The sequence below is a fragment of the Pipra filicauda genome, unplaced genomic scaffold (assembly GCF_003945595.2).
Source record: "Pipra filicauda isolate LSUMZ 115617 unplaced genomic scaffold, ASM394559v2 scaffold473_size681673_pilon, whole genome shotgun sequence".
NCBI classification, from domain to species: Eukaryota; Metazoa; Chordata; class Aves; order Passeriformes; family Pipridae; genus Pipra; species Pipra filicauda.
This window is the reverse complement of record NW_024104613.1, coordinates 528,386-600,474: the sequence shown is the minus strand read 5'-3', so window position 1 is coordinate 600,474 and position 72,089 is coordinate 528,386. Positions and strand designations below refer to the sequence as shown.

The following is a 72,089-nucleotide window of genomic DNA, read 5'->3' as shown; positions in this document are numbered from 1 at the left end:
ATTATAGGAGCAATTATCCTAGCTGAAAGTTTATGTTTTCATGTTCAGAATTCAAAGGGAGCGTAATGTGAAGTACCCTGTGCTACATCTGTAAGGGGATGTAAAAGGTCCATTACGGGCCTTATAGCAATATGGCATTGGGCTTAAATATGCCAAGGACCAAGAATAATGGTTGAAAATCTTTCATGCAGATAAGTTTTCATGTTCATATTTTCTTGTTTCTGTTGCCATTTCTTTAATAATAAAATGATCACTCAGCTTTAATATTCTTGGTTCATCAGTTCAAAAAAACAAGAAAAATCACATTCTGCTCTACATAAGAAGAAACTGAGTCTCTAGATATTTTTGGAAAGAACTTAGATAACTGTTTTTTAAAAAGCCATATAACTAATGGAAGGGTGTAAAGACAACAGACACCCAGTGGTGTCTAGTAAATGGAAAAGAAGAAATAAGCAAAAACTGAAATTCCATTTAAACATAAGAAAAAAACTTTTATTTTGAAGATGAACAAACACTCAAACAGGTTGCCCAGAGAGGTTGTGGAGCCTCCATCCCTGAAGATACTCAAAACCTGACACAGTTCTGAGAAACCCATTCTGATTCTGCTCTGAGCAGGGAACTGGATGAGGTGATGCCTGGAGCTGACTTCTTTCTTCATTCTTTTCTATCTGTCTTCTTTTAAAACTGAAGAGCTTGAAATTTGAACAGTACAGCTGGAAGAACTGCCATATGTATTATCCTCTCCACTGACAATTTAATTACGGATTTTTTAGATTTCCAATTGTGGTGGGGGGGAAACAGTTTTCCCCCTGAAGTTATAAAATGGTAAAACCCCAGGGGATGGTGACCCTTGAAGTTTTGAGGTTTTACCCAATGAGCGCTTCTGCAAAATATAAACACATCACAAGCAGAACGGAAAAGGGGCTGCAGGGACTTGGAACAATGTAAAGCTGGGCTAAGTACCTGTAGCTATAAAGCTAAAGAAGTTTTCTCCACTGTAAGACGCAGCAGGAGCAGCGTCCAGAGAGTGGTGGCAGAGAGCCAGAAGAGATAAGGAGCAGCAAACAGCATGCAGCCAAGGAGGACGCAGAGTTGTCTGAAGAGAAAGAAAGCCAGCAGCAGAGAGAGCAGACCTAAGCTCTACAGGCAGAGTTTTTGGGGTAAGAACTGAACAAAAAGACCCCAAACTCCCTGGAGACCCCTCCTAGAGAGAGGAGGATGATGGACTTTCAGTCTTGGAGTGCTACAGCACTGCAGGAAGGAGCTAAAAAGCTCAGAAGAGGAATGCGGAGGGGGTGACCTTGGCCCCCCCGCTGCCTTGAGACAGAGCACAGAAGCTCTGTAGGGAACTTGAATCCCCTGAAAATAGGGACCGTCACGAAGACCCCTGAGCTTCGTGATATGACATAGTGAAGTGACCCTTTTCCCGGTGAACACAGCCTACGTAAAAGAAGACCCTCGCTTGGAGATGAGTGGCTGAGAGGGCTTGGATACCCCCTCGTGTGTACTGGCAGAGATCCAGCTACAGCTGCTGCATGGAAGAGAGAGAGAGAGACTGCTACTCTGAAGAGAATGCTGCTCTGAAAGCAGAAAAGATCTGTCCTTCTTCCCTCCTGGACTTTTGTTTGGAGGGGAGAAGAGATTTGATCCATTGTAAATACTTTTATGTCATGGTAGAAATAGTTAAGATTGTATATGATGCATTATACTATTTATTTGTACAGTCATTGTAATATATATTCCCTTTCCCCCATTTTGAGACTTGTGTGGTGTCTGGAAACCCATCTCACACCAGGTTGAGATGTGGGAGGGGGCTTGGACTAGGGAATTGGATTTTGGGGATCTCAAACCATGACACCAATGCAGCGGGTTTCTGGAAGCCTCCAAGAAGGAACACTTTAAAAATTGAAGAGTTTGCTTGTAGACTGCCCAGGATTTAAGTTCTCACCTCTCACTCTCCACCTACAATGAGAACTGTATGCAGTGATGTAGGCTACTTTGTGGTAAGCAACATCGGGTTGTAATGCCTGCAATGTGCTCCTAGACCGAGTACAAAGATTGTACCTCTGAGCTCAGGGAAGCCACATGACCTGTCCTCAGCTTCTCAAAATGCAGAAACCCATCCATCCCTGAGAGGTCAACGTCCAGCATGGTCAACTCTCCCTCTCTGAGAGCAAGCCTTCAAAACATGATATGGGAGTGTTAGTAGCAAAATACTTCATTCCTTTGGTTCTTCTAGTCTGTGGGATCCTCTTTTAGATTGGCATGTGCTTTTTCTTATAAGGAGGGTGGACATGGAAATAGTTTTGTGCATTTGAGGAGGTTAAGGTTTAAAAGTCCATGGTATTTCTACTGCAGTAGATGATATTTTCCAGATAATCTCTAATCATTGTCACAGACAATTCTATAGTAATGCATTTGTTCAAGGAATTTTCATCGACTTCATAAACTGCAATGACTCATTTAAAACTCTTGCTGTTTATTATGTCAGAGGATACTTATTCACTTCTTAGAGGACCCCTGCCACAGTTAACTATAGCTTTTCTTTGTATCATTACCCTATTACAGCATCTGCAGTCCCTAGAGGAATGTTTACTTCACCAATCAGTAACTTGATAAGGCTATAATGTATAAAATAAATGAAGGAAAACTCTTTGCTCTGGAACATAACATTCTTTAGTAGAGTGGGTGCCTTTCAAATTCCTTTTTAATGTTTATGTGTGGTCACTTATTTTTAATCTAAGCCAACCATGACTCAGTTATAAAGCTGAAGAGCAAAATAAGTTAGTTTATTTTTAAAAAAAACCTTTTTGCTAAATTTAGGGGTGTTTATCTGACAATAATTCTAAAATACTCAAGTATAAAATATTTAACCATGAGACTTCCTTTTTTTTCCATTCAACTCATATCAAAGTGCTGCTGGATTTAGTTTGTTGGTAATGACAAAAGGAACTCCTCTCACTTCTGTTTGGTTTGTGCATTAGATTAATCTTCAGATTTGTGTCCTCCTTTCTATGACATTCATTAATAATTATGGACTACAGAAGTTACACAAAGGGTAAATGCAAGACATCTGATTGAAATCAACTTCTGCATTGAGTTTCCATTTATAATTTCCTGATCCCAAGCCATAGTGCCTGCCCAGGCTCAAGGAAGGGTAGCTTTATCAGTTCTCAGTAGCCCCAAAGGACAAAGCAACACAATCTGTATGCAGCCTTCTGCAGACACAGCTCTTCAGTCACAGCTTTTACTCTGAGAGCATTTTAAGAGTAATGGAAGCAGATCTATCTGGTTGATGTTCTTTGCAGTCCCTTGATGCTTCCTGGGATGGGAAAGATTTTTCTTTCTCTGGAAGAACTGACTTCAAACTCAGATACTGAGCTCCATTTAGCACCTCCAATTCCATGCCTAGTGTAAGACAAAACAGTTTTACTCACACAAGAAAGTGAACACATTGAAATATGTTGTAATAATAGGAATATCACATATAATTTTCTATTTTTTTTAATTTTATTTTACTGTTAAACATCTTTGTATTTTAAGAATCATTGACTTAGGGGTTATTTACTTAGCCAATAGGCTTTCTAATAGGCTAATCCTTTTCCAGTAGGATTTCTGCAGCTCCTAAGGATTTTCAAGCACAACGTATTGTTTGGCATTGGAATGCAGGTGCTTGAGCAAGCTTCTCTGTGGTCTGCACACCAACACAAGCATATACAACAGGCACTAATCCATACATCCTACCTCTCTGTAACAGGTGCCAACAGTATCATGACAACCAAGGAGTGCAAAGTTCCTTGGTTCAGCTGTTTTTACAGAATGCATTCTACCAAAATTATTTTTCATAATCATTCTCGGAAATGCACCAGTAAATATTTGCTCTTTCCAGAAGCTTTTTCTGCAAAGAAACATTGCCTGCAGAAATAATCACAGTTGGAACACAACTCTGATGTCTTTAGATATTCAAGACCTATAAAGATTGGCATCTGTTTGCCTTCAGTTTAACAGGAAAATAAATAAAACAATGTTTGGGAACCAAAAGTGCACCATAACTTGATTGATTTATTTGCTGAAATACATGCACATGTTTAATTTTTCATTTCATAAACCATAGAGCTCCAGGATAGCTGCTGAAAAGATACCTCGTGAGAACCTCTGTACTGAGAAAGTCAAATTAATCAAAGTCTTATGGAGAACCAAAAACCCTTAAGACATCTTGTAATTTAAATCCAAACAAATACACTCTTGTCTTCAAACACAAATAATTAAAAAGAAAATAAAAATTTTATGAGAGGAATCAGATTTGTCTTATGGTGTTAAACATCATTTTTAAGACAGGTAAAACTACACAAAATGTAAGAATTCATTGTGAATGCTCAGAAACACAAAAAGATGTACAACACACACAAAACTTTACTTTGTTAAACAGAAGTTTAAGGATGATTTGAGCAAGCAGCCTTCAACTCTACCCTTTCCTCTCCAGCTGTAGGGACCATCACACACACACACACACACACACACACACATCCTCAACAAAACACTATCCTTGACCTCCACAAAACACAAAACCAGGAAGACAGCCAGGGTCCTTGTCCTTACTGGATGGGCTGTAGAACAAAAAACCAAAACATGGTACAAAGTTTTGGTGGACGTGGGGTGGGTGACGGGCAGGTTTTGTCCACTGCCAGCAGTTTGAAAACAGCTGTGACCGGCACAGGGCAGCTCCAGACTCCTCTGGCACAGCCCGCCTTGCAGCCCCACGGTCTGATGTTCGTTGTTATGTAATGACTTCTGCTTGACGTGGTCCCAAATGTTTCTTCTGGAGAAGAAGAGCAGCCATGTGCTGTATAAGAGCTTAGTTCTCCAACAACCCTTTCTCTTAAATCTCTGTCTGAACCCTTAGCTGTGGAGGGGTGTTCTGCAGACAGAAATTAGGCATTTGAAGGACCATTCTGTATGACTTTCTGAGAACCAGACCAAGTCAGGCGCCATTTCTGATGGCACCTTAGGCAAAGAGGAGTTTCCTAAACTCAGTATGCACGTGGCTCCCCAGTACGCAGGGCTTTAGAGGCTGGGTTGTGCCCTCTGTCACACATCTTATACCTATGCTTGCTTCAAAAGTTCAAGACTTCAAAGACTCCAGCTTTGATGGTAACATCCAAAACTTTAAGGCAAGTCCAGGTGAGGCATCAACATGAATGTGATGTTGCTCTGCAATAACAAAACCCCCACATGCTGTCACAACTCTCATTAAATGTTAGCAGTATGTTTAAAAATCTGCTATCAACTTTATATGCAGTTTGGACTGATTATAATTTATTTTGACAGCCTCATTCTCCTTTGTATGTCTTCCATTTTACTCTGGAAGACTTACGGGGTTCCTTAAAGTGCATGTAGGTTATTTCCTTGCCACTTCAGCCACTCTTATTCTGCCAGAGGGAGCTACGTGAAAGAGGAGGACTTAAATGTTTTTAAGCAATGGTGTGATGAAGGGCAAAGCATTTGGAAGCACTGCAAAAAAATGAGAGAGCAAAGCATTATGTTTTTCAGTATTAAACTCTATGCCCATTGTGAAGGAGCAAGATTCAGGATGGGAGCGGTTCCAGGCGTGGAGAAAGACATACAGCAATTGACAGGACTTTATTATATGGATTTACCGTTATTATGTGGTTTCAGATTTGTGTATCGCGTTGTACCCACACTACACAGTGCACAGCCTGGGCAAGCCCAGGCTTGCCACGAGCCTTGCCTGCTCCCTGCTTCCCTGCTCCCCTCTCTGATAGGCTGGAGAAGCTGCAGAGAGGAGACAGTTACCATTCGCCCTTTCCTTTCCCGGTTCCTCCCACGTTCCTCCCCCTTTGCCTGTGTCCCTCCCCCGATTTGCTCCCCCATTTGTCTGTCTCATGCTCCACCCCATATTCTAGCCCTTTCCCCGCCTGAACCCATAAAACCCCGACACACCTCAATAAAGTATTCCATTTGCACCTCTACCTTGTCTCTGGACCTGTCTGCGCTGTGTCATGGCCCCACCCCCTCTCAGACTGTGGCAGCTCATACCATCTGTTAGAAACAAATATCAATCTTAATATCCTCAGGGCTGCTGTTCTCCCATTTTCTGCTCTTCATCCTCTTTAACTCCACGGTTTAATTGTATTTGGGAGAATTATCGTATCCAAATTAAGGCCTGTGTGAGCAGAACATAGGAAGAAATTTAAATCAATTTAGACACCAACTCATGTCAAAAAGGAAACCTTGAAACTGATGATTACTCATGCTGGAACTACCTAGTGTTACTCAAGCTAGAACTGGAGGTTATTGTTTAGTTAGAACTAACACAACACATAATATTGACCAAGTATTGTTCCATACATCTTTGATGACATGTTCACATCAAGGAAAGATTGTGTCGAACATAGAAGTCAGGAAAAACCCAACAAGACTTGTTCTCGGGGCAAGGGAGACATGGTATCACATCTTGTCTTGGACCAAAGTAGTCCTTACATTTCTCAGACCTTATTGAGATCATACAGCTCAGTAGAGGATTTTCTCTTAAAATGGAGGAGAAAAAAAAAAAAAAAAAAGGCAGAAATTCAGTCTAAGATAACCTCTCCTTAAAGTAGTCTTTTTTCTGAAGACCTATTTCTTCACTGTATACTCGGCTATTATGATATCATTGTGACAAAGATTTGACCTTATATTGGAACATCCTATATTCCATAAGTTCTCTTCTAGTCTCTCAAATTGAAACTTTGGTCATGCATAGTACTAGGTGTCATAGTCCTGACTTTGAAATATTTAATCTTTCCAAAATTGATCTCAGGGCAGACTTTTAAAAGAATTTAAAGATGCATGGAATTGTAGGTGGAATTCTTCCCATGTGTGAGAATGCATCCTCTAAGTTGTTAAAGAACTTTAACAAGTTTATCACTCAGTGATTTACAAGTCTGGTGTCCACTGAAAATTAGTAGAATATATTCATTTTTATTTTGTGCCTTATCAGTTACAACTACACACATAAACTTATTTCTCTTTGTGTTGCTAGGGTCTAAGAAGCTAATCCTTTCCACACCATAAGAACTAATCAATCAACAGTCCAAGTTTTATAAGAACTGTAGGCACTGGTTATTTGCTTGGATAGCCTCAGAGTCAGTCACATAATATTTAAATTTTCTGTTATCAATCCTCCACAGCAGTCAGCAGCACTGAAGTGAGAAATTCACAGAATAGGTATGAAAAGAGGAGGCTGCCATGTGTCTAATAGTTTGGTAGCTATCATTTCATTAAACCCCAGGATATTTAGAGAAATTAAAATTTATTTAATGATCTGACAGATTGGTGCTGTTTGTAGTATATGTTATAATCTGTACTTCAAAATGTAAAAATTTAACCAATCACTCAAAAAATCCGATATAAACTTTTATGTATAATTAAAAAGGAAAATCTGTTCCTCACCAAAAAATACATCTCCTTTTGCAATAGTTATCTTCAAGAAAGATATTTCTGGCATTCAAGATATTTAGTGCAGTATTTGGTCTTATACTCTACTATTTAGGTGATATGAGAAATCATAAAACTTTTTTTTTCAGATACAGAATAATCAAACAACAATTCTGTTCATCGGCATAACAAATCCAGAAATTTTACACATAGATATTTTCATGAATTTTCATTAATCTGTTTTTTATTTTGCGATATCTCTGATCTTCTGTGGATGTGGATTCTTGTTTTATTCCATGGTTTTTACTTTTAAAAGCCAGTCTTAGAGTCTGGTTCCTATTAATTCAGCTTTTCTGCAACAAGATATTATGGTTCTCTCATTTTGATTCAGCTTGCTTCTGAATACAATAACCCCTCCTCCCAATGATTAAGATAAATAAAGTATTTGAAAAGCCACTGGATTGTATTGCTATGGTAACCCACTGAACCATTGAAATAATAATTGTGTGCCTGACATTATATATAAAGTTTTAATTTTCCCTCCAAAATACAATACTGATATACTTAATCTTTTTCTCAACCCTTTACCCATGTCAAGGAGAAAATAAATTTTCTTTAACATTGGATCATTAAATCTACTGATTTGTCAAGGTAGATTATATTTTGCATGACTTTGTTTGTGTAATTTTGCCTTGCAAATCATGATCTTTAAACTGAACAAAGTTTTAGTTTAATAATAAAAGCTACAGTAGATGTCATCTCTTATGAAAAGTCACATATTCTAGAAAGGACTGGAAAAAATCCTGATGTGCAAATATGCAAAAACTTCATGCAGACACACATACTACAGAACAAATCTAACAGTGCATGCTTTGAAAAGTCTAAAATGCAATACAATGCTCACATGACTTGCTGAATTGAAATCTAAATCTGAAATTCATATTTATCTACCAGAGCAACACCCTTTTTCTGTAAGTGTGAATCTATATGAAATGTCATTAAAAGCAGAAGTTTGATTTTCTTCAAGCTGGTTTGTATGATCTGCTTTAGAAAAGTGACATTATTCATATTTTCATATCATCTTAGCTCTTCAAAAGACAATTTGAGAATTTTAAGTTATTAATGAGGAAGACAGTCTCATGCTTTTCGTCATAAAAGCATTTAAGTTTCGACCTTATCACACTGTATATGAAAATGAAAGTCAGGCCACATTTGATGTCTTTTTCATTGTCCTTTGTTTTTTGCACAAATGTAAACCCAGTGAAAGGTCTCAGTGGTTGTCCTGGTTTCAGCTAGGGTAGAGTTAATTTATTCTCAGTAGTTGTTACAGTGCTGTGTTTTTGATTTGGAATGAGAATGGTGTTGATAACACACTGATGGTTTGGGATTTTGCCAAGTCATGTTTACCCTAAGTCAAGGCCTTTTTTTTCCTGTCTCAAGCTCTGCCAGTGAGGAGGTACACAGAAAAAACTGTGAGAGAGCATAGCTGGGACAGATGACCTGAACTGACCAAATGGATATTCCACAACATAGAACATCATGCCCACTCAGTATATAAACTGGGGGGAGTTACCTGGAAGGGAGGCTGATCTGGGTTTGGGAAGGGGATTCTGACATTGGTCAGTGGGTGGTGAGCAATTGCATTGTACATCACTTGTTTATCCTTTTTTATTATCATTATTATTATAATTTACCATTACTACTATATTTTACTTTACTTTCAATATTAAACTGTTCTTTTCTCAAGATACAAGTTTTACTTTGATTCTTCTCCCCATTCCACCCAAGGCAGGGGGTGAGTGGACGTGGGAAGAGAGGATGGGTTGAGTGAGGAGCTGTGTGGTGCTTAATTTCCATCTGGGCTTAAAAGGTGATGTGGGTATAAGACAATGCCTCAACACTGAGTTCTTATTGGCAGAATTATTTATTTGGCTTATTAAGTGATCTAGTTATTTTTAAAAGTTAAAAACCTAAATACTTCCATTCCTGGAAGAGGTATTTTGTTTCTTAGGAAAGCTTACATCTTAAGGTTTCACAAGGCTCAGAAAAACTATCAACTTTTTGGAGTGAATGTTTATAAGGAGAAGTCCTGATTCAGAACCCATACTGGTATTCTAGTCTACATTTACAGTACCATAGCCTAACCACACACTAAGAAAACCCTAAAATTTGTGCCATGTACTAAAACTGGTTTTGGGAAAGAGACAGCAGATCATTGCCCTGTCTCTAGACAGGATACACAGGAATGTAAATCATAAGAAGGAAGACAATCTGTCTTGTCATGTCTGGAATTGGTTCCCTGAATTTAATTTCAGCTCTGGGCAGTGAAATGTCAGACAAGCTTGAATGTCAGACAAATAGAGATGCCTGATATTTCACACCATGTGGGAATCCAGGGTCAAATCCCTCCCTGCTCCATTTGAGTGGAAGCCATGGATATCCAGCAGCTCTTGAAACTCAAGACTTTGTGTTATATAGCCACCTCTGTAAATATAATGATATTATTTTTGAGATATATTTTTCTATGACTAATACTTTTATCTATTTTTAGTATTTATCACTGTCTTATCAGTGGTAAATCTTGCATTCAGTTTATAAATTGACTTCTGAAACCAAACTACATTGCTTTCACTTAAAAAAGTAATCTGAACAGGAAGTACTTTTAGATCTTGCTAACAATATTAGTGATTATGTTTCCTGAAATCTTTTAGAACTGACAGATAATTCTCAAAAAACTGCATTCTAGTTGCCTAGACCACTTCTCTTTTCCCACATTCAGTTGACACTACTACCTTCTTTACTTAGAAAAACTCTATTTGAGTTATAGCATGTGAACTTGAATCTTGACACAAAAAATGACTAATGAACCTTCATTTTAATGCCAAATCCATTTCACTTCCATATATATATATATTCAAAAGTTCAACCTGAGCAAGTTAAGCTTTAAAGCTTCACTCCACCTCAGTTTTGGTACTCCTTGTTTCATGTCTTCCAGAATGCCACTTTTCTTGTGTTTAACATTACCACCCTATAAAACCTGAAAGTATTTGTTTCATTTGGAGTCACTCTTAAGTCTTCCTACATTATTCTCAGTGCAAAGCAACAGCAGCTTTTTTATTGTTATAGTCTTATTGATAAAAGGCCTAAATAAAAAGATCTCTTTCATTGTAAATGCTTATTATTCCCATTCTTTTCTTGATTTCTCATGCAAAGCTTTCTCAATGACCACGCACCACATCACCACCTCCATAAATTCCAGTATCTTTCTTGTGGTTTTGATTCATGGCCTAGTATCTGTATATTCCATGTTGCAAAGCCTGGTTGTTACATGAAGGCATCATGGTAGTCAGGATTGTACTGTCTATAAATAGCAAGAAGCTTAGAATTTTACCTTACGTTGACACTAACCATCACTAAATTCAAACCAAAAGAAACAGCTATCATTTTTGTAGCATATATATCCTGAGGACCCCTCCTTAGTGTTTCTGACACTGCAGGCACTGCAATAAGTGGCATTTTGTTTAACTAAAAGCATGGCAAATTTTACCTGTACTGGAGTAGTTTAGATGACCTTTGAAATCTGAAAAACTTTCCAACAGAGTAAATAAGAATTTATTTGATCCATTTAGGATGCAAATTAATAAGTGACAATTTGCTGTCATTTTAACCTCAACCAAAAAAATACTTACAATGAAACATGGTCACTAACTAAACTGTGGTACTGGTGGACTCTGGTTTTTTGTCTGTGTTTTTTCCTTTAAGTAGTAAAGAATAGAGAGTGTGGACACACAATGTAGTTCACTATCATACTGTATAATACCAGAGCATCCTTGAAAAGTTAGAGGTGCACAACACAAGCATCCTTGATGTAGACTTCTACTGTGGCTTTGGGACCATGTACTCCGTTCTACTGCTACCTGAATTGCTTCTTAACTCCTATTGGTTGGTTCACTCAGCTCTTATCTCAGTGTTGCACTTACTATGTGCTGTAAAAGCACAAGAATTTGAGAATAAAGTGGAATTTATTTCAGGCTGCATTATCAGATGTGCTCACTTAGAAAGAAGAGAAATGTTTGTCTATGGCAACAGCATCACCTGCTGTTGAATGAGGAATCAACAGTCCCATTTCCCAAGGAGTTTGCCTAATCCTTATTTTATTTTTCATGGTAATTGAGCTGAATATGCAGACCTGGACTGAGGAATAAGACCACATAACTTATGCTGAACTGTAATATTTTACAAAATCTTGCCATATGCACATAACTGACTGTAAATAGCAATTCATATATTGGGACTTTTAGTGTCACTTTGATACAGAGAAAGTAGAATATTTTGATGTTTAGGGCTGTAGATTTTTCCCAAAATCCATAAGAAGGATCAGTCCATACTATGAAAAACTTTTGAGAGATTTATTAAGAAACAATCATTCCCTGGGGTTGGAGATCAAGAACTGGGTAATGGGGAAACATTAAAGATTTAAATTGTGTAGTTTGGCAATAAGAAGCCTAATGGGATTTATGAAAAGGGTCTAAAATATTTCAACAAACTGAAAAGTATAAGGAAAATTAATTAGCTCCTGTAGGTGTGGAGTGACTGTGCTTAAAAAAGTGAAAATTTATGCAGAGTATCAGCAAGAGACCCTGTCATTAAGACTAGTCATTAAGATGGGAAATAGCAGCTAATCACCAGCTCACAAGCTGATCACCAGAAAACATATTGTACTGTAAGTAATCTTATTTAGCATAGTATATTTTTAAAGTGTCTATTCCTGAAAAACAAACCACCAAAGAAAAGATGTGAATGTTGGGATTCTCCTATTATGGCACTGGGCTTTCAAAAGGTTAGGAGTCTAGTTCAAACTAGGTGCCAGATCTGCTTTGCTGTTAGAGGAGAGAACACAAATCTTTCAACATAAAATCTGAATTACCCTCTCTCCACCTGGGACAAAAGGAGAGTAGCCTTGACTTCGAGATGGCTAAATTTAGGTGATGTGAAACTTAGCTTGTAAAGCTATCACATAAAAAATCAGCAGTTAAGCAGGGTTGTGATGTTTCAGAAGTGAGCTATGATACCTGAAAGTAAAACCCTGATGTGATAGACAATAAACGGGTAACTTAAGCAGGTTTATTAGCATCTAAATGCTGGTGATAGTGGAGGAAAAAATAAGGTGCCTTCTTAGGCTAATTTGTTTTAATTTCTCAACTGACTGACTGTGACTATCAAGCCATGCATCCATGCTCATCCTCTTCACAGGACCACCAGCATATCTTTCCTAGCTACTTCCTTGAGGTTTATTTCCATTTCTCATTTGTGATGATAGTTTTGTTTGCATTAATTTTCATTTACATTACAACTGAAGACTTTACTTCTAAAGTGTATCACCTTGCACTTACAGACACTAAATCTCCTATACACATCAACCTCTTAGTTTGTCCAAAACAGCAATGAGTTGTTTGGCTTCTTCTGGTACATATCTATGGTATTCCTAAAAACAAAGTAGTTGATAAGAAGACACGCTGAAGGTTACTCCAGAAGCAAATTGTTGATCTAAGTGAAATTAATGACAAAAAATCCCAAATTTCCTAATCAAGGTTTCAAAGGAAACCTAAGTAGTCAAGAAACAACTGCAATACAGATGGCCTCTCTTTTTGTGCAAATACTTTGTGCCCATTTTCTCTTTCCACTGAGCACACACACAACAAAAAGTAAACACATAAGTTATAAAACAAAGTTTCAAAATAAGGCAATAGAATATGTATAACATATGTCACCCTTTGTAAATGACCTGAAACACCTGCAGATTTTAACTGAGAAGAGTGTATTTGAAAAAACCCTCACTTTACTTCCATTCTTATTTTCTGAATTTCTGCACATCAGCAGTAGGATTGGCCATAAGTGACTAGTAGATGCTTCTACTACTTCAATTTGACGTAAAAGCAGTTAATCAAACCTCTAAATATTTGACTGCAAGTATTTTTGCATCATATAATTAATCTAATACTCTTTAGGAATAATAAAAGAAATTGCTTTATTATACAATAAATTCTTAGTGTAAACACTTAAGACAGCTTTCCGAAAACTACATTACAGAGTTCTCTCCGCTAGAGGTCTCTAGAGAAATACAATGAACTGTTCAGAATAGACTTTACTTCTTGACACTATTTACATTTCATGGAAGATGAAAATCAACACTTGTTCTATTCTTATTCCAGGTATTCATTTGGATGTGTTCCTTCTGCTGTGGATAATAAAAAATCCTATTACTACAACAATATTTCGAATCAATTGTGTGTTTTAATGTATTTTATAATTAAAATTTTTAACATACATAATTAGGACTTCAACATCACATCACTTAGGAAGTATACTAGCACAAAGTATTTAGCCAAAGGAAGAAAAAAACTAAGGTTGCTGTTGGTGTTGTAGCCACCTTGATAGTTAAACAACAAATTAAATAAAGTAGCAATGGGCATAAGCGAATAAAATGTTGCTGAATTACAACAGTAATTGTAGTTGGCAAATTACAATGGTTACTCGGGTGTACTGTGCAGCACGCCGTTATATTAGAGGCAAACCAAAGCCTGTATCCATTATTGTCTTTTACATCTAGACTAATATGAACATAAATAAGGAACAGGATTCATGTAGTTGGGCTGTTCTTTTTTCTTTAGACTTTTTGTTCTACTTTGTTTTCACTTGAAGTTTTTAAATTATAAGCAATTTCCGTCCAGTTATTTTTTAAAAAGTAATTTCCAGTAACAATGTGCTTTTTCCATTTTTAAGATCTATGCATTTTTACACAGCTCACCAGAACAACTCACTCAGCAATTTAAATTTTTTTTCAGAAAATAAGTTTATTTTAATTTTTTCCACATATTGTTTTATTTCAGTGAACAATACGTCTTCATTGACTATTTTTTACTAACATTTGCCTCATTAAATATAATTACATCACCAGGCTTGCTCTATGGTTGTGACAAATTATAGCCTACTGTAGTCTATGTTGAGAAAAAATGGGATTCTCTGTGATTTGACATTGGGTCACTAGTCAGAAAGCTGGAAAAATCTGGAAAGAAAAATACTAGCCCTGCTCAGATTGCTCCATCTTTAACTGTGGTAGATAGCTCTGTAAACAACAGGAGGTCAGTGAATGCAGCAGCATTAATGTCTCCTAATTTTTGATGCTACTTGCTAAGTGTGGAAGAGAAGAACCTGAACCATACCACGAGCAGATAGATGAGGAAGAGAGGTGCTCCCAAGAAAACAGGTTACTGGCAAAGTTCTGGGGCTTTCCGAAATTTTTCAAGTTAATTTAGCAGAGTATCCTCTAATTTTTTTCATCTCTAGATTGAGAACTGCAAAGAGCAATCAACTGAGGCCAATTAGCAGCTGAAAATGTCATATCTAGACACTTAAGTGGTGATATTTCTCATTGTATTTCTTGTGGCAAAGACCAGAAATAGACAAAAAGCTCTGAGAGGAACAGGAGCACAGCACTGACAGTCTCCTAATACTGTTAATATTATATCACAGAATTGACCTGACGCCTCCATCAGCTGATCCAACAGTGAGGTTACAGGTGTAGAGTTCACGCAGTGAGAGTCTAGAGATGCTGGTGCTTCCAGCAGAGGTGAGATGAGCTATCTTGAGTTTTTTGCAGATAGGATGTGTAGAGGTCACAGTAGAATAGAAGCCCACCTACCATTACCAAATATCTCTGCTCTTAATCTTAGAAACCATGAAGTCCTATGGTTACCTAAGACAAGACCTTAATCAAAAACTATCTAGATGCCTATGCCTAGTTATAACCCTTACCTATGATTATATATAGGAAATAGCCCCTGGCTCCATCTGCTGCTCTTTGCCTCCTTTGTGTCTGTTCTATAGTGATAGGTGGGTCCCAGATGTGTCAGTAAAATGTTGCATCCATTTCTAGTTATTCACCTCACTGCTCTCTCTGGTTGGAGGAAGAAACTAAAGTGAAGTGCTGCCATGAGAACTCACCTTATTTTCATAAAAATCTGAAATGATCTATAGATTTTTCTCTTGTAATTGTATTCATATGCAAATACTTCCATGTAAATAGCAGAATTTTTTCCTCGACATGAAAATTGCAAACTCCTGGATTGCAGTCCAAACACTAACTGCCCCTGGAGTCTTGAGACTGTCACTTCATAGGAGGCTTGAGCCCGCCACTTCTGTCTCAGTTTCCTCAGTTACAGCTCAGAGTTACATTTTCCATTTACTTCACAAGAGTCTTTGAAGGACAGACGAACACATAAAAAGGTATATGTTCAAATTTTCAGATAGTGATTTTTATATGATATGTAATCATATCTTGCATAAAGATCTGAACAAAAGCATTATGTAATAGCCATTGTTATCATTAGAATTAAAATGAATATGCAAACATACTGCTTTTAACTGAGCAACTACTTCTTAATCAGAATGTATTTTTTTCTCAAGACAAAAACGCTATTTCGGATTATTGACAACACTATTTAGAACTTTCATCACCTTCTGTAGCTAAGCAGCTCATAGCTGATAACAGTGAGGACATGGAAAACAAAGGAAAGAAATGCTGTTCTTGTGGGAGCAGACAACATCTTCCTCTGGGTTTGAATAAAACCACTCACAGTGATCATGACCTCGGGATGCCTCAGTGCTATAAATGCTAAACCATAAGCCAGAGTATAAATGTCTCAAAATTTCTCTATTGTTGTGTCAGCAGAAAAAAATTATAAGCTCTCTGTAACAATGAAGAAATTAGCCAATCGGGGAATAAAAGGGGGTTATATGGTTAATGTATATTACTAATTTAGGTTACTGAAGCTGGCAGCAAAAGCTGCGGTTCTCAGGAGGGTGGTACAAAGTTTCAAACTGATCCTGTGGTTCCCTCCCACCACCTTCTAACATGCATATAAATTGTCAGCTCTCCAATCCCTTTGCCACTTCTCTCTTCTAGACTTGCCAGAGGCAACAGAGGACTAAAGATGAAGATCTTTTTCTTATTCACCTTTTCCACTTTTTTGTTGTCTGCTTTTGAACAAGCAGCTGCTTTTGCTCACTATGACAAGATTTTAACTCATAGTCGAATAAGAGCACGCGACCAGGGGTAAGTAGCTGGCTTTTGTTTCTAATGTAAAGGAAGCTTGTTAATCTTTATTCTCCCCTTTCTTCTCGCATTATATTAACTGTGATTTTTCACTGTGACTTCTTACTGTCATTCAAGTAGAATTTTTTTTATGTTAATTTTACATGAATTGTTCTTAAATAAAAAGTTTTCCAGGGAGTTTCAAAAGGAGACAGAATTCTGTTAAACTTCACAAAAAGGAGACAAATCTCAAATCAGCATTTCTCAATGGATCAAATACATGAGATTCAGAATCACTGAAATTAATTATGGTTCATAATTAATGTGATGAGATGGCAGATATGTTTAATATATGTTTGAAAACTTTTGAATGGAGTTGACACCTATCCCACAGTATTTTCTCTTTTTATTCCATCCTAATGGAAATCATGAGCTCTATTCAAATGCTTTCTAACATGGGAACATATACTGGGAACCCTTTGTAAAACTTCTGTTCCCACTAGACCAGTGTGGCAAGCTGCTCAGCAGGGTTTCCAAAAGACAATGCTTACAAGCCAGGCTGTTTGGAGACACAGAAATAATTTGAACAGCTGGTGTCAGGGAGACACATGTGTCTAAAGACATTTTCCTGTAGTCGTTCTTAAGCAAAAAACATCTTTTGAATAAGAACTTTTTACGATCCTATCTTCTTTTGCTGAATTCCCACTGCCTGCTACATACACACAATGAGCTTTTCGAATAAAAACGTTCACTGGCTTCCCAGTGATGCAAAATATATGTTCTAACTTTTGAACTGAGGAATTTTTCAATTGCAGAAGTATAAAAGTTAGGGACAAAATGCCTAATTGCACCGTGGAATTTGACCATAAGAAATTCCTCTTCTGTACACTACCATGCTAAGGAACATGTATTCCTCATCTGAAGTCTGTGACTTCTTTTATTTACATGCCAACTTACCCTTTGGTCCCCAGTAATTCCCAGAATGTTTATTTAGGTGCCTGCGGTAGTCCAAGGGGTTGGTAATCAAAATAGCTGATTGATTTACAGAAGACAGGGCTTCCTTCTACATAAAGAACAAGGCACTTTTCTTCCCCATCTCCTCACAGCCTTCCGTTGCACAGATGTGTACAAGACAAAAACCTTAATGAAAAGAGCCTGATGGCATTCACCATGCAGTCCCTGGTGGCTGGTAATTCACTTTGCAGGGAGAAATGGAAGGCATACTGAGACTTGACTAGGCACAGCAGGTGATCACTGCCCACCAGAGACATAGGGTCAAACCAGAACGAAGGGGAAGCTTCTGTCACTGCAGGGAGGGTGGGCTTGCCAAGGAACCCAGCTGGGGAGTCCCCGCAGCTTGCACTGTGGTTGCTTGAAAACACACCTGCCCTGGGAACTGAAGCCAGATGTTAATTTCTTATTCAACAGAAACAGTATTTGCCACTATTTCATATAGAACTTTTACAGAAATGCACAGAAACTTCTTTTTAAAATGTTTCTCACTCCACCCATAGCCCAAATGTTTGTGCTCTTCAGCAAGTTATGGGAACAAAAAAGAAATACTTCAGCACTTGCAGAAACTGGTACCAGCAAGCCATCTGTGGAAAGAAAGCGTAAGTATGCTCTGCTTCTAACTGTTCCCTGTTTATTGAGATAATGCAATACACAATTAGAAAACTCCTTTTCTCACAGACAAACTAACTGTTTGTAATTTATATTAGAATTTTTAGTTCTCCTCCAGGTGGCATTGAAATGCTGACTTCCCTTTTCCTTCACTGGACATGCTTCAAGGCATCAAAAGTACTTCAGCTTTTCAGTAAAATCTGCCATACCACTGACTAGCACTAAATTTTATTCTACCGCAGACACGTTGGGAAGAAGGGTGTTTCCTCAAAGTGGCTCAGACTGAAACTTGGATGTTCTCAAAGGCAGTTTTGGAAAACAACCTACTCCTGTGGTTTTATTCCTAGATAGATGCCATGTCTTCCCATGAGGGAAAAGTCTGCCGTCAGAATAAATCTGACAGGGAGTTCATTACTTTGCTGAGCTCCAGAAGCAAAATGTGTTAAGCAGTGATAGATGCCTTCATGTGTTAGGAAAAATAGTTTGAAACAATAAGCAGTTGAGATTCATTGAACTGAAGTCAGGTAAAGACTTTATTCTAACTAGAATTCTGACTAGAATTTAGAAGAGTGTAATCTGTAAAACACTTTGAAGTGCCTGTGCAAGGACCTAAGAAAAAAGTCTGGTACAGCCAACCAGAGGAAGACATTGAGCAGTGGGGCTGGGTGGATTTCGTTGTGAAAGTCTACACAAAACTATCACCTGCCTTCTCCCTCCTATTTTAACACTCCTACCATTTGAATAAGAATTTTTTACAATCCTATCTTCTTTTACCATTGTACCAAGCACTCACAGAGCAAGGACAAAGGAGGAAAAGAATGTGTGTGAGAGTAAGTTAAGTCATAGAACTCCTGAGAGCTGTTTGAGGGGGGTTTGTGGCTGTAATAGAGCATCTGTTATAACTTAGTCTTAGCTGTTAATGAGAGTTTTATACTCTGCATGCTAAAAACAGAAACACAGATGTGACTGAAAAGGTTAGTGTAATAAGAATGCTAATCCGAAGGACAACACATCTTCCCATGTTAATATCTCCCTGTTAACAAGTCCTCCGTGATTTGTATATATGATCTATATAATGTTGAATGCTTTTATTATGTACATTCCTCTTCCACTGCTCTAAGTTTACAATCAGGACGTAACTTACAGGTTTGCTAAAATCAAAGCCTGTTGGACCAAAAGTCTTTCCACTGTTTCTCTGCAGTATTTTATCTCCATGCCAGCAAGGAGTAGAACCAGATGAGTCACAGAGCTGATTTGAATAAACTAAAAACTGTCTCCATTAGCCAAGAATAACAAGGACTTAAGGTAGTGTTGCTCTACCCTTTTCCTTTGGAACATGCTCCTTTGGATAAGGTCAGGACAACTTTGTGATAAAAAACCTCCAAACAATAACAACCCAAAAAAATAATCCCAAAACAGACAAACAAACAAACCCCTCCAAACCCCCAAGAATGCAGTCTTGCTTCTTATCTGAGTAACTGCTTTCTTTCTTTGGTCACCATCATATATTGAACTAGTAGGGATACAAATGAGATAACTTCTGATCTTGTATGAGGTGATACTTCCCCCGTGTACAGTGTCTACGCGCAAGTGGTACTGAGGAATTGCATCCTGCTCTGAATTGTTGTAACATTATTCTGGTATGCTCCATACAAACCCCTTTTATCCCATCCCATCTTTCTCACGTTTTGAGAACAGCTAAAAAACTTAACTACAGAGAACTGTAAGGGAACATGAATACTCTCAGTAGGAACTTACAGTAACCCTTGATCACTGAAAAGAAGCCTGGACTTTACATAACAATATATATATGGTAAAAAAAGGCACTGATCTTATGACATGTGGCTGAAAAAGCATTTTCTTCTTAACTATATTTTTCAGCCAACTTCCTGTCTTTCATTAATTTTATCATTGTTGGATATGGTATGAAGACGAAACTTTCCATGTCTTACTCTGTGCTTATAACTCAGCTTCCTCGTTCCTTTTTTCAAGAGGTAATTAAGACCATGATCTTTCATAGTTTCCCATGGGATGAGGGGGAGAGATTTTCTATTACAGGGAAGGAAAAAATATTTTCTCATGACAAAGCAGTTCACACAGTTGGGAGAACATTTTCGTTCCTATTCTGCTGCACAGTTTTCTTAAATCAGATTGTTATTTTTTTTATTATTAACTTCTGGCAAGGATGCAAGAAGGAGTAGTAGTATAAGGTTTATTACTAATTTGAAAATCTGTAGCCTAAATGGTACATTATTCTTGCATTCAATAGAATACCCATTCACTGAATCACTTTAAAGAAAGAGATGTACTAAAAAACACTATACAAATACAAATACTTTCAGTGTATGGCTTTTCAGCTGAAAATGTGCACATGGTAGCAGGGTGAATATGTCATGTATGTGTACGCATATGAGGGAATGGAGAAAAATATTTTCATAGCACAGAGAAATGAAAAACTGTGTTTAAAAAATACACATTTTTAATCTTCACCACCTCTATCAGATTGCTTTCAATTATGGGATTATAATCCTCACTTTTATAATCATGCTTTGTAATGTTATTTTTCTTCCAGTCTACTTTTAATTTTTAATCTCTTCAAGCAGTTTGGATGGTGAAGGTATTGAGTCCAACTTTTCATTTGAATAAGCTCTCCATTTTATCGTGATTGTGGTTAACCATTTGTCAGCTTTAGTTTATGCAAAATGAGAGAAGTGTACTCAGATGCCACCAAAAAGAGTCTGCAAATTAAAAAAGGGACTGTAGTGGTAAAAACTTAGTAAAAACCTTCAAGGAATTAGTGTGCAGAACTTTTGAACTTCCAACATCAGCCCCATCTATAAAAGTAAATCTATTAGGTAAAACAGTGCTGGCAATTTTTCCTTGTCATTATAGTGTACCATATAGTGAACAATGTACTATAATTTCAAAAGTAATATCTGAAGTCTAATGTATTAAAGTTTATGGTTTAGACTTCAGTAAGTTTGTATAATTTGTTGGCCCTCCCTCTCCTGAGGAGCCAAATTCACCTCTGTGATGTCAGTGAATTTACACTTTCTTATGAGAGAGGAGAACTTTTCAAGTAGACCTGTGGTAGAATTTTATTTCTGTCATAATAATTAAGAAGACATATGTCTTCTTAAGAAGACACACAATGTGAAATTGAACATGACAGTATACAGTTATCACCTGGTTTGCTATTATGTGTAGCTTACATGTATTTGAAAATGAGAGTATTTTATTGATATCATTATATAACAGTTCCTGACCCCCAAGTATTGCTAAATTCTTTGTATGCTGTGATGGCATACTTTTTTAACTCTGGTTTTTATTTCTTGTAGTCTGGTTTTCATCCTCACTATGTTTACCAGTGAACTTTTCCTTGTGTCCATCCATCTAGTCTTTAGTGACTTCCTTCTCTATAACCTGTTTTATGTCTGTTCTTAATTAGCTCTCTCCCTCATTCCTGAGCTGCTTCAAATTCTTCCTTGGAAAGCTGAGGCTCTTTTTTCCCACTTTTTATTACCATACAATCCACAAGGCCTTCTCTTAAATAAATACCTATTTAGTTCCTATAGCCAGTATGTAGGTGACCTCATGTAGTTCTGTGACTTTAATTTCTATTCCGTTCATTTAAATTTTTTCGTTTTCCTTTACAACCCTTCTGTGAGTTTCCTTTAATGTTCTCACTTTTTTTTCTCTTTCTTCAATGTCATCTAATCTTTGCAACATAGAATATATAAATTAATTTTCTTCAACTACTGTTCTAGTCACATCACCTTTTAGTACTCTACATGAGTACCACATGCCCTCCCATGTTCCTACCTAGTACTTAAATTTAATGATGGTAGTAATTCTGTAAATTCAAATTCAAATTCTTACATTTAGTAAATTTTGATCAATTTGTAGTCAATATAGAAAAGACTGAATGACAGAAAAAGGATGAATATCTGGAGAGTGTGTATTTTGTAATGAAAAATTAATAATAAAAGATAAAAATAGACTTAGCTAAAATTAGTATGTGCTTCTCTCATATATTATTTAATTTGGCTTTTGTCTATATCACACAGAACTGTCTTATACGAGTGTTGTCCTGGCTACATGAAGATGGATGGTACAAGAGGATGTCCTGCAGGTATAAGCTTTTTTTCATATGGATAAATCAGTACATGGGAAGCAGTACAACACCAGAGATTTTCAAAGGTGGTCATCTTGAGAAATGATTGCCTCTTTTTCAGAATTATTGCCTGAGAATAGACAGCCTCATTTGTATATGGTCAACACAGTTGAAAATCAGCCAGCACTGAACTTATCATGCAGTTTAGGTTGAATTTCCCGGCTCCTTCCCGATGCTGGATTGGTGAGGAATGACAGTGTCTTCAGTTCCCAAAGCTGCCAAAGAACTTCTATTCCTATTCCCATCAAATCCCAAAATAGCCTAAAACTTACCAGTGAGGTCAGAAAACCAGATGTAGCATATCTAAATTATTCCTTTTCCTGAAAAGACTTTATTCTAATTTAGTTGGAGACTCTTATAGGCTTTAACTAAGAAGGAGTGAAAATGAAGAAAGAAATTCTTGATTTCTCCTGTTTATACTTTTCTGTTTTACATAAATAAAATTAATTTCAGCGAGAAAGAGTAATGGGAGAAGGAATATATTTCATAGCTTTGATCCCTATGTCTGAACTAATCCTTTTGCATTCAACAATACAGAGACCAATTTGTTTAGATGAATTAATCTCCCTTCAGATTTTTACATTAGGATGAGGTCAATCACACTCTAGAATTGTCTGCTCCTCTCCATAACCATAGAAAGAGCCAACAACAACTAGATTGTATGCAAATGTCTCACTTCTAGATGCCTAAAATAAGGAGAGATAAATACTGTTCTCACGTAGTAGTGTTCTAACTGCGAGTCTATGGCCATTCTTACCCTCTGGATTAATCAATATGTTCACAAACTGGACAATGGAAGAAGAGCAAAAGGTTTCAGAAGATGAATTCTGCTCCATCATGACCAAAGGAGACTATCTCCATTTAATGTTTTGTGATGGAATTTACTCCTATATTCAACAGATAGCCTCTAGTAAAAAGCACGACAGCTCTTCCAAAGAAAACCTTACAATATTCAATATTGTTTGATCTAATTTTTCGTTAAGCAACAAAAAAAAAATAAATAACAGATGTGTTTAGATGATTTTTGAGTATGTTGACAGTCAAATTTTTAATCCAAGCACATTGCTTAATATGGATTTAAAAAGTTTTAGCGCAATTGTCCAACAAAAAGAAACAAAATAAATTTGATCATGGATGACATTTACAGCATTCTTATTACATGTTTATTTTAGTTGCTCCTATTGATCATGTATATGGCACACTTGGTATTGTGGGAGCTACCTCCACACAGCAGTACTCTGACATATCAAAGCTGAGAGAAGAGATTGAAGGACGAGGATCATTCACTTTCTTTGCACCAAGCAATGAAGCCTGGGAGCAATTAAATTCAGTAAGTGTGTACATGTGTATGAGTTAAAGTGTGTTTCTATTTCAACTAACATTTTAGCTGAAGCTAGTGCATGATAAAGTAGATTAGAAACAATATTGATATTTTAGACATAAAAGTATGTTGTGCAATTTATAATGAAACAATTTGCATGTTTAAAATACATTTCTGAAGCTAGAGAGGCTGAGTTTAATTTCAGGAGTACTAAGCAATCATAATTGTCTCTTATTTAAGAATCTGCATGAAAATAATAATATTGTTAGTGTTATTAACATAGTTTTGAGGAAACTTTTAGGAATTCCAGCAACTACATGATGTCTAGTTGTGCACTGTCAGTATTTCAGGTATCCTTCTTTTAGTAATGGTTTTGATTAAATAAATATTGAATAAAAGCTCCTCCAATGACTTGTCTATGATGAAGCCTTTTGTCTTCCATTTGTGAGCTAACCAGATTGAAGGATCATTTAAGTAGAGCCAATTGATAGGCCTCAAAACTGTGTTTCCTAAAAGATGTTGAAAATTAAGGTAAAACAATATGTACGTGTTTTCTGAGTGGAAAAATGTTTCAAAGCTTCTAATTAATTAAATTCCTTTCGTCTTCAGGAAATTCACAGGAATTTGGTTTACAATGTAAATATTGAACTGTATAATGCTCTCCACCACCACATGCTAAATAAACGCATGTTGACAAAAGATCTTAAAAATGGCTTGACTCTCGTGTCTATGTATAATGGCCAGAAACTGCTCATTAACCATTATCCTAATGGGGTAAGTCTATTCTGTTTTTTTCCTCTAATATATTTATTCAGTTACAGCCTTTATTTCCTTTATTTCCTTATATAGCTAGGAAAATAAGTTATGGAAAGTTTGACACCTAGCAAGTCAGTTGTGACTGGAAAAAATAAATAAATTTTCTCTTGAAGAAGTTTTGACTGCTGTTTAGACAAATGACTAAGAAAGAGTGAATAAACTTGTGCTGTTTAGAAATCAAAGTTCAAACGAGAAAAAACTTTCTTCATACAGGTCAAAGCCTTTTGTGGCCAAAATACATGATCATCATAAATTTGACAGCAAAATCTAGTATTAATCTTTATGTGTTTGCTAAGTAATATTAAATCAGATATTTTATTTGAATTTGAGTACATGATAGGAACATTTAAGATTGTAGAAAACACACATCCATTATTTGTCTAGAAAAAATATAATTTTTATAAATGCTAGAAAACTCCCAGTTAAGTCACTCATCTTTGTTGCCTTAGATGCGTCAAAATGTTTATGTTGGTCTACAGATTACATCAGTAAAAACCAATACAATCACCATATTAACCTGATATGGAAAACAAATCAGAATTATTGCAATGAAAAATAAAACATGAATAAGAAATCAATGTAAGCTAAATAAGTCTGGTGTTACCTTTCCAGAAGATTAGCCAGACTTTCAAATCTTGCAAAATTTTACTTCAAATTTTAAAAAAATCCAACTGAAATACCAACAGTGAATACACAATGTACAATACATACATTTTCAGTCTGTAAGAATCGGGTTCCATGTTTATGATAAAATTAATGCTTAATCTTCTACTACTTTATTCTTCAAATACAGGTTGTTACTGTTAACTGTGCTAGGATCATCCATGGCAATCAAATTGCTACCAATGGTGTTGTCCATGTCATTGATCGTGTCCTGACGGCTGTTGGAAGTACGATTCAAGATTTCATTGAAGTCGAGGACGATCTTTCATCTCTTAGAGTAAGTGGACAAAAATAAAAGATCTTCTCTGTTTTTTTGGTTTGTTTTTCCTTTTCTTATTTCTTTTCTATTTGTTTGTCATACCTGGAAGTATGAAGGCTTAGTTCAGTAAATTCAATTAAGAACTCCATCTAGTATTTCAAATCTAGTTATATAAAAAGTCAAAGTATATTTTATATAAGGAACCTGCTTCTTCTCTTTTATGGATAAAATAAGACCACATAAATACGATGGAGTGTGTCCCTGTACATAAAAAGTCTCTTCTCTTCGAACACTGAGGCAATGAAATGTGCGCATAAAGCTACAGTGTCTGGTGATTGATAAAGATAATTTCAAACTGAATGATAAAAAATGGTAAAAGCACCAAATAAATTCCAGAATCTGGCTCATAGCAAGTTTTAGAGCATCAGTAGATGCACATAGGAAGGATTTTTCTTGCGGAGAGGAAGTATGATTTTTTCTGTCCAAGTTTGTATTTCTCCTGGAGGATATGTCTGTGCAGCCATATCTGTCAGTGGGATTTCATGCTGCATGTTTAAAAAAAATGTGCCATTGTTTTGCAAATAACTGTTGTCCTTTTCCATTGTCCATCTCCAAAATAAATACAAATAGGTATTTTAAATGCAGAGGCATAAAACTGGAGAAGACCCTCTCAATCCCTCAAATACAGTCCATGACTGTTACAGGCAAACACAACATTTAAGCCCTTTAAAAATAGGAATATAAAAGCCAATCCTTTCTAGTCTTCAGTTGAAAAAGGACCCCTTTCTGTCCATTCAGTTTTTCATGTTTCTGTAACACTGATCCTGGTCTATTGCTGAAGTACCTGTGGGCATGAGGGGAAACTAGACAGATAATGTGTTTTGGTAATATTTTAAATTATCAGCATAAAAAAAAAATTATGTTTTAGGCTGCTGCCATTACATCAGATGTCATGGATATTCTTGGAAGGCCTGGTCATTATACACTCTTTGCTCCTACTAATGAAGCTTTTGAGAGACTTCCAAGGGGAGTTTTAGAAAGGATCATGGGTGACAAGGTGTCTTCTGAGGGTATGTAACCTTTTTTGTGAATGAGAAATACAGATGAGTGGATCAAGAGATAGAAACAACATTATCTTAGTAGCTATGAAATTAAGCACCTCTACTTTCATCTGTCTAGGAGTTATTTCTTCTGTCTGAGATTTTTCCTGTTGCCCTAAGGATTCAAAGCCACTGAAAACTTAGTTTGAATTTAAAGGGTTTAAAGGGAACTGGGAAAATATAGGCATATTGATGTTCCTAATAGTTCAGTTCTGATAGACATTCCTGCCTCTATAAATACAAGGCTTTCTGAATGTGGGGTTCTCTCACTCCTTTGCATAGCCTGTAGAGTTCTGTACCCAGAGGTCCTTTTGGAACATGGCAGCAGTCACCACTCTGCCACATGCAGGTTGCAGCATAACCAGTAGAGTTTTCATAATACAAGGAATGCCAAATATTTTTGACCATAAATGTTGTTTAGATGCCTATAGTATAGTATCAATAACTTTGAAAAAAGTATCTATGAGTGCAAATATGCTAGCTAAGCTAGTACACTATTAGAAATTGTATAGATGTAATAATTTATCCCACACCTATATGTGAATTATACGTATACGAATACGTGTCCAAACACACATATGAACTTCCTCCTCTTTTCTTTGCAGCTCTTGTGAAGTTCCACCTATTAAATACTCTCCAGTGTTCTGAAGCAATCACAGGTGGAGCTGTCTATGAAACTTTGGAAGGAAACACTGTTGAAATTGGTTGCGATGGTGAAAGCCTGACTGTGAATGGAGTGAAAATGGTGAAACGCAAAGATATTGTGACAAGCAATGGCGTTATCCATCTCATTGATCAAGTGCTAATTCCTGATTCTGGTCAGTGATATGTATAAAAAACTTCTTACCCGGAAGATATTTTCTACAATCTTACCTCGATTCCCTCAGATATATAGTTATGGATAAGCACAGAGAATACAAATCAGGAATAGGAAGAAATTATGTGTTAAAATACCTTTTCCTGTTCCTTTATTTGCAGCCAAACAAGTCATTGAGCTTGGAGGTGCCCAGCAGACTACTTTTACTGACCTGGTGGCACAGCTAGGTCTGGCATCTTCTCTGAGACCAGAAGGCCAATACACGCTCCTGGCACCTCTAAATGGTGCTTTCTCAGGTTAGTAGCACTAAAAGATTGTCAAAATAAACAAGAATGTATGCTACCCTGACAGTTTTCCAAATCACTTCCAGCACTTGTTCTAACTCTTAGAGTGCCATAGCCAAATAGAGATACTCATCCTTTTAAATTACACGCCATGCAGAAAGGCAAAACAAACCTAACCACCAGACCACACAGCTTGTTTTCAGTCATATCATTTGCTAATGGAAATAGTATCACTAAAATAAGATATAAAATATGTACAGACAGGTTCTGTGGGAACCTTAATCTTTGCATTGCTTCCATTATATTCACAACATATTTGTTCTCAAAAAACTTATACATTGTTGTGGTTTAACTCCAGCCAACAACTAAGTACTACACAGCCAATCAATCACTCCCTCTTTCCCCTGCACTGGGATGGAGAAGAGAATCAGGGTAATAAAAAAAAAAATCACACTTAAAAAAACCTCATAGGTTGAGATAAAAACAATTTAATAATAAAGATATAATTAAAACCCAAGAGAAACAAGTCACGCACAGTACAATTGCTCCCCAACTGCTCACTGATGCCCAGTCAGTGATTGACCCCTTCTGGCCAGCTCCCCCAAGTTTATACTGGGCATGACTTTCTATGGTATGGAATATCTCTTTGGCCAGTTAAGGTCATCTGTCCGGGAAATGCTCCCTCCAGCTTCTTGTGCACCTGTTCGCTGGCACAGCAAGAAACACTGAGATGTCCTTGATTTAGGGTAAGCGCTACTTAGCAATAACCAAAACATCAGTATGTTACCAATATTATTCTTATACTAAATCCAGAACACAGCAGGAAGAGAATTAACTCTATCCCAGTCAAAAGCAGGACATACAAGAAAGTTAGTATTTTCCAGTACATTAAAGCAGAGAGAAACTAATACAAATATACTATAAAGCAGGTGTTTGTACATTTGCACAGGTGACTACATGAGCATCTTGCCTTTCCGCAAAGAATTTGAGTGTTAACTCACCACCATAGAAGCAAATTTGGACAGGTTTTAAGGTGCACATGCAGAAAGGAATAGTTCTAATAAGAACTGTAGCAGTAATTCAGAAGATGGATCCGACCCACGTATAAATCATCATCCATATTAGTTATAGTAATTAGTCAGGGCTATGTCAAAAGTTCATTACTCAATTTAAGGAATGGCCATTTGCAGGAACTACTTAACAATTCATTTTCTGTGTACACAGACCTGTCCAAGCTTTAACTCAAGCATTTCGAAGTAAGATTCTATATTTCCATAGTCTTTTAACTATATCTCAATGAAAATTCACTATATAGATTACTATATATTGATATCTAAATGACTTTGTAGATGACACCTTAAGGCTGGATCAACGTCTTCTTAGAACAATCCTGCAGAATCACATTATAAAAGTGAAAGTTGGGCTCAATGAACTGTACAATGGACAAGAGCTGGAAACAATTGGAGGAAAACTACTTAGAGTCTTTGTATATCGCACAGTAAGTGAATGGGGCCTTCTAACAATATATATCCCAACTATGAATATGGAGAGTCAATAAAAGGCAAAGCTGAATGAAACTCCCCAACATTTACCATTATGACTATCTAGCAAAAAAATCTTTAAATTTTTAAGATAGGAAAAAAGAAAATCTGATCTTTCTTAATTGGAATTTTGTTAGCATGGAAAACTCTTTGGAAAAACATAACAGGATTTCAGATTTGGCACTTCACTGCTTACAAATGTTTAAGGCTAGTTTTAGAACTAATTAAGAACATTCTCAAGGGAAAGAAAATTCATGTTCTGAAATATTTGCACCATGTTATTTTACTCTAGGTTTTGCTACTTTCTCAAGCAATGCCAAATTTCCTGGCAAGAACATGCAATTTTACTGTAGGAAATACTCGAGTGTTATTTTTAACATTGTGGAAATAGTTATATTTGTTTGTCTTTTATTAAGGCTGTATGTATTGAAAATTCATGCATGGTCAGAGGAAGTAAAGAAGGAAGAAATGGCTTTATTCACGTCTTCAGACAGATCATCAATCCAGCAGAAAAGACATTGCATGAAATGCTAAGAAATGATAAGCGTTTTAGGTGAGTCTCAGTTTTGACAGCACTAAGAATTTCCTGCAGAGAGTAACTGTCTATACAGCACAGCTGGTCTGAGAAAAAATTATGCACTGAGTTTGTGAGTCATTGGATTTTAGAGGGCAAGGAGGGCAGGGAAGGGCTTATTGCCTACTCAAACAAAAAAAAAACAAACACGTGAGTAGAAAAAAAACATGTAGGTGAAAAAAAAAAGTGTTCTCCAGCTGTGTGCTGGAAAGGCTCCCACACTCTGTGCTAGAATGGAGTCAATAAGATGACGGAACGAAAGGCATAAGAGGACAAAAGGAATTGGATGATACATCCAGAGCTGCATGTGCAGGGGAGTCTGGAGTTTTAATTATTGGGCGGTACTATTCCATATGGGTGCAGCGTGATTGCATACCTTTCTAGTATGCATTTTTGTCCCTTTCCTGCAAGTATCCCAATACTCCTAGAAAGAGCAAGTAACCTTTACATCCTCCTTTCATCTCTTTGATCTGTGATGTTTTTATTTGATGAATCCTGCTGTGATCCAAGCTGCCAATATTTTTTTTTCCACTATCTGCTACTCTTAAGACTGTCTTATTTTATTATCTTGTTTTTTCTTTCTCATTTTCCTCCTTCACTATCTTAATTTCTGGGGAATAGTTAAAGAGTTTGAAGATTGATGTACTATCAGAAAAAAATGAGGGAACTAGGTACCTGCACTCAATTGTAGTTACTACATTTTAACAAGTTGTGTTTGTGGTTTGTCTGTTTGTTGCAAACAGCATTTTCCTCAGTCTGGTGAAAGCTGCAGATTTAGATGATGTTCTGTCACAGCCTGGAGAATGGACTCTGTTTGTTCCAACTAATGATGCCTTTAAAGGTTTGACTGATGACGATAAGGATATATTGATAAGTAAGTAACATGAGAAAACTAGAATTATAAGCAAGGGTCAAATTGATTGGAAAGGAAGCTAATGCACTTCTTACACAGAAGCTGCCTGATGAAACAGTTTACCTTTTGCATAGAGCAGTTCATAGTACTTCCCTAAATTATTTCCTTCTTGGGGGTAGAGAAAATATCTTTTTGGAAAGAAGCATCCAACCTGAATTTAAACTTCACTCCTTAATATCTTGTTCCATGGTCTTACTACCTTCTAAGTTAGAATCTTCATTCATTTCATTACCCTCAACTTGTCATCATTCAACCTTGCTAATAGCTTTTTTAAGATGGAAATTCTGTTCTATCATATTTCTTTTCTAGTTGTAATTATTGCATCAAAAGATATTTAGTGTTGACTTTTGCTATCTTTCCTTACCTTTGTTTCCACCCAGTGATCTCTGATAGCACCTGTGCTCTCCAAGTAAAATATTGAGTATCTTTTGCTACATGTCAATGCAAGTAATTTCTTTCCATCTAACACGTCCAAACTCTGGAATGTTATAGATTTTTTGCAAGATTTAAAACTAGTTTATTTAATGTCATGCTTTATTTCCATAAGAGAAGTAATGCACAGTGAATACTTCAAATCTCCTGCAGAATTTCTGACTGGAGGGGTAGACTGTAGCCACAGCACTATAAATAATTTTAGTTTATTTAAAAGTAACATAAATGTGGCCTGTGCACAAGGCAGGAGGAGCGGTTGCTGCATTCAGGTCAGTATATTTTCCATTCCTGTACTTCTCAGATGAAAGCTTAAAGACATGGAGCCAAACCCCATGAATTCTTAATTACTTGGAAGACTTTGTTCAGAGTATTGATAAAAAGCAACCCCAGCTTTGCAGCCTTTAACTCACTAATGAAGCACTGGGAATTTAAATTATCTCTTCAACCATTTAAAGTTATGGTAGTGGTCTAAGTTGCCTTCTAGTGTGGTGTGTCTCTAGTTTAACCGAGAGCCTAGATGACTCTCATTAGGCAGTTATAAAAGGAAATTAAGCGTGTCACAAGTCTGTGAAGCTGCATCTGTTCTCTGTAAGAACAGAAAAAACCAGCATTTCTAACTGCTCCACGGACTGCTTTTCTGTTCTTTTCATAAGGTTTCTTATAAGATCTTTATGTTCTGAGTGCCTTTTTGTCATATGGGTGACTTGTTTCCATTTACCACCATTTTAACATATTCAAATTGTATATGTTCATGGTACTGTCATTCATATTATGCATAATTCCAGCTCAAGCCTGTGTGAATCCTTAGAATTTCCAAAAAGAACTATAGCTTACCATTTAATTTTTATTCCTATTTTTCTTTTTTGTTTTTATATAGGAGACAAAAATGCTCTCAGGAATATTCTTCTTTACCACTTGACACAAGGAGTTTTCATTGGAAGTGGCTTTGAGCCTGGTGTGACAAATATTCTTAAAACCATCCAAGGAGGGAAACTCTACTTGAAAACAGTTAAGCATAGAAAAAATCTCCCTGCTACAGCCTTGTAATAGGGATTTGACATTTCATGTCTATCCACATTATGGAGTAGGATGCAATTCTGCAAATGTCATAGTAGGGTTTGGGGTTGTTTTTTAATGTCCCTGATAACTTGGGTTCTCTTTTGATCCTTTATCAGGTGAATGATACTCTTCTGGTTAATGAACTGAAATCAAGAGAATCTGATCTCATGGCAACAAATGGTGTAATTCATGTCATTGACAAACTCCTATATCCAGCAGGTGAGTATTATTTCATGGAATTTATACATAATCCTTTAAATCTATTTACATGTTATGTAGCTGAAATAACTTTAAAAAGTTAATTAATTTAAAGATAAAATTCTTATGTGGATATGAAACAGAAAACTTACCTCACTGCTAATTTTGTGGAAGAACCTCACTTGAAACCATGGCAATTTTTTTTAAATTTTATGAAAGTCAAATATATGGAAGACAAGACTAGCCATAGACTATCTTTTCCACTGATATGGAAGAATATATATACAATATATATACAACTGCATGCTTATGTGAGTGTTTGAGAGTGATTACATCTCCTGTAAATGAAAGTAAAATGCACACAGTTGTATATTTCCTCTTACATGCCTATTTCTTTTGTCAGATCTGCCTGTTGGAAATGATCAGCTGCTCACAATCCTGAAGAAGTTGATTAAGTACATTGAAATTAAGGTACTCTTTCAGTAATTATCCATTCATACTTATGGCAAGATCTGGGAAACTGTGTACATTATAATTCATAAGTGATTCTCTAGTCCTTTCTTCAGCGGACAACGCATTCAATAGCTCCCAATTACCCAAATATAATCACAAATCATACACTGCACTCAAGACTTAGAATTTATGTTTTTCAGTGCCAAATAGTTGTAGAATATTTGTATTTGGATAACCCCAGTGTGAACTTGCCTAAATCTACTCTTTGGTTCAGGTACAATTTATCACTCTTGGAAAATAAATCACTTCTAAATCCTTGAGGCAATTCCTCTTTAGAAAGAGTATTGAGTGGCTAAATTTTTTTGTCATTAAAGCCACCAGCATCAACACTCTGTGAGGAAAAGTAGGCATCCTTATCTATCTCAGCTATGCTTTTGAGACTACATTGTCCCTCTATAATGGATGACAGAATCCAGACAAATAGCACCACCTAACTTTTAGGTCAAAGAAGCAGTGAATCCTACCCACACTCACTAGGAAACTGTAATGCAAGTGCTACTTCTCTTAAATTTTACAACTGATTTTCTGTTTTTATAGTTTGTTCGTGACAGTACCTTCAAAGAGATTCCACTGACGTTTTACAGTAAGTTCATTTTAAATACTTCCAGATGGGTTTGAGAATTCTTTTTAGATGTTGCCAATTCCAATTTGGAATTGTACATCTCTTTTTAAAAGAAAGTAATTTCTTGGAGAGTAAGATGTGCTGATGAAGCAAAGGAAGAGAAAGACTCAAAGCAGAATGTTTCTGGCTGTTGTGAGACTGTATGTATTTTTTCCCTTTCCAGATGTGTGACTGGAAAATAACCCTGAAGTAAGCTATTCAGATTCTTTGGGGTAGGCAAGATACATACGGAAAAGATTGGTTTTCAATTTTTAGCCAAGGTTCAGTGTTTCATGCACAGCAGAGTTGTACTGCCCCTCTCTCCAAGACTTAGCATTGTACTTGCTCTCCAAGATGCAACATTGTGACAGTCTCCCACAGCATACTCCTGAAAAAGCTCGCAGCCCATGGCTTGGACAGGGGCACTCTGTGCTGAGTTAAGAACTGGTTGGAGGGCTGGACCCAGAGAGTGGTGGTGAATGGTGCTGCATCCAGTTAGTGTCCCCCAGGGATCTGTATTGGGCCCAGTTCTATTTAATATCTTTGTTGATGATTTAGATGAGGGGATTGAATCCACCATCAGCAAATTTTTAGATGACACTAAGCTAGGGGGGAGTGTTGATCAGCTGGAAGGCAGGAGGGTTCTTCAGAGGGACCTGGACAGACTGGCCTGGATCAGGAACAGTGTGGCCAGCAGGACCAGGGAAGTGATTCTTCCCCTGGACTCAGCGCTGGTGAAGCCACACCTTGAGTACTGTGTCCAGTTCTGGGCCCCTCAGTTCAGGAAGGACATTGAGGTGCTGGAGCAGGTCCAGAGAAGAGCAACGAGGCTGGTGAAGGGACTGGAGCACAAGTCCTATGAGGAGAGGCTGAGGGAACTGGAGTTGTTCAGCTTGGAGAAGAGGAGTCTCAGGGGAGACCTCATCACTCTCTACAACTCCCTGAAAGGAGGTCGTAGCCAGGTGGGGATTGGTCTCTTCTCCCAGGCAGCTATCAGTAAGACAAGAGGGCATGGTCTTAAGCTGTGCCAGGGGAGGTTTAGGTTAGATATTAGGAAGAAATTCTTTACAAAGACGGTAATCAGGCATTGGAATGGGCTGCCCAGGGAAGTGGTGGATTCTCCGTCCTTGGGGTTTTTTAAGATGAGATTGGATGTGGCACTTAGTGCCATGGTCTAGTAACCACGGCGGTTGTGGATCAAGGGTTGGACTTGATGATCTCAGAGGTCCTTTCCAACCTGGTTGATTCTATGATTCTTTGATTGACCAAACTGTGCACTGAGATCCTTCCTTTTTCATAAATACTTCCAGAGGGACAGAGTGTATGGGTTCCACCTGTTTCCCAGATGTGCAAGTGTGATGCTTGTATGGGAGAGAGTTGTTCTGATTATTTTCTCTTTAGGGAGTAAATATAAAAAAGGATCCCTTTTTGCTCTCTTGCAGCCTTTCTCAGTGTTTGCATTTAGTTTCTTCATAGAAAGTAGAACCTGTTGAAACAAACTGTTAGAAGACAAAGATTCCGCTGAAACTTTGGCTTGTAAAGCAAGGTGAATTTAGACAAATGACAAAAATTTCTGTGGGGTTCTAACATTTCACAGTAGAAACGAAAACCATCATATTAGGCTTTTATAAGTTGAGAATGAACATATTGAAGTTAAAAAGCTCTCGGAATAAAAAATGGAATAATCTATCTTGATGACAAGTTGAATATGAGTCAGCAGTGCCCTGGCAGCCAGGAGGGCCATCTGCGTCCTGGGGGACATCAGGCACAGCATCTCCAGCCGGTCTAGAGAGGGGATTGTCCCACAGTGCTCTGCACTGATACAGTTTTGGGCACCACAATACAAAAAGGGCATCAAAATGTTAATATCCCTCCTCTGCCCAGTGTCCAGAGGAGAGTGACCAATATGATGAAAGATCTTGAGGTCAAGACTTATAACGAGTGGGCAAGGTCACTTGGCTTGTTCAGTTTGGATAAGAGAAGGCTGAAGAGTGACCTCATTGCTGAGCAATGACCTCATGGCAGCCTGCACCTTCCCCAAGGAGGGCAGCAGAGGGGGACATGCTGGTCTCCTCTCTCTGGTGACCAATGACAGGACATGAGGAAATGGAATGAAGCTGCATCAGGGGAAGTTCAGACTGGACATTAGGAAAAGGTTCTTCACCCAGAGGCTGCTTGGTTGCTGGAATAAGCTTCCCAGGAAAGTGGTCACAGCACCAAGCCTGATAGAGTTCAAGGAGCTTCTGGACAACACTCTTAGTCATATGGTTTAGTCTTAGGTAGTCCTCTGAGAAGAGAGTTGGACTTGTTGATCCTTATGGGTCTCTTCCAACTCGAGATATTCTACCTCCCATGGCCAGTGAGAGCAGCACAAGAAGCAATGCCTGTAAAATGAAGTGAAGGAGGTCAATGCTGGACATCAAGAAAGCTGTAGCTGTTGATTTACTTGAGTGTGGGAATAGGAAGGCTGGGACCTCTACCAGTGAGGACTTCTCTACCAGTGAATGGATATGAGTCAAATAACTATAAGGGATATTCAAATGAATACTTGAGTCTGTCCTAGGTGTAGAGGGACAACTTGATCTCCTAAGGGCACCACAGGCATATTCTCAGTGACATTCTATCTATAATTCTGAATGCCAGAAGGTTTCCTCTGTTTACCAGATCAGCTCCCTAATGAAAAGAAGAGGGCAATACTCAGATTTAAGATACGTCAGGGATTTGTGCAAATCTTTGTGCAGGTAATTGTACAAGCCATTATTATTATGTACCATACATTAACATAGGTCTCGTGACCAGTGGGTTTCATAAGGCACAAAGGCAAATGGCATGCCGATAGATTCTGTCTGCAGGTGACTTCCATGCATCGTTGTTTCGTAATTATAACCGAGATCCTTTTGAGTTACTTTTCCACTCATTAATAATTATGATTTTATCCACATCCTTGTGAGCAGACCAAATCCAACTGATCATTGTCATAAAGAAATTGTAAGAATGGAATGTACTGTATATTCCATTTTCTATATTTTCAGAAATTAACATAATTGAAAGCAACGTCCAGCCTATCATCACAAAGGAAGGTAAATGAGGCCCTTGGTATATATATTTCTGCATATGTTCATATACATATTCAGAATATATATTTATATATTTCTTTAAGGGGATGCATTTTGTACATATCAAGCCTAGGATGTTAAGCACTTTGCTGGAAAAGCAAAGATACAAATATTGCAATTAGAACTGACTGAAATATTTTCTATAAAATGATTACCCATAGTTGTCCTCTGCAAATGGATTTTCTCCTTTTTCTACAGGCATTTGAAAGTACTTTTAAATAATTTTTCTAAAATATTTCTTTTATTACTGGTGGTTTTTTTTTTCAAAAAAGACCCCTTTTTTTCTGTTAAAATAGTTATTTTTAAAAATTAAGTACACGTTTCTTATACTTTGAAGAAAAAAAAGACGTTCATTTTTCTACGCTTTTCAATCAGTTCTAACTACCAATATCTGTCAGATACCTGGAAATTATATTTAACCAAACTTTAATTTCTGAAGACAAAAGCATGACCATTTAATGGTGGGACTGAAAAGAACAAAATGTGGGACTGAGACTGCTAAAATCACTTGTGATTTATAACTCAACTAAAGATAATGAGATCCAGTTTCCAAATGAAATAAAAATACTCAAAGGGAATTTGTTTGAGCTTAACTGAGAAAGGCAGTTAAAAATGTCATGCAAAGAATTTTATCCAGACTGCTTAATCTGTGTTTCTGGCAGGATTTCATGTCCTTACATTTTCAGCAGCTTGTCTGCTTCATCCCATTTAGGATTAGAGACCATCTACCATAAATGCTGATCTTTGTTGCCTAGTCTCCATCATTAAATCAGATCCACAATGGATAGATTAATTTCCCATGATAATTCTTCCAAGGCATTTTAGAAATCTTCCTATGATTAGGGTGAATCAGTCTCAGAAAGTACAGTACTCTCTGTTAAATCCAGAGACAGAGTATATAGTTTAGTAGATTTACATTATGTTTAGAAGTTGAAAGTTAACTGAAAATAAATTGTCTTTTAAAGAAAAAATGGAATGTCTGAGCACTTCTACAGTCAATTGTAGAACTAAGTTTTCTTCACCTAAGAGAAAAAATAACATTAGAAGTTAGTGAGTATTGAAGGGCTGCTCCTTTTCATTGCCAGTACAGTGTTTCTGCTTTGGGACACTGTGTGAGTGATCTCTCTGTCCAGTGATGAATCAGACAGAGACCCAATAAAGCCAGTTGTGGCTCTTCTGAGCTTACTAGTGGTAATGGTAGTTAGCAGCAACTCACATTAGAACCACGTAAACCCTCAACTCTCTGTAGATAAAAACTGGCAAAGTGCATGTTGATTTTTGCCAGGAAGTTCTATGGAAAGGAGATTTCCATAAAAAAATGACATCTCTCCCCACCAAGTTTAGAGGGTGATGTTTCCTTTTTCCTGTCAGTGTTTTTTATTTGTGTTGTCCATACATAGGCATGTATGGGATGCAAAAGATTAAAGAGATGTAAAGAGTTAAATCTGATTGAAACCAATTGATTGAATTCAAAGGATTGTTCCTAGATTAGACAACATAGAAAGCTATAGCTTCACCTTTTGGGTTGCATATATCTGCTGTATCAATCACATGAGAATGTACAGTAATTTAGAAATGTAAAAATAAAAAAGTATTTATAAACATTAATAAATATACCTTTGACATGATTTAATTTATATTCATCACTTGTATCAATGTATATTGGTATTTATTGGAGTCTCAACATGCAAAAAATGCCTCTGAGTATAAAACAGAAGCATGAGACTGAATCTTTAAGAATGTTTCTTTAAAATATTTCTGAATGTTTTTCATCCAGATGTGTTAGAAAATAAAAGAAGCAATGGCTTATTCAGCTATTTAGAAACCAGAGTAGGTGAATAGAGCTCTATAAAACCTGAGAATCTTTATGATTCCATCATATCTTCTCATCTGCAGTAAATAAATAAATTATTTTTCTCTAAATTCTAATTTATCTAAACATCTGCTGTTGCTGCAAAAGCAAAAAAAAAGTATACTTTGATTGTTACTGTTGAAGGATACTAGTTAGCCTGAATTGACTGTTTTCAACAATTAACATCTGGTGTACGTATGTAAAAGCTGTTGTTAAATCCCGATCAGTAATTATTAAAAAAAAATCAATACAGTATCAACTTGTACAAAAATTCATATAAAGATATCCAAGGGATTTTTAAGGCACGTAACAGAGGTGGACCGTGCTAAGTTTCTAACTCTGAATAGGGAGTAAAGGAAGTTTATGTTACAGCAGCTTCTTAAGTGGAAGGAGTTTCCATAATACTCACTACAGAAGAACAATATTATTGCTGTTAATTGACTGCATCTATGGTATGTTCCTAATTTATTTAGTATCTTCTGCTTCAGCCTGTCAGACAGAGATACGTTTGGATCAGTGTGATCTATAGCAACTGCACAAAATTAAGAAGTTTGTCTTGGCAGTTGAAATCAAGATGACCTCACCCATGCTAATGATAGCCATTAATGCTGATAAATATCCTTACAGATGTTCCAGTTGATCTCAGAAGTTTGTTTTTTTGTTTTGTGGGTTCGTTTTTTTTTTAGTTAAGTGACCACTGTCCAAGTCTTGGTAGCTTAAAAACAAAGAAAAAAAAAGACACATAAAAATTCTCAAAGCAAAAAAATAAAAGAAGCTCCAATGAATACTGATTAAAAGACCTAGTTTCCTCTTAGATATTTATACCATTAGTAGAAATAACTTCACAAACATTTTCAATGTACAGTTTGGATGCTGATCACTAGTGCAGCAATCACTTTAAGATTTCAACAAAGCTGCAAAGCATCCTTCTTACCAATGTATATAGAAAATGCTTTCTGCTGCTGAGGATCTGGTTTGTTGCCTGAGACTTGTCAACAAATGTTAAAAATATCAGATACACAAAATAATAAAAAAAATGTAAATTGTAAGTGTGCAATAGAATCTAAATTTAAGATCGCATGTGAGGAAGCACCAGATTGTACAGTATTGCTGCGAAAGACTTCTCAGATTTAAACCCTCTATTGCAATAATCTGGTTTATTTAGGGTACGAGGAGAAAATGCAAGCTTCATCTCAGTCCCATGAGATACTATAAATATTTTATGACTATTTGTAACATGTTGTTTTCTTTCTGTGTCACAGACCCATCTATCACACAGATAACTAAATTAATTGAAGGGGAACCTGAGTTCAAAATAGTCAGGGAAGGGGAGACAATAACTAAAGTGATTCATGGAGGTTGGTATGCTTTCAGCAACTCAGTTTGTATTAGTTAAAATTTGAAACATTCACTATTTCCCATCAATTTCTACTTTATCTAGGTGACACATGTGACATGTTAGACAGATGTTCTGTTTTTAATAAGATCTTTGTGAAGTGCTGTAATTTTATTGCATCATTTAATTCTTACTTCTCATGCTTTTAAAAAAATTGGGCTTTTTTTGCCTAACTGTGTTCCATAGCTATAGTCAAGACAGTGTTAGAAATACTCTGCATGCTGACATAATATCTGTCTCAATTAAGGATTATTTGCTGGTTATTGTCCTGCAATCAAAAATGTAGTATGTGATTCTGTGATAGAAAGACAATTGTATCAGATAGAGAGGTAAACTTTGCTTTCTGCTTTGCTAGGCGTATTGAGACGTTCACATCTAGAATGGTTTTAAAGGAAAAAAAATCATGTGACCCTCCTAAGTTTTGAGAAAAATTAGTTTCTGGTCTCCTCTGAACATTTGTATTTTTCGTAAAATATGCTGTGGTATTTCCTTGTGTGCTTCGATCATTTTCCACATGTCAAAAAGAGCCCTTGAAAGTTCATCACTTGATTAATGTCTTCAATTTAAAAATCCTTGTAGAACCAATTATTAAAACATACACCAAAATCATAGATGGACGACCTGTAGAAGTGACAGAGAAAAAAGTAACAGAAGAAAGAATTATTCAAGGTAAATTATGCTGAGCTATTAATTCCTAACAAAGTTCAACACTACATACATAAGTAAAACATCTTAAGTTCTCTCCTAATGCTTAAACTGCATTTCCTGGACAGATGTATTTTCCCCAATGCTTCCCATTATCTGTGTATGGCTGAAAATCTGGCTATGGGCCCTACACACACATATACAGAAATGACAACAATATTTTAACAGTATGCAAAACTATGAAAACTTTTCTTTATTTAATTTTTATTTCCATATATTTGCTCAGTGTCTGCTCTTACAAGCTTCTCACTACCATTTCAGAATGAGATGGCTTTTATTGCATGGCTTGCTTTAGAAGGAAGTCTTTTATTTTTTTGTGAACTTTTGGGTTCTATATCTTCAGGTAGGTTTTGTTTGGCCAAAGGTAGATGTTCAGTGGGTAGATACCTACTTTTGCATGTCATCCTAGACTCTTTTGACAGTCATTTTAGAAAAATATATTCTCTGTTTCTTTGTAAGGTGGGGACTTGATGTCACATCAACAAGTTAAACATTTTTATTCAGCTAATGTAAGATAAAATTAATGTGCATCTGCATCCCTTGGTTTTCTCAGAGAGTAACTCTCAAAGTCTATAACCAATTTCAATTCTATTTTACCTACTACAAAGATATTTCTTTAAGAATATTAGAAATTGATAGATGGAGTGAGGCATATTTAAGCATAGAACAAGATATATATAATTCTCTGTTGACACTTTTTGATTCCCCTGGTTAAATATCAGTTTGAACACTGTAATTAAAATTCTGTCTGCCAGAGCACTTGTAAGGAAAAGACACTGTTATAGCAACATATTGACCTAGCTGAAAGTCTAAGTTTAGAACATGATGAAAGATAAAGTTTTCATATAAGCAGATTACAGCATTTTAACCATGGAACCACCATATGTATTAATTAGGAAATAATAACTTTAAGGACAATCCTGTTATATAAGATTAAAGCCACTATCTTACAAATCGTTTTCCAGGTCCTGAAATAAAATATACCAGAATTACTGCAGGTGGTTCAGACAATGAAGAGAAGTTAAAGAAATTCCTTGAAGAAGGTTAGTATTCTTGTTTTCTTTCCTTTTTTAAATATGTATATATTTATTATCTATATTAAGTAATTACTGAATGGATATTCCATGTTTTAAGAAATGATGCTCGTATACTGCAAAATCTTACCCAGAGATTAACCTCACAATCTCAGAAACGTCCAAATATAACATTCTGGTTTGAGTCCCTGATCTTCACATTTCAGTCAGCTCCAGAACTGAGGCTTCCAGTCTTATATATGGCATGCTATGTTTATCATAAAATATGATGTTTTCAGTGTTTATGTGGAATTTGATGTCATAACAGATGAATTTTGTAATTCAGCACAGTGCTATGATAGGATTAATTCATTAATATACTCTTGGTAGAATTGTCAAATGTTTTCTGTAAATCAATTTTTTTGCCATAACCTGTATCCTATCAGAGGTTACCAAGGTGACCAAATTTATTGAAGGTGATGGTCATTTACTGGAAGATGAAGAAATCAAAAGACTTCTGCAGGGAGGTAATTTAGTGTATTATAACTAACCTTTTTGCAACAGGTAATGATAACTGAAACCCCTCTTGGATATGTTGATCTCAACATTTTAAAGACTGACCTAGTCAAGGTGTAATTTTAATAAGAGAAAAAATAGAATATTGTATATTAAGTACCAAATATCTCTGAAATGGAAATAAGTACCAAATTTCAATTAATTTTTTTAATGGTATTGGTCATGGAAAAAAATTATCTGGGTTTTTCCAGTCTTTAAAAAGTTACCTAATTAAAACTCAGGGGAGCAATGAAGATTTATTCCACTTTTTTTTTTTTTCCAGCAAATTTTAATCTGTGGAAAATACTTCTGAACTGGAAAGCATTGTAACAGGCCAAATTAATTTTGCTCATCAGTTCTTTAAAAATGAATGTTCATTGCCCTCAAGTTAATAATTAAAGGCATGCTTAGCATCCTTCTTTCAATGCTTACAGGTGATGGATATCCAGACATTAATTCTCTTCAAATATAGCATTCCAGGGAATGGTTTTCTTTCTTTCTTGCTCTCTTAATTCTAACAATTCTGGCAATATATAACCAGTAGTTGTAGAAAACTGGTAAAAGAACTTCTGCTTATGAAATTAATCTTTATCTATGAATTTGGAATGTTCTCTGCCTAATGTAGATTAGAAAAACTATCTATAATAGCAATGGGGAATAAAAAAAAAGAATTCAAGTGATGTGGGTTTTTTGTAAATGTTGGTATAAACCTGAGTCAGAAGCTCAAAAATGGATGTTTTTCTTGACATAAATTAACTGAATCCACTTCATTTTATGTTCACTTTTTATTAAGTTACCAAGTTGTGTATCAGTAAAGTAGCTTACAGCCAGCTCTATGTTCACTGAACAAAATCTTGTAGTCCTTCAAAAGCACCATGCTGTGGATATGACTTAAACTTCAGTTAAATAAAAAATTTCATGATGAACAACTGAACAGCTTTCCACCAAACAAAACCATGTTAATTGGTAACACAGTTAGCCTTAGAAAAAAAGCCAAGATATGTCTATGAATCCTGTTGACTCTAATTCCTTGTTCTGTTTTAAACACCTAAATCTTATAGAACTAGGCCAGGATTTGCCTATAATCACTGGGGAGAAATAAAAGCTTCCAAAAGGTTTTTCATCTTATCCTATTTTAAGTGTCCCAGCTATGTGAAAAGATTTTCTTTCTGGTGATGCCTATTTTGGGATTGAATACTTAAAATAAAAGTTGGAAAGGAAAAATTACAGCAAGAAAGTTCCTCCATATACTGCACTACGTTCTATTGGTGTAAACCAGGCCACAATGAAGCAGGATCAAACTTTATCTGTAGAACTGTTCAAAATTAACAGGTCTGATGACAGAATCTAACAATTATAACTGTAATTGCAATCATACAATTAAATAGACATAATCTGTAGAGATACATCTTTCTGTGACCCTATAGTGTATGGAAAAGAGATAACTAGTTTCTCTCTAGGAAATTAGGAAAAGACAATATTGTTTCTTGAATTCTTGCTATTTTTCCTTGCTATTATATGTTAGTTTGCATAAGCATCCTGCTTTACAGAATGAACCAAATGGGCAAATTTGTCTCTTGCTTTAATTTGATTTTTCTCTATTTCTTCCATGATTTATCCAGTCAGCTACCCTTGGCTGCCATGATAATACCTTACCATGTGTTTAGCCAATAAAAGCCCTCTTGTCTAGATAAAATTACTTATGTTTTACTGAAAATATCTTAATTATTTAAATTTGAGTACAGTCACAAACAAATGTATTATTACTGTCTAAATAAAAGAATGATTTCATATGGGCTTTAATTCTGCTCATAAAATATCCAGCACTGCTTATCATAATCAGCAGTCTTTGGTGAAACAACACTTTAAACCAAGACTGCAAGGAATGACTCAGCCCCAGATTAACATGCCTTATGGCATTAATAGCATGGTAGCCTGCAACACCTACACCCTAAAATGAGATTGTTTCCACTGAAGGTACCTTGCACCTGGAAAAATGCTCTGCCAGATTTAACTCATTTGTTTTTGATGCTTACTGTAGCTGGAACTGAGTACACCAAGGTTACTAAAGTAATTGAGGGAGAGCCACAGATTATCGAGAGAGAAATCAAGAAAGTTCATCTGGAAGGTTAGTTTGTCTAAAAATCCCGTATCACTAAGACCTGCTTTGTCTAAAGTGATCATTCCAGGTGAGGTTTTACAGTATCCATTCACAAAAATTACTAGGTCTGAAGCCAGTATTCTAGCAAGAAGAGTTTTATAATTGTTTTGGAAAAGAATTCTTTTGCTGGCATTGCAGTGAAAAATGTTGAGACTTATCTTGTGGCTAACAGTAACTAGATTTGGCAAGCATAGTAGACAAGAGGAAATGTCTAACCACAATGCTTAGGTAAAACATTTGAAAGAACATGCACCATGAGAATTGACTTTTCTTTGAGCAGCACACACAGAAGAAGACCACGTGAGTTGCTTTTAACTTAGTTATTTCTTCTCAGTGTTAATGTGATCTGTTGCTGTGAGGATTTCTCAGTGTTGTGAAGGGGCGGGTAGGGTGGAGGGAATATAACCTCTGGGCTGAGAAAATGTGTCACAGGGTCTCAGAATTTCTCTACTGTAATCCTGTTTTCAAGTGAGGGAAGCTCTTGGGTTTGATGAGCATGAATGGTGACAAGGTCCAAAAGGAGCCATATGCAATTCAGCCTGGCTTTATACCAGGAATTGGTTCTTCAAGTTTAACAATCATAGTTTAAAGATCTTTACTCAAAGTTAAGAAGTAACTTCTTTAGGGTTTCTTTTGTATTTGTATGTATGTCCTTTTCTAATTCTAGTTTTAATAATGCAGAATAAGTTATTCTGTCAGTCTTTGAACTAAATTCATAAGAAAAAATATTGTGCCTTTTGGAGAATGAAATTAAATAAATATGTTTCTACTTTTTTAATTTTGAAGTCGGTGCCAAATACTGAAGGTATACCATAGTGTCTTATAGCTTCGGTGTCGAGTAGTACAAGGCATGCTGGAAAGTCTACTATTGCCTGAAAATGAAAGACAGGTGTGATCTTCAAATATGGGGCTTATCTGACAGCATAATTGTGTGGAGAGCACATAACTATGGAAAGCATATTATGGATGAACCATATTCTGTCCTTACCAGGGCAGTGCATTGCTTGAAATTTTCTGCCATAGCGGTGCAGATGCCCAGTGTTTACCCTCAGCCGTAATGAGGTCAACCCTGTATCTCAGGGCTATGAATTTATACATAGTATGAAAAGACAACTCAGGATGAAAAGACCACTGACTGCAGCCTGTTAAGTGCGATACTTCGTGGTTGTAAATGAGGAAAAATACCTCAGTAACATTTTTGTGACAGTAATAGAAGAATTATCTCTTGCGTTTATCAAATGTTTTTCCTCCCAGTGAGGAGACATCTGGTTTAAAAAAATGTTTCAAGGTTTGATGAGAAAGAGGAAAAAGTTTCCATAGTTTCACTGAGTCAGTATTTTGGAAAATGGATGTACGTGCTAATAAGGGTGGTACCTACTCAGTAGTCCTTGCCCTGCTGTACCTTTTAAAACAGAAGTTTGAGAAAATTAACTGATCTCTAAATGTGGAACCATACTGTGGACTCACAATGAAGTTACAAATCAAGCCCCAAACACAGCTGGAAATGTAGCCAATGTCTTGTGATGGTTGACTTTCAAGCAAATGGCTTATAAATAATTCCTTAAATAAAGTCTATACAGCAGACCTGGACATCTGCTGCCAAAGTCTGGAACTGAGTCCTGGGTTGTGCACTAACCTGAGCTTGTACCTCACTGACAGTGTCAGATGATGTTTGCTGAATGAAGAGCATAGGCAAAACATCCTGACAACCGCCTACATCATGTGACCATCTGCAGATCAGTGTGGATGTTGCTAAAATGTAATGTATGACTGCACATGACAAAAATGTGTGAACTGTATTATAAGCATTCATGTTTCAGGTGATCAAGTCAACATGCTATGGGACAAAATTTTTAATTTACTGAAAACCTTAAACAACAAACTTTGAAAGACAGTGATGGGTTTCCAACATTTCTAATGAGTTTTAATTCACAGGCTCAAACAAATAACTTCTGACTGCAATATTTCTGTTTTCTAGAAGCACCTGTACGGAGACCACAACCAAGCAGGAGGACACAAGGTAAAAGCAAAACATATATTTAAACATTATAGCATGTATATTATTTTCAGGTTTTTTTAAAAATCAGGAGGAAAAAATTGCTCTTAAGAATACAGAGTTCAAAAGGAAAGAGTTGCATTTGCGCTTTTTTTAAAAAATAGGAATACTTGGTATTTTTAACTATTTGGTTTCTAGGATTTTTTTCTTATATCTGAAAACAACTTAGATTATGTGCTTTAGTCAAACTGTGTTTCAGATGAGAATAAAGCCATCAAAGTGAGATCTGACTCTGGAGTCCTACCACTCTGAAAATGGCACTCTGGAATTCCCCACCATGGAATCTGTAACTCACAGATTCTATGTTATTTTGATTAATGAAAAAACTAAGAGATCATTTTAATTTCCTAACCAGAACAAGAGTGAAATGTTCAGCATAAGGTTTCATCTTTCCGCTTCCTATCTATTTCCCAAGTAAATACAGTATATAGTTTAACCATATTATATATAATTATAGGGAATAACTAAGGCTCTGTTTCCATTTTTGGCAGGGGGAGCAAGAAGGAGGACAAGACTAGCTTATTCCTAAAAACTTTCCAAGAGAGAATCCACAGAATTACAAATTAACAACATGGTCTTTGTGAGGAAGAGGAACGCTTTTTTAAAAAATGAGATCATTAGAAAATGACATTGTTTTGATAACATAATGTAAACTGAACCATGAATCCACAAAAAGATGTGAAGATGCAGATACTCACTGCCAGCAAAGTGCTCACTGGGAGTAGTCCATTGGAGGTGCTTTAACTGCTCTTAATGGAAAGCACTATGCAGGGTCAAATCCTGGAATGGCTGAAAGCTATCAACTTCTGTAGAACCAGGATTCCTTCTTATGCTGTCTAGTAAGTGTTTGAAGGATTGGATTACAAAAGAGCAGGGAACAATACAGAGTGTATTTTTTTATTATTATTATTTCCACTAAATAAGAAATATAAATGAAATTAGATAATTTCTAGGAAAAAAATCACCTCAGGTGACTTTTAGAGTAATCTAAGGAAATAGGAGACGTTAACATAGCACTTTTGGTTCAGTAGTATTTTATGCTTTTTATAAGTCAAAATTCATCATGTGTTTAAAGTCATAATGACACCAGTAACATTACCTTTTCTAAGCAAACAAATATACCTTATATTAAATGTATTGTTTATTTTGTCCTACATTGCCTTGTAATAACAAGGATAATGGAAGCTCTTAAAAAAAGGAGAAAAAGCAAACACTATGAGCTTCTTGCTATGTATTTGAGACCATGTTGACTTCTTGATTCATAAGAAAAATCATTTCCATTAAAGGAATCCTATACCAATACATATACCGAGATTCTTAAGTGTTTTTCCACTTTTCCCTAAATGTGTCTTTTGATTATTAAAGCAGATTATAAAAGGGATAAATAAAATGCATGCAAACGCTTCACTCAGTATGGAAAAGAGTCTTACAAAAATAAGGCTAGGTCTGAAAGCTTTTGTATCAAAACATGTTTTGCTAATGTCTGGTGCTAATGTGGCATTGTTTGTAAATTATGTCAATATTATAATTCTAGTTTTGTACTCATAAGATTTGTTTGCCTTTATTAACAAAAGACAAAAAACAATTATTCATGGAGTAGAAAAAACATTCAAAGTTCCTTAATTTTGCAGACCAAAGTTTCAAAGGTGTTACATATTGTGCTTTTCTACTTCTGTTTTGAAACAAAACCTTAATAAAGAATTTGCCTGAACTCTGCTTGCTTTCATTTGTAAATATTTTTAAACAGTAAAGCAAATTCTAAATATTCTTTAGATTTTTATTGTAATTTATAGTTCGAAAATATGCTTTCACAGAAGCAAACTGATGCTTCGCTTTCTCACTTAAGTGCTGATGCACTTAAACTGCATCACTCCCCTTAAAAAATTAAAAACCTTCCCTAATTCCATAATGACACAGCACAAGCACAGCTCCCAGAATGGCACAGCTATCTGAGCACTGGACTGATAAGTTGTGTAGCCTTACTGGGCTGTCAGACTGTCACTAAGGTGCTCTCAGTATCTACAGTCATAGTGCTTTAGTGGAAGAAAAGCTTTTATCCCTGGCTAGGGCTAGCTAGCTTTTGCATGAGAATGAGAACTTTTAGGTCTATCTAGAAGGCGAACTGAAGTTGTCACCTTTCCCTGAGGCCTTCATTTGTCATTTAATAATTGGCTTTAAATTTCTTTCTTCACTGCTGTGCCACCATGACCTATCAGTCAAGTAAAACTTGAAAGGACAACAATTTTGTTAGGAAACAAATGTGGTTGTGTTCTCTCCTCAAAAAAGAGTAGGAGATGGGGAAAAAAATGGAATGGTAATAACTTCACCTTTAAATATCACCATACAATAAATTCTTCATCTGTGTTCTTCATTATCAAGGCCTTTATTGTCTGTAATTTTCAGACTCATAACAGCAGTGCTCTCATCTCTGTTCATTTAACCTGTGCCATATAAGTAATGACACAGCAGGAAAGGAGGAACAAAGGGTATTGATACACATGAGAGAAAGCGAATCATAATGTTCCAGGAAATTACAAATAAATCCATACCCCAAAGCTATAGGGTTCATCCACACATTGCTGGAACAGAAAATCTTCCAATAGGACAGTCAACAAATGGATACTATCATGGTAACAACCCTGGGTTGATGGACAAGGACCTTGAAATTGTCACAGCAATGAACTCTTTTTCACTGTCACTGAAATAATTCAATCACAAAACTAAGGAAACACTAGGGAAAAAAAATTAAAGTCAAAAAATTAAGCAAAAAAAATATTTCCAGGGTTGTGATTAATGAGTGAAGGTTTCCACAAAGAGTTTTCCAGATAAAGCTGAGGTGCAGACCAATATCTATACAATAAATCATAGAGTCATAGAATGGTTTGGGTTGGAATGGACCTTAAAGATCATCTCGTTCCCATCCTCTGCCATGGGCAGGGACATCTTCAACCTTTATTACCTAGTATAAATGGTGTGTACAACACCAGTCTTGTGTCCAGCCAACTTTCTTCTGCTTCTATTCCTCTCCTTAATTTCCTGTTTTCAGTGTTTCACCCATATGGAACCTGAAATAGCCTTTCTGCCTTAAAAAAGATAGAGACTGGGTAAAAGCTTGTATGTGCTTCCCTCCCACAGCTGTAGGTGCTCATCTCCTTAGCCAAGTGGAGGAGCTGAGCAGAATTGCTGCTTCAGGAGGGACAAGGTACATCACCATTTCTTTGGAAAAAAGTAATAATATATTTTAAAAATAAAATTCATCATCTGTGTCGACTATATTCTGCTCCGGAGTAGAAGGATTGTAACTTAGACTGTCTGAACATTCATTGTACAAGAAGGGGTGCTAGGGTGGCAAGCTCAGACAGGGTCTACTCCTACACTGTAGTAGGTCTCTGTTGGATGAATAATGTTCAGTGAGTTTTAAGTTTTCAAATCACATTTCTTGCATGCAAGATTCCTATTTCTTTTGCAGAAATAGCTATTAAAAATTACTCAGTAAAATAAAATCAATAGTTTGATTCCTTCATAAAAACAATGATGTGAAATCTGAAATAGAGTCAGGAAGGATTTGTTCTACCATTTCCATTTTGACAAATGAAAACATGCTATGCAAGTGACCATCTTCAATCTAAAGCTAGTATGTCTTTTCATGTTGTTCATCTCTCAAATATCTAGAATAGCAATACTGAACGAATGAATTCCACTTTTTGTCCACAAAGTATTCTAGTAAGATAATTGGTGGAGGCAGCAGTCCTGAGAGATAAATGTGTATTGTGATTACTTCTTTTACTTTCTGAAGCTCAGGACTGCTTAACACCAATCCCAGGTGGAGGGTCTGAGTAGGGATACCAAAGCCTAAGCACAGTTCAAATGAAAGAATACGTGATTTTTGAGTGCTGAGCTGCAGAATTCCCAGTGATAGCATGAGATGCTTTACTGAACCGTGTGGGATGTAGAAAGACTTTTAGACATTCACGGTGGCACAGGACTTCATGTTCAATAATTCAGTGAAGCTTTGCCTCCACTTCACTTTTTCATAAACCCCAAGTGTGAAAATATCAAAGGTTCCCTTTCGTCCTTTGTGTCCCCTTTCTCCAAATGTATGTTTTTATAGAATTTCAAGGAAACGGAAGCTTGTCATATTTGCCAAGGGTTCTTTTTCAGTATAGCAATAATCTATTTTTAACATACATTAAAAAAAATCGCTTCAGTATATTTTTATTTTTTTACCAACACTAATTAAAACATTCATGGGTTTTGTGTTTAACAGCTGTCACAAAGGAGGAAAATTAGCTACAGATTCTATGTGGGGAGGAGAATAATTTTGCATGGTAAAAGTAATTAGGGTCAGGATGACGCTATATCATTAGGAGCCCAGCATGTGTTTGACTGAGAGGTAGAAGTAATTTCTGTTCAGGAGAGCTTTTCAGTCTCATTTACAACCATGCTAATTTAGTCCTAATGTCGTACAAGATTTAAATGCTTCTTTTTTTGCTGTTTTAACTAGTATCCTTTAAATACCATGGAGGTTAAATTTTCTTTTATGGATTTCTTCCTTGTTAAACAAAAGTAACCTCTATAATAGACTGTGCAACTCAGAGGAATGGCATCTGCACTTACACTTTGAATCATAAAGATTGCCCATCCTCACATGTTGGGTTGTATTCTTGCTTCACTTTCTGATGTGATGCATCTCTGTCCTGCTCAGATGTCTTGATTTTTGATTTTATTTTTCATATCTATACTGCTAAATAAAAACAGAACTAGAGATTTTTCTTGTGTATTTAGATCCAGTGTCACATGCAGCCTGCATCCACACTACACAGCACTTTGTCCTCGGCTTCTTTCACCACCCGCATTTTATTTTCTTGGCCATGTTTCTTTAGATGCAGCCCAGGATATGGTTGGCTTTCTGGACTGGAAGTGCACATTTCCAAGTCATGTCACACTTCTCATCCACCAAAGCCCCAAGTCCTTCTCTGCAGGGTTGCTCTCAATGAGTTCATCTCCCAGTCAGTATCTGTGATGGCCCAACCCAGGTGCACCCCTTTGCATTTGGATTTGTTGAATCTCATGAGGTTTTCTTGGCCCCACTTCTTAAGTTTGTCCAAGTCCCCCTGGATGGCATCCCACCCTTCTGTTGTGTCAGCTGTACTGCTCAGTTTTGTGTCATCTGCAAACTTCCTGAGGGATACACCTCTATGAAATGAAAGATGCTGCTGGTCATGGTGTGTTGGATGTTTAAGCTATGAGGAGCACTGCTTTCTGCAGGTCTGCTTTATATTCATTCATTTCATTATAACTCCTCCTGATACTTTTTAGGGCTGTTTTAATCATGTCTCTGTTGGATCACAGGCATTTACGCCTCTAATTGCTAGTCCAATTGTATTTTATTTTTTTTCTCAATGAAATACTTAACAGTTTTTACAACAGCTGTATTTCCCACCAGTGGAACATGTGGCCTGAGTCAGGACCACATTGAAACCATGTGATATGATTGTGATGTTAGACAGTATTAAAACAGCATGTTTATTAATTGAGAGAATTACATCAATGCAAAAGTACTGGCAAGAGACAGGAAGGTTTTCAGGGGTATAAACAGGAGTAACTTGAGGTATGGTGGATTTTCTGTCCCTGGAGGTTTTTAAGATGAGATTGGATGTGGCACTTAGTGCCATGATCTAGTGACCACAGCGGTAGTGGATCAAGGGTTGGACTTGATGATCTCACAGGTCCTTTCCAACCTGGCTGATTCTACGATACTATGATTTGCAGAAGTTTACCCTAGTCTCTCCAGGTTGTTGACTGTAGTGAAAATGACCTCTTAAGGTCATCAGTGTCCCTGCAATCCCCCAGAATTCAGGTACCTGCCTGTCACTCTGTCACTTTATCATCATGGTCTATAGCAAATCCAGACCCCACAGTTCTCAATGGCAAGAAGAGATCCATCTGTCTACAGACACCTAGATCCATTTGTCTGGTGAACTTAGCAATACTTCTGTGAAAACCATGACTACAAAGTGACTGTGTGGCAGTGGAAAATACAGATAGAGTGGTGAGGGAGGCTGTGAGCCCCTTGTAACATCTCTAGAAAAAAAAAAAGCAGATGTGATATAATTGGGAAAGTGTGTTCTTTCCAAAGAGGGCAGAAGGATAACTCATTTCTGGATCTCGATTGGTGAGAGACAGGAAATACAGTAAGCACAATTTTTTAAGAGGAATCCTGGCAAAAAACTTCTTTAAAATAAGAAATATATTGTTGATGGTTTGGGTTTTTTCTTTTGAATTTTCATATGAAATTGGATATGGATGAGGTTGTCTTTGGAAAGGTGTATCCCATAATGCCAAGACCTCAGCAATATTGCGTGTCACCACTGTAAGGCACACACCTCCTCTACAACTCTGCAGGAGCCCCAGGAGTATTTCCAAGACAATGGATCTTCATGTGTGTAAAAATATGCCCTCAATCTATCAGGACAATACCTGAATATGTACTCTCTTCCTTCTCCAGTCCTCAGAAAGGACTCTAAAAACAGAAGCCAGAGAGATGTCATGCCACAATCCAAACAGAAGCAAGTCTGGAACAAAACAGCTGTATATCAAATTTATTATTTCTCCAGTTACAGATCAAGAGACATTGCAGATGGAAAAGTCTTATTAGATCATGTTATCGGTCTACTTGCCAAGGCCAAAAGGTTCCCCACTACTACAGTTCATAATGCTTTACCCAGATGAGCAGTACCTTCCCACAGTCATTCTCTCACACCCTCCTCAGAGCCACTTTCCCATATTTCACTCCCGTTTCTGGCTTAACTACCGTCAAACTAGGCAGACATATTCCACCAAGTAGTCCTTCAGCAGAAATGGCAACTGTTTTAGCTATACCAGGCATAAACATCTCTGTTAATGTAACAGTAATTAAAGTGCTCATACTTTACTGAAACAGCTGTACATTTGAAAAATTATTTTAGTTTTGAACAAACTACTGACCTGGATTTAGTTTGTGAATAGCCTCATAGGTTTACCACCTTCGATTTTTTTTTTTTTTGCATCATATGAAACCATATTAGTTCAGGATGTGTGGTTCATGAAACCATAGAACTACAGGAGGTTTAAGATTGGAAGAAATCTCTGGAGGTCATCTGGTCCAAACCCCCTACTCCAGTAGGGCCAAATAGAGCTCTAAAAAAATACTTAAAGATTCCGTTGCATTTGTGAATAACTTCTTATGAACTAGAAAGGCTCTCATGTATTTTCTTCCTTATCCCAAAATCAAATTAGTTTTTCAATACTAATGCAATGAGAAACTATTTCATGTAATCATTGAACGGTCCTCGTGAATCAAGGAAAATTATGTCAGTAGAAGTGGATCAGTAGATGATTATAAAATTCAGCATTCTTTTCAGTCTCATCATTGAAAATCTTACTGGTCAGAAAGTCTTTATCCATTGGCAGCCATGATACCAGGGCTGTGCCCAAGAATCAGGCAGCAGGAAACTATTTCAAGTCGTTTGGCTCTTGGCATCTAGACCCTGAGATTCAAAGTTCAGAAAGCCCTTGGGTTTCTGGTTTCACAGACAGAACTGCTTGTGAGTAGAAGCACAAATAACTGAATTAACAAGAGAAAATCAGTCTGTAGTAGTTGATCATAGAGAAAAAGAATAAAACAATATGTGCAAAGTATATGGATCTTCTGTTTGTTCACTGGAAATCTTTAAATTGTGTCTGCCTCATCTGTCCGTACAGACTTCTACACAGTCACCATGAATTTATCATGTGTGTAGTTCTGCACATTTTGTAGTTATGTACTCAACTGCAAATGTCAAAATTTGCGGCCCAGTTCTATAGTGTGATTCAAATGATCTTAGGACAGCAACCAACCACTCTGAACAGATACACAGAAAAACCTCCTCTAAATTTTGTATAAGAAACCAGAGTCAGATGCTACCGGTGTACCTGTGGCTTTAGAAATGCTAAAGTACCTAACCATGTCATTAATCATGGACTGTCCTTCTTTTGTTCAGAGGATAGTTCAATGGTAAATTCTGTTTTAATCATTAAAACGCACTATAAGGACACCTTCAGCACTAAGATCCTAGATCAAGTGCTAAACAGCTCTTTTGGATATTTTATTTTCTCTCTGTCTAAAATTTCACTCTGCCATATAATCAGATTTTGAGGTTATGATCTCACTCTGTGGTTTCTGTGTGAATGCTATTAAAAATATTTTTGCAATGAAAAATTACCACATAACAAGTAATGAAGATATAAACCAGATTTTTATGTCCATTCCTGGATGCTCTTTTATTCATTCATAGGTGATGAGGCACTGTCAGAAACCAGCAATCTGGCTTCACTCTCCCCCCTGGTCACCATGTCTCCCTCTCAGGGGAGCCTCAGTTTGGAAGGAAATCCTTGCATGACCCAGCCTCACCTGAACATGAGGGTGATGGCATGTTCTACACAAGCTCAGCACTTTATAAGTAGTTTCAGGTCACACAAGAACATCATGATCAAGTTAACAAACCTCACCTTTAGTTAGATACATCCCTATGTTAATTTCTATGCACTATTTAATGTGGTAAACTTTTACTTCTGCAATTTAATTATTTAGTTTTCCTTCTGTGGTAACATTTATCATTTCAACCATCTACAGGAAAGCAAGAGATTTTTCTTTGGGCAATGACTGGCTATAGCTGCAACGAGCTTCCAGCTACACAAGCCTTCCATCAGGGCTGAAATTGAAGTATTCATTAACTGACCCACAAAGTACCAGATGTATAGGTCATTGTATAAGCTTACTTTGGGGTGTGCAAAAAGTATTGCTTGGACAAAGATTTTACCGGTTGTTTCATTAGAGACAGGAGGTGGATATAATTTGGGAGGAGACATCCTACTCTAGTAGATCCTAGTGGGAATTTGGTCAGTTTTAGTGGAGGCAGGATTATATCATAATCCCTTTCCTTTCTTTTTGTACTGTCTCTCCACCCTTAATTCATTATGTTATTAATGAGGAGGATCTATGTCTCTGAATCTGAATAAAACTTTTTAACACATGGTGTCAGTGGCTTGGTACATGAGATATTCTTGCTTCTTAGCACTTACTAACTACAAGAAAAGGCACTGTGAGTGGGAAGTCCTGAAGGGTAGGTGGTTTGGATCTACATCACTCTCCTCTTGGACTTTGAAACTCAGGTAGATACCATCTACTCTACAGTAAATAGACAGATCATGGCTCTTGGCATCTCAGTATGCAGGAAATAAGAATGTTTGCAGTTATGACTGTCACCTAGATAAAGCTGCAGAAGTTACCGGCCTTCAAATATCAGTGTGAAAAATTGAACTTTTAGGTTATGGTCTCAGATGCAGTTAGTTAAAACCCAGCTTGATGTAAATTACTTGTATTCAGGGTTTTTCTCAAGGGAATGACTTACTGAAACATAAGTGTAACCAGGGAATCTGGCTTCCCGATGTTGCATCTAAGAAAGAAAGAATCTGTTTTGGTTAACAGCATTCCAGAGCTCCCTGAAACAGGCCTGGCTAATTCACTCTTAGGATTTTTTTCCACCTAACCCAATCGTCCTTTTCATCACATCAGATATGCATAGCAGCTTGGCAATTCATCACTTCTAAGTTTTAAAAAATACTTCTAAGAAGTTAAGGTGAACATATGAGATTTCCACCACAGGACACATATGGAAATGTACCAATTTACAAATACTGGATGTAACCTTTCTAGGGGAAATTTTATGGTGGGGTAATGTAGATTGAATGAATGCTCTTTCTGGAAACAAACAAACAAACAAACAAACAGAAAACAAATACTTCAGGATAAGGCATCCTTGAGTAAACACACAGGGGTCATTACAGGACAACTGGAGAGTCACTGGTAAGCAGATTATGGACTGACTGTTTTATATTTCTAGGCAATCAAAAATTTATACTGGCAGGTCTCTCTGGGTTCCCTGATTGTCTGTTGCATAGAAGTGTTAGACTAGGGTTTCTTTTCCCTCTAAGACAAAAATTGGCTATCACCAACTGATAGTTCACTCTGGATCCTCAGTTTACAGACACTGCTCCCTCTGCCCTGTGTACAGTTGTCCAGTGGGCTTTCTATTCTCAATCTCTTTTACATGATTTCATACTATACCCCAACACATCCAATACCTGTCCTCATATTCATGACACATTTTTCTGCTGGGCTGCAACACAGACATCACATCCAGACATTCGGGACTGAAAGGCACAGACCAAAGAATTGCAAGGTTGAGAGAAGGCTTGGGGTCATTCTCTGTGTGGATGAGCCAAGGGAGCTGCCTCTGAACAACATGGATAGAACCACTGTCTTCATATGGCATGATGTTCCTGAAGCAGATTTATTCACTTATGCATAGCTACTAGCACAGTCAGAAAGCCTAAAGGCTGAGAACACACAGATGTCCACCCTTGATAAAAGAGCAGCACAAGGCTACTCAGACAATCACACAAGGTCACAAAGAACTTCCTGCGGAGACCTACCTGAAAAGAATATTGCTATTTACTACAACTTTCAACATACCAGATGTTTGTTCAGCTATTTTTTAGCTCTTTTTACTTATACTAAACCTTATTTCTGCTGATAAAACTAAGGAATACTTTTCTTTGAAGAACATCATAAATATGTCTGAACTGGGATAGGTTTCTCTTTCCAGACCCGGGGGCATATTTGTGACACTGTTACTGAAACTGGGACAAACCCTGAATATATACCATCATCTTACCAACCCCAATAGAACAACACCCAAACATATGTGCACAAGAGCAGTAGTGTGCTGAGGCAGGTAAACCAGGGTGGAAAAATAAGGAACGAGATTTTGAGAAGACCATAGATCCCACCTACACAGTTAAAATCCATCTCTACCCACAAAATTATTAAAGGGTGAGTCTCAGAATGAGAGAGTCTCTCTCTCATCAGTAAAGGGGAGAAACACAGTTGAAAGACTTAGACAACCAGAGCATGATCTAAAGTTAGGTGAGTCCTACAAGTCTGCACCAGAAGCAATGGAGACATGATGTTTGCTTGATTACAGGGGTTCTGGGACACCAAAATGTTGTCAGCTAGACACACAGTAAAGAGACCAAACATCCCAGATCATCCACTACAGTCTTCATATACAGCAATTGTTCCAACATAATGACAGAAAAATCTGGGATAATATTTTGCTGCAGTTTCTTGGTTGGTTGGTTTTTTGGTTTTGTTGGTTTTTTTCCAGGGTAGATTCTGAATACTGCAGCAAAAGCAAAGGAGGTAGACTGACTCCATCCCTCATGGTAAGTTGTACTGTGGGATATATGTCCCATCACTAAAGCTGTATCTCTTTCCCCAAGTTTCACTTGGAAAAGATTTCTGTTTCCTCTAATCCAGCTCAATCTCAATATTATTAGATTACTCTTATAATTATATTTTTTTTTTTTAGGTTAGGTTGAATGCGCATATTGGTCTCAGTTGAAAATACACTTTATGTGATGCTAGCAGAAATTGCAGTTTTGAGTGATTTGTAGACCAGTTCTTGTAACCATTCTTCAACACTTTCTGACTGTTTCCACAAGCCAGTGGAAGTGCAGGTGCTGGTGCAATCACCCTGTGTGTTCTCTGCCTGCAGATACAGACACCCTGGACCATAAGAAAGTCTCTAGTACTTTAACCTTTGGTAATAAGGCTTTCTGCCATGCATAAATCTGAGCTAGAGAGGCTCTCCGTGGTGAGTTCAACCTCCTTTTCAGTAAGTACAAAAACACATGAGTTATCCAGGGGATATTTCATGTTTCTAAACTGGGAATTTGCTTTGTTTCACTCGGCCTGAGTGAGTGTTCTTCACCCAGAAAAGGAAGAGACATTGTAATGAATGTAAGCCTGATGCACAGAGTATACAGTCTTTTAAGGTATCCAGTGTCAGAATTAATCATTAGTATTTAGACTTCATTGCCAAATCATTTAGGCAGTCTCAATTTTTAACTAACTGTAAAAATACTAAAATATTTGAGGGAGTTTGTATAATTTAAAATTATACACATAATTAATAATTAAAAAGCATTGTTTCTGTTTTTTCTGGTAAAGAGTGTCATCTTCAGTGTAATAATAATAATAATAATAATAATAAATCTTCAAAGCCTAAAAAAGTATTTAGAGGTCACTGATACAAAGACTTTATATACATTATATACTTTATATACAACCAGACTGCGTCTGGTTGGTGCATTGTCCTATTTCATAAAAGATGAAAAAGGTAAAAGACATTACTTGTCTTCTTATTTAAAGGAAATGCTGAACCATTCAAAACATATGTGTTCTTCACACTAAGACAGCACACACCACAAGAGCAAGAAAAAGAAAAACAGAAATCTCTCTGTTGCTCTGGAGAGAGAGGTCAAGTTTCTACGACTTTTTTAGTGGGAAGCTGTGCAATAAGGAATATTAGTTTCTATAAAGACACGAAAAAAATAACTTGAAACTGCTTATAGAAACTTTTGTCAAAAGTAGATATCACAATGGACCAGCTTAGGAAATATGACCTCTCTCTCATCTCCTTCCATCCTTTGGTATTCACCTCACATGTCAATGTCCTGCCAGTGGAACCTGAGTGCCAAGATTTTCAGGAAGAGAAAATAAGGTATTTCTTTTCTTGAGCACTCTGACAATTCATCTCAAAATAATTGGAATGATAGTCAATTGAGAGAGCATTCACAGCATTAATTAATTGGATAATGCCCAATATGTAAATGCAGATGAGTGCAGTGTTTTGGTCATAGTAATTTCCACTACTATCAATCTTTCTGTGAAGAAAAAAACTATGAAATAACCAATTTAATTCACATGTTGTGTAATTTTAATTTGCATATTTTAGAAGTCATTCAAGCTTGAACCTGGGCAATAATAACAGGAAGCTTTAAAATAAGTCACAATGACTTATTTGGACTAAAACTACGTATGAAGATCATATGTTCATAGAACAAGTTGAAAGTTTCTGTTTCATTATAAAGGCTGTCATTTTAAATTCTTCTTTCACTATTTTCTTTATTTAAATAACTGGTGATCTTTATCTGCACTTTCACCTTCAGGCAGATGTTCTCCTTTTTTTTTCAAGTGCACCCTTTGTTGAAAAGTGATTTCATTTCCTGCATGACATTGAAGACATTTATCCAAGACACAGGACAATTGTGAGAGCAGTGATCTGTCTGTATTTTAATATTAATAATCCGATCTTTAGCCTCTATTATGCATTTAGGTTCTAGAGTTCTCCTTTGTAGTCACTCATATTGTCTCTCCTGAGAAAACATCTCTTAAAATTTAATTGACCTCTCTGAGATTTTGCAATGCCTGAATATTGTGTGCTAAGGGGAAAAGACCAGTGTTCACCCTCATCCAAAAAAGTTTTTATTATGCTTATAAAAAAACAAGTTATTTTTTCTTTTTTGTCAGATCATATCCTTTAAATAAGTGGGGAATATTTTATGATGAAGAGATCACTTCTTTTGAATTAAATTTTTTCCTTTCATAAATGATAAATATTTAACAACAAAATTAATATTTATTCACAAATCACAAGATGATTAAGAATAAGAATATCCTCCATACGAAGAAGTCAGCTGGACATTGCTGGTGGACATTTCTGTCAGCTAAACCTCAGGGGATTTATCCTAATTTTTTCAAAGGAGTTCACCTTGTTAGAGGTTAACTGTAGCTCTCGTGGTTCTGCTTGTACAAATTCTGGTAATTCCCTGGGAACCAACTAGAGCTGGGACAGTTCCCTTTGGTGGCCAGGGAGCCTGGTGTTATTTCAGTCATTCTCTCTGTACAGCCATTACTCAGTCCTTCAGCAATTCAACATTGATACAGATGTGGTCAGGCAAAGCTGACGCAAATTGTTATACAAACAATATCATTGTTGCATTTAGCTGGAGCAGTAGATTTATAGCTTCACATAATCCCATAAATCATTCAAAGAGCCTGGAGTTTCTCAAGTTCAAGGAAGAGATTTCAGCTGCAGTATTTGCAGAGCCAGAGGAGACCTGGTGAGTAAAACAGTAAGTGTGTACATCAGCAGAGTCCTCTCTCCAGCCTCCGATGCTTTCTCCCATGGGACCATATAGCTTATATCATGGGACCATACAACATATAACCAGGTACCGATGCACAGGTTGGACTAGCAATGTCTTCCAGAGTGAGTAGCTTGCTGATCCAGCACTCAGCAACCCTGCGTCCAGTTTAAAACAAACCTTACATGTTAGGTGTCTCAATGGGGTAAACAGGAAACCAGTTGGAGTCCCCTTGATCCAGACAAAGTCCTTCTGCCCCTGTAGGGGCCAATGTCATAATTTCTCATCCCAGAGACAGGAACCAGACTTTTAGGCATTGCAGCACTGAGCACAACAGAAATTTATCCAGTTTTGATTACCTGTGTATTTTTCAAATCACTTGACAATTTGTCTGATGAAGAAGAGGGAAATGTTTTAAAAGACAATGTCAAGCTTATAAAATAAAGTTTAAGTGATACACTCTCAGCTCAGGCTGTCAAAGAAAAAGAAGAAAAGCAAATAGATAAGTATGTAACTTGAATTTCTTCACTACTGATTTGGATTCTAGTTCATGTGAGGCCCATCAAGATAAATTTTATTCACTGAAACTGTAGTGATTATAAAGAAAGCATAGAGTGCAATAAGGATTCAAAAAATACTTGAGACGAAGTAGGTTGCCTTCTAAAAACAAAACCAGAAATCTCAGGTGATCCATTGTAACACTCAGACCACTAGTCCTGTCTCATTAGTTCCATACAAAAGTGTGTTGAGATATAAAAAGCCTCATGAGTCATTTGTCCAACTGCTGCTTAGGATTCTTCACGAACATTGTGATCTCTTATCTCCATGTATTTGCAATCACATCAGCTAATCTGTGCATTACTGATTTGATATTGAGTAAAACAGTTCAAAAAGACCAAAATTAATGAAGTTAAAATTATGCTTAGTGGAGGTGGGAAATGTATTCAGAAGAATAACAAATACATTATACCAAACCCTGTTATTTTGATTAATCATGTATATAAGTCCATATAAAGCTCACAGAATAATTTTGACTAACAATGGAGGAAATGTTTATTTCAGCATCTTCAGATCTTTCATTTTGTGTTTTAAAATGAAATTTCAGAACAAAATGTGACAAAATATGATTAAATAACAGTTTAAAATAATCAAGTATTTTCTTATCAGATGTTTTTTTGAACCTCAACTTGTTATTTTTTATTTTTCCTTTGACAAAACAAGAAGATATCTATTTTATATTGATTCACTCCTTAAAATTTTTTTCAACAGAGCTTGTTAGCCAGAATTTAATAATTAGCATAGCCATAACTGCATTTTAATAACACCGTGTGAAAAGACACCCAATTACACAAACTGATAGAGGATCTGTCTGCTATAACATTATATCACAATGATTTTTTTATTCAACAGTTATTGGGAAATGATCAAGTTAGGTTATAATATGACTGTAAGCACAATTTTATGTACTTTAGTCACTCAGTCACTTGCTCAAGAATTCATTCGTGGTCCCATCACAGTCTAATTACACACTTAACCTACAGAATGACTTTCTGGACACAGACCTGTGTAGATATATTTTAAGTATATTGGCCTCAGCTAAGAAACAGAGGTTTCAGAGGTCCTTTAAAAATCTCACAAAGTTTGCAAAATTGGCAAGGATAGTGATATTCCATTGTCATTTCACTAAAGGACACAATCTTTTTTCATTAGAAATTATCTGCAAAAAAATATTTAACTAATGATTAATAAAATCATATGGTTGAGTTTTCCAGAAGCATTTATAAATCAAGATTTTTAATTCAAAATTTATGTCTAGATCAGAAATTTCAAAGTTATGAACATAGATAAATATTCTAATCTTTCTTTCATAATATAATATTTTTACAAATAGTAACACATTTCTCATGTATTAGTAGCAAAGAAATCAATTCCTTTCCCATTTAAAGAGTGGTAAAAATAACATTTACCCTTTTCTAAACACCAGCAAAAACGAATGAACTAATGACACTGTAATGAACCATATTCACATTACTGGCATTGCCTGCCAGTCTTTTCTAAAACATTAGCAATGTAACTCAGAAATCTCTGTGCTGGCTCACAGTTCACAAGTGTCACTGAACTCCTGATAAACAGCCAGGTTTTTACATAACTGTTCGCTTGCAGAAAATGGAACCTGAGCAGAAATTAGGCCCCTGTATTCACAGTTATCATTCCTACCTTCATCTTAAGCTCCTACTAGGTATTGAAGGCTGCTAAACTACACAGTACAAATTGACTTACAAATTGACTATTCCCCCAACATGTGGAAATTCTGAGTAGATCAAAAGATGCCTCAGTCTTGGCAAAGTAATTGTCCCACAGCTGACTCTGCCTGTGATACAGGAATGACATGTTCCTTCTGAACACCCAAAAGGCCCAACATATCTGGGTTGATGTGACACATCACACTGAATTCCTTCCAAAATACCCTGGCAATTGCAGCTTTTACTGCTGGCATCACCAGCAGGTCAAGGGAGGTGAACCTTCTTTTCTCAGCACTGGTGAGAAAAATCAAAGTGGTGGATGCAGTGCTGGGCCTCCCAGTATAAAAAAGACATGGATATACTAGAGATAGTCCAGCAAATGGCTGTGAAGATGATGAAGGTACTGAAGCATCTCTCCTATGAAGAAAGGCTGACAGAGCTCGGACTGTTCAGCCTGGAGAAGAGAAGGTTTCCTATTGTGAAGAAAGGTAACTCCTGTTTACTCTGGTGTCTTACACTGAAAATAAAGAAATACATTTGGAGAGGGTTCAGACATCTCGAGGTGTCACATCTGTGTGAGCTTACCAGGATTGCCAGTCCACTTGCAAACTGCTACACCACTTCATAGATGATAAAAGCATTCATTTAGTATTTCCATCAGACAAAGGCACTGCTAACCTTCAGAAGGTCTAGCAAAGCAGCAGGTAGTGAAACAGCAAGCTTTTTATTTTTTTTTACTTCCTTTTATCACCCACAGCTACCGGAAGCACAGTTAACAAGTTTACCAGTTGGGCATCTCTTCTGTCAATTTTGGTCTCTTTCATCCACACTACAGTAAATATCAGATGTTCTAATTGTAACTCCATATAAGAATGAGGTCAGAAGCTTTTTCTGCTGCCATTCTCTTTAGAAGAACCTTCAGACAGCCCATTGTATAGAAGGGAGATCTGTGCTTTTTCAGAAATCAAATAACTTCAGTACCATTTCTTTACAAAGCTGTGTTCAGGGCTACCATTCCCTGGAATTCATCACTAAATGCATACTCAGAGATGTAGCAGTTTGTACCTGGCAGATCACTAACGTTTACATGCATCAGAAGCATGAAAACAGAGCATGAAGGGACTGTCTTTAGATATCAACAAGATGGGGTTTTCCTCCCTGTTATAACTTCCTCAATTCGTGATCTTTTAATATTTTCTTTAAACTTCCATATACATCATTAGCATACAGTAATTAGCTCTTTTTTTACCACTTACCAAAGAAATACTATAAATTAGCTTGCAAAAGTAAATTACTTAACTAAGGCAGGGGAAAAATCCAAGGGGAAAGATCCAAGATGCACCAATGTAAATGTTACAGGGCTTCAGGGGATTAAGGGAATTTTTCTGTGCAACTGAGAGAACTTGGCTTACTTATTATGCTTTAAAGGGTGATGATAACTTTCATATAGTACGATACCCATTAAACCACTAGGCCAAATAGCTCCCTAGCCTGGAGGCTGGCTGAAATCCAGGAAAAGGCTTATGTATCTGACATGACACTTAAATGGAATTTAGCTTCATAAATCCTAAGCCATGATGGAGAAAATGCCATTTCAATGGTCAGATCACTTAAAACTAAAAGTATGACGGTTCTGTGGGTAGTTTACTCTTTTACTCTGAACCTCTCTAGGCACCTGGTTTCATATTCTCAGAACACTTCAGAGCTGAGTAAATTGACACCTATCCTATCATTCATTTGAAATCCACATGTTCATCTGCCTAAGCTGACTGACAGATCTTATCTGTAAGGTCTGATAACTATGAATGTGTTTTGGCCAGGACATGTCAAGGTGGAATGGTGACATTTTTTCCTTTTAAAAACTGTTGAAGGAGACAAGGAAGACTATGACAGTGGCAGCCATTTCTTATCTAGCAACCTGTCCTCATCAAGAAAATAAAAGACTTGGATTTTACCTCAGTCTGAAGAGCTTTAGCTCAGTATCTACTATGAGACTTGCTCTGCTAGAGTGAGGTACTCTGCATCTCTCCTTTCGAAGCTTTACCACTTTAGAGTAAAGCACACAGGACACTGGAAAGAGGGCAAGCAAAAGAAAATACTTTGGGCCAGTCAATGTGTACATCCCACTGGAATAGGTCCCCTACATGGGTCCCTGTTGTCAAGATCACTGTATACATATTTCATACACATTCAGCGTAGCTTGGACAAAATAAAGGAGTGGTTGTAGAAAGCCTTCCAATTCCAGTTGAATGCAGTGCTGATCTACACAATCTTGCTCCTCCTGACACTTGTCAAGCACAGCGGCTCCTCAAGCCTTTGGTGCCAAACACTGTGTTTCCAAAAGAAAGGAGGGGGGGCAGTAAATCATGAGTCATTACACAGAATAATCTGTACCCTGGCGCTTAAGGCCTCTGTTGAGAAAAGTAAGCATGGGTTTATGTATTTGTGTGATCTGCCCTGCAGTGGTGACCCCTGGAAGCACTGTAGTGCAAGGCCAGCATATGCCTGCCAGAAAGCTGACGAGTGCTCTCTAAGGCACTGGGCTTGAACTCAGAAAGAGCACTTGCTTGGACTCAGTCCAGTGTGTTAATTTATGAACTGAAAAGGATCTGGGAATCCACTGCATAAATCCCAAGTTAATAGTAGAATATTCGTATGTAAAAGTTAGGCACATAACGAACTTTTAAATTAGATATAATAAACCCAGTTTCTTTCATATATAAAATTCAGACGGCATGCTAATTTCTTTAATCCCGTGTGGTTTTCTCATACCCAGCCACAGGGAATTGCTGCTTTCCCATTCTTTGCCAGCCTACCTGGCTCCACTACAACAGAAGTGCATAGGTTGCTAAGAAGCTAAGCAGCACCTCTTCCACATATGCTAAAACAGAGAGGTATGTTGTCTCCCCCCAGAACCATGCCCTCAAAAGCAGCTGTTGCACTCATTGTAGTTAATTTACCTTGGCTTTACAACTGATGTTGTTCAGCACTTTATAAGGCAGAGATGTCACAGGCAAGCAACCTGTTTCCCTGCCAACATTTTGTCACCTTGCTTCTTTCACTGTGTTATCCAGCCTCTATAATATGTCAGGTCACCTCACAGTGCCCTAGAAGGTTATTGGTTTTACAAATCTATGGAAGCTTTCATGATTTCCAGAAAATAAAATTTCCAGGAAACACGTTGCACTTCCTTAGATGTACATCACAACCACATAGGCTAATCTAGTCTACTACTTTTAACAATACTTAATAAATAATAAAATTAGATAATTTCATGCCACAAACAAGAAAACAAACTGTGCTACCATTGCTTAACTGAAGCAACACCACAGTAGAATGGGAAACAAGTAGAACCCTGATACAAAATTCAACTTTTGTCAAACGTTATAGAGTGACTACTCCCTTCTGCCAGCAGCCTGATCCGTTGATGCGGTACCTGGACATTTAGAGGTTTGAAATGATTACTTGTGTGAGTGCCTACAAAAAGGGTCCATCCCTGCTTACAGATGGTTTTAGACTCAGAAAGATCAACGCTATAGGCCTCAAGGAAAAGAAAGATGACTGCATCTGAAACAGTATCTAGTAAAAACAACAATAGCAACAAAAAGCAGTGCCCTGGTAACTGTGTAGGATATAAAGAAAAGTAGTATAATGAAATCATATGAAACATTATTAACGGGTGTTGTAGAAGCCGATTCCAAAGTGAAAAGCAGTTGCAGAAAGCAACAAGAAGCCCTGGTAATTTGATGGTGTATTTGTTGATAGCTATTTTTGTAAAAAAAATATAAGAAACATCAGCAAATAAACTACCAGAATATACCAAGGACAGAAAAATTAAATTAAATACAATATTTTCTGTGTGAGGCAAAACCAGATTGCAGGTTGTACTTGGTTAAGCTGTGGATTTGTTTTCTACTGGAAGACTTGCATTACTTTGGGGACAACATAGCAGTGGGAAATCGGAGGGAGTCTGGAATTTAAAGTTGACATAAATTTTTACTAGAAAGGTGTTCCTAGTAGTCTTATGGTAATAATATTTTTAAAATTAAAACCAAACCATCTTATGAAAGATAGAATTATAGATGACTTACACTGTGCATGTATCTGGAAGGAATTACATTTCAGAAGAATAGCCCTAATAAGATTATTAAGAGTAAAGTAAGAAATCATGAAGAATGATTTCACTGTGTCTACAGTGAGTCGGTGGAACCAGCAGACATATATTTATGCTTATACTAAGGAGAAACATGGAAGGGCTCACGCCCTTAGGCACCGAAGCATATTCAAGTGCTACGATCAGTCTTACATCTAACAAGAGAGTGTTTGCTTTCCAAATCCTATTTATAGAAGTATTTCAAACTATATCTACTGGGATTAAAAAATGGTCTGTTGGATCCACAGTTGTGGATATTTGGACACAGGACAGATTTATTGTGGATTAAGCTGAACTGTGACAGTGTCTTGCCGCAACCCAGCTGACATGTGAGGCTGAGGCACTCCTCTGATCAGAGGTTATGTTTGCCCAGCCACAACCTTGCATGCTATACAGGTATGCCTGAAGCAGCCAGAGAATACAGCCAAGCATGCACAAGGCTTTGGACTGTGCCCAGACATCTTGCTGCTGGTGGAGAGAGGTTTGGTGAAATGCACTCTGGAAAATCCCACAACATGTGTATCTGCAAGTTCGAGTGTCTAAAAATCATAGCAATCTGGATCTTTGGAGTGTATTCAGAAGAATTGGTTTTGTTGCCCTTCAGGAAATGGTTAGAGGGCTGTTGGTTCAAGGTATCCCTGTGGAGGAGTCTGTTGCCCTGCTCTTGGGTAAGGGATGCAGCAGGAGAAGAGGATCAAAATCTTGGAGCGCTTGCTTTGTACCTGGTTTCCATTTTATGCTCCATTTCAAACTGCTGTAAAGCATGATCCTACTTTCCATAATGATAATTATATCTGTCATTGTATTTGCATCATCTTTGGAGTCACACTCTTTAAATAGCATTATTTTCTGAAATTATTATGATTTATGGGCTAAAATTTTCTCCAAATTATCATTTTGTCACACCATTGTTTTTGAGTGTACTTCTGAAACCAGTAGCAGATGTTCACACATTTATGATCCTATTCAGCTTCATTTTAAAATATTTTAAGGCTGCTGACCTCCTTTTTGCTGGCTTTGGATTTATTACCTTTATTGTCTTTTATTTTGCTAAGGATAGCTTATGAGCTTCTGTGGCTGACTATTCAGAATGCATATTTAGGAATATTTCCTTCTTCAGTTGCTTATACAATGCATTACAAACCTGAGAAAATTTTCAGAAAGGGAAGTGTCCTTTTTAGGGGTGGCCATGTACTAACTGATGGCCTTATATTTGATTATTATGTTGTTTCTAATGACTATCACACTTTATTTCTTTAGAGCAGCATAAAGTTCTGCCTTTCTGCCTGCTGGAGTTTATTGTACAAGACACTTGAACTTCTGCTGTAGGAATTTTCCAATTCCTTTTTGTAATATCTTGATAAATTCTGAAATCTCACCTCTTTGCTAGAACCTAACCCTGTGAAGCCTTTAACAGTGGATATAGAGGTTCAGTGTTGTTTGCTGTCAGGAAGCTAAATGATAAAATATCTTGTTTGTGGTTATGCAAAGTTAAAATCAGCCCTTAACAAGAGAAATATTTGCTAGCGGTAAAGCCATGGGGTTTGGCTTGTCAGTAAAGGTCTGCTGCTTAGAACGCTTCCATCAATGCTGCCTCCGTACAATCCTAAACATCCACTGGTCAGATTTTGTGACCAATACATCTGTTCTAGAACAAGCAGCAGTCACAAGCATTGAGGCCATGTTGCTGAAAACAGCTGCGCTGGGCAGGGCACATCTCAAGGATGAAGGACCACCGCCTCCCTAAGATCTTGCTTTATGGTGAACTTGCCACTGGCTGCCACATGAGAGGAGCCCCGAAGAAAAGATACAAGGACTCCCTGAAACAACATCTCAGCCTTGGCCACATTGATCACCATAACTGGTCTACTCTGGCCTCAAATCGGGAGGCCTGGAGACACACCATCTATAACGCAGCTGTCTCCTTTGAGAACACACGCAGGATCACCCTCGAGGAAAAAAGGCAACGCAGAAAGAACCGTGTCTTGCAGAATACACCATCTAAGGAATCTTTCTGCTGTGCTTTTTGCAATCGGATATGTCTGTCTCGTATTGGCCTCATAAGCCACCAGCGTGCCTGTAACAAATGTGGATAGAGCCTTCCCAAATCTTCGTTCGCAAAGCCCAGCCATGATGAAAGGTCTGCTAACCGTTCACCACACAAGTTACCCTTTTGTAGTCCAGAATTATCACTGAGGTCAACAAACAGACAAGACAGCCACCCCTAATGAGAGTTTGTGAGAGGTATAAGTAATTTAACCTCACAAGACCACGATTAATTAACCCAGTCAATAGAATTTTTTCTGCTGATATACCTCCTTCCATCACAACAGCAATAAAACTACATCTTACATTTGCTGGTGTTTTTTTCAGGAAGATGGATTATCTCTTGATTTAATTTCAGCTTTATGGGAAAACAGTAACTTACATTCAAACATGTTACTGAAAGCCTTGGAACTCTTTTTCCTGTTTTCAATGAATAACTAATTGAATGGGGAAAAGCCAAGAGCCCTTCAATATACAACATATCCAGAAATGGCCCTGTAAGCAGTGGGCAATTATTTTTCTTGAAGAGTATAGTAAATATACTCTGAGAACATATAATCAGGAAAGCCTTAGAAAATAATGACATCAACCAGCACATTTCAAGAGAGAAAGAACAAGCAAGTTTAGCACAAACATATATTGTGTATATTTCATAGAAGAAAGTTTCCTTCACCATATAAGGAAAAAAAGGGCTATTTCCCATAATTAACAATGATTTAGAGACAAAACCAATTAAAATACATTTTAGAAAGCCTCAGCAGATAAAAGCCATCATATACGAAAGAGCATCAGTCTGTATGTAGAGTGGAAGTATGCAGGTTCAGTTGAAGAGGTCATTTTTGTTATGGAACAAGACAAAATAATTCAAATTACCTACTGTTTTCTCCAAAATGCAGTTCTAAAAGAAATACACCACTGCATTGTGCACATATAAACATTTCAAACAACAGAATTTTCAGCAGATGTTATTTAATTTTGAATTCAAAGATTGGAGATTTTTACTTGATGTGTAAAGTAACAAATACTTCACTATAAAATAGTTAAACAGATGGTGGTCTTCAACCTGGGTTGTTGAAGTACTTTTACTTGTGATTTTTCATGCCTACCAGTTTAAAAGAGTGAGATTAGAACTAAGAAAAGATGCAAACTGAATTGATATTTAAAAGAAAAACTCAATGAAAGGTATTTTGAGACATAAAGAGCAGCAATTTCTATTGAAGTAAGCATTTCTTTCTTAATGAAAGTGAGGGTTTAGGTTTTTTTTCAGTTAGGATGGGATGTAAAACTGTACTGACAAGCCTTGAAAACAATTGAAAAAGTAGAAGAAATAAATTTATACTAACACAAAATTACTAACAAAAGAAAAGTCTGACTGGTCTGGAAGCAGTCAATATACTGTCAGAACTACATGTGACATGCTGAATACATAGATGCAAGGATACAAAAACAGTACAATGCTTAATTTCTTCCTATATCCATAGTTTCTTCTTATCAGTAGGCTGTGGGCAGAACAGTGGGTTTGGCTTGAGGTCCTCCCTAGGGGAAGCAACCAAGCAGGTACCCTGCAACATCCTGGACTGCTCAATTTGCACACCTTTCATTCATTTTAACATCTTCCTTCTTGCAATTCCTCTATCTCACTTTGTCCATCCCAGTCTTAGCCCAAATGAAAAAATGCTCCTAATTACTTTTAAATTCCAGTGAGATCTACCTGTCCTTCATGGTGCTACCTGTAGCTCTTGTTCACTTCTCACACTATTATTTGCTATACTAGACAATTTCTCATGTCATGCCCAGTACTTCTTGCCCTCCTGCTTAGTTTACTTAACCTCAGGCCTTAACCTAGTCACCCATTCAGTTATTTGTCCTCAGCCCTTACACAAGGTTCCACATATGCAAACTTCACAAGTACTGTTCTATCGTTCTATATTAGCTTATAAGATAGGTATGTGACAGAAACATTCCTAGCAAAGAGACTTTGTTGGTAAAGTTCCTCACACCTTTTGAGAGCCTTAGCCTCTACACACCACAAGCCAGCTGTCCTTGCAAGTAATCTGTGCTTTGTTTTAATGTCTTCAAAAAAGAAAAGAGAACATTAATATTAGATGCATGACAGGATGCGAGAATCTGGATTTGTATCTCACTGGGTTGTTTGACTGTTGGGTCAAATCAACCATCTTGTCTCTGAGTGTGGAGTGGGGGAAGGGAGCCAGGCCTGTCCCCATGGTAAGGCCTGCAGCCAACATGGTGGAGAGCACGGAGTGCACGTGATCCGGGAGCCATGTGGATGGCATGTCAATCAAATAAGGCCCACCTGGTAGCCTGCCCACACCACGGCCCCCGGAGCCCCTGACTGGCTACAGCACCCCTCACTTCCGCTAAGAGGACAGGGAGTGGTCAATGAACCAGATGTCCCACCTGGGAGGGGTGGTCACAGTAGCCAAAGTATATAAATAGAGGCACACAGGACCTCCATCTTGTCCTGCTATATCTCCTGGAACCTGCCATCATGTGGCTCTTGGAGATAATTATTTTTCTCTCTCTTTCTTTACTCCTTTCTTCTCTCTTCTTCTCTTTTTCTTCCTTTACCCTTTTCTTCCTCTTGTAGGTGACTTAAAACCAACGGGTGGTATTTCACTAAGGCGTATGGGGTTGGTGTTTGATGAGTGATTTAGTGTAATGCTTCTCCTTGGTAGTTTGTAACTCCTGTAAACCTTTTGCCAAAACACCTATTTTCTCACTAAATTAAAAGAAGCTCTCTTGAGGAAAAGTATGTAGCTTTTTCTTTTTGTGTAATTCAAGGTATCAGAGCACTTAAAGGCTTTGCAAGAGTTTGTGTGTGCGAAACTCTTGGAGTCTTAAATATAAGTAAACTGCCTAGGCAAGCATGTGGCTTAGACCCAGCGCTTTACACAGGATTATACCCAGTATGGATAGCAATCCAAAGAGCTCAGCAGCATCTGCAAAGCAGGATGTTAAACACAGATGAGAACACAGCTGCGATGGGCAGGGCACATCTCAAGGATGAAGGACCACCGCCTTCCTAAGATCTTGCTTTACGGTGAACTTGCCACTGGCTGCCACATGAGAGGAGCCCCAAAGAGAAGATACAAGGACTCCCTGAAACAACATCTCAGCCTTGGCCATATTGATCACCATAACTGGTCTACTCTGGCCTCCAATCGGGAGGCCTGGAGACACACCATCTATAATGCTGCTGTCTCCTTTGAGAACACACGCAGGATCACCCTCGAGGAAAAAAGGCAATGCAGAAAGAACCGTGTCTTGCAGAATACACCAT

At 37.0% G+C, this 72,089-nt stretch overlaps 1 protein-coding gene across 7 annotated transcripts; it reads left to right on the top strand.

The window, feature by feature from the left end:
• Positions 1-16,331: 16,331 nt before the first annotated feature.
• On the top strand, positions 16,332-47,984 carry POSTN (periostin). Of its 7 annotated transcripts, XM_027723265.2 has the most exons (24): positions 16,332-16,552; positions 18,046-18,144; positions 22,222-22,286; positions 23,501-23,658; positions 24,259-24,423; positions 25,259-25,405; positions 26,316-26,457; positions 27,093-27,305; positions 27,466-27,600; positions 28,938-29,086; positions 29,546-29,682; positions 30,447-30,577; positions 31,926-32,056; positions 32,224-32,326; positions 32,709-32,776; positions 33,356-33,401; positions 36,452-36,499; positions 39,650-39,745; positions 40,363-40,452; positions 41,454-41,531; positions 41,948-42,028; positions 44,098-44,184; positions 46,196-46,237; positions 46,765-47,984. In XM_027723265.2, exons 1-24 carry the CDS (start codon positions 16,431-16,433, stop codon positions 46,800-46,802), a joined length of 2,571 nt encoding a protein of 856 aa, XP_027579066.1. In that variant the 5' UTR covers positions 16,332-16,430; the 3' UTR covers positions 46,803-47,984. The 7 variants fall into 7 exon arrangements, with proteins under 7 accessions (XP_027579066.1, XP_027579067.1, XP_027579073.1 ...); XM_027723266.2 differs by lacking the exon at positions 36,452-36,499; XM_027723272.2 differs by lacking the exons at positions 41,948-42,028; positions 44,098-44,184.
• Positions 47,985-72,089: the final 24,105 nt, after the last annotated feature.

Coding starts and splice junctions, on each gene's coding strand:
- POSTN (XM_027723265.2), top strand. CDS start 16,431: ATGAAGATCTTTTTCTTATTCACCTTTTCCACTTTTTTGTTGTCTGCT. Junction 39,746..40,362: donor AACTAAAGTGATTCATGGAG/GTTGGTATGCTT, acceptor AAATCCTTGTAG/AACCAATTATTAAAACATAC. Junction 40,453..41,453: donor AGAAGAAAGAATTATTCAAG/GTAAATTATGCT, acceptor ATCGTTTTCCAG/GTCCTGAAATAAAATATACC.